Raw genomic sequence first — 72,089 nt, 5'->3', positions numbered from 1 at the left:
TTGAATGAAATACATTTTTGATTTGAGACCTATAAATTCATTTATTATTTGCCTGTTCATTTCGTCTTTAAACAATCTCAAAACTTTTTTGTTAACTAAGGGGAAATTGTATGGATATAAACTAGACGTTTATAATCCGAAGTATCGAAAATTAGTTTTTCCGGGTCGATCTGTTTTACATCGTGAAGAATGTCACTATAAAAGTCTGTATAAATAGTGTAAATAAATGAATCTGTATCAATGTAGTTAAGAAATAATTTTCCCTCGGGATATTTTTTTTTCATGCAGTTATAATGGAAATTGTACATATAAAGTTTCGATAATTCTAAAACCGTAAATCCTAAATATATGGGTTTTTCATATAATACTTTAAGACGGTTAAGCTGAATAGCGCTTAACTCATTACTAAATACAGCAATGCTGTGGAAAATGAGTTTTGAAACCAATGCTCTTACACCTAAGTGACGGTGTTTACTTTCGCACGAATCTGCGGTTTTAATATCTTTCCTCTTATCGACATTTTCCATCGTCTTACCGTATACATAAGTTTGAAAAAGTCTTTTTCAAATGTATTTTTAGCAAAAGTACGATAGTATGTGTTTAATTGAATGTATTTTTCCATCCAATCGGATCGTTTAAACTGTAACGTTCTGTGGATTTTTTTTATTTTCAAACCGTTTTGAAGACATTGTTGAAGATTTAGATAATGAATAATGTATTTTTCCTTATGATTCAAGTCTAAAATTAATTTTTCACTTTTACTGAACGGAGCCTTTTTTCTTTCACAACAAAAGGGCAAATCATTGTGTTCATCGTGAAGACTTTCAGGGTATTCTAGATCAACTTCAAAAACATATCCAATATCAGAATTATTTTTTATTGATTCGATACTTGTAGATGGGTCTACCCATTTGAATTCTCCATAAGGTAAGTATCTAGACATTGCCATCCATATAGATTGTTTGCATCTAAATAAATTATATATTTAGATTCATGATCTTGATAGTAATCAGGTAAGTATTTATTTTCAGCTTTTGTATGTCTAAGAGAACATTGACTTATACCTCCTCGAATACCATTTTGGAAAAATTTATACATTTCTATATCTATAAAAAGTTCTAGTTTAACATTGGTACATTTTAACATGACTTCCCAAGATAGTCCGGGAGCGGTGTAGAAATGTGCGGCCTGTAGATCATATATTTTTCCGCAAAATAATCTAAAATTCTCAAAAATATCGGTCAAAAGTAAGACATCAGTCTTAAGGTATAGTTTTAAATAACCCCACATGTTCTTACATTGGAATGTGTTCCAAACATTTATAGCATGTTGATAGTCTTCTTCTGAACATTCAGTGTCTGTTAAGGAATTATGAAAGTTCTGTTTGGATGGAAGAGAAGTTTCATTAAGCTTCTCTAACGAATCAATATAATCATATGGAAAAATTCCTTTTCTTTGTAAAAGTAAAAATTTAATATCATTAGGAAAAATCTTTTTGTTTCTACAAAATCGCTGTTGTTTAAGTTTTTCGTTAATGATTCTAAACTACTGGGCATGAATCTAGATGAGTCTAAAAATCTTAAATCAAATGTTATGTTAGGTCCTACTTGAATGGTTTTTGTAAGGGAAATATATATGTATTTCCTTATTAAGCGGTATAATTTTGATACTTCCTGGAACTGCATTGAGTTCTTTGAAAAGTAAATGTAAATCATAACCGGATAAATTATGAAAAAAAATTGGGAAGAAATGTTTTAACTTATAATATAAATTACATTCTTGATGAGCAGGTTCACGGTATCTTCCAGTTATATGGCAATGATCTTGCACTCTAATATCATCAGCCGAAAAAGGTCTGGCCATATCACAGTTCAGTGTGGCCATATGGCAGTTCTTCCTAGCTTCAAAATCGATTTTCTCTGCGTGTGTCATAGGATGCATCGGCTCTACAGTTGTAAAATAATCTAGAAACAGCTTCTGACAATCTTTGGTCAATGATAGAAATAATAACTTAGCGCAATGTTCTCCTAAAATAACACACAAATTTATAAATTCGCATGTAGAATGATATAAATATAAAATATAAAGAATGTAAATTCTTACCAGTAAAAAGTCTGTATTTGTTAAGCGATGAGTCGAATGAGCATTTTATATAGTAGGAAAATGCTATTGACACATGCAATCTTGTATTCAATGTTGAGGAAACCGATGGATTATTTTCACATGTTTGCATTTTCTGCAGCGTACTTTCAGAATCGGCGTAAATGACGAAAGGTACATCGATTTTTTTGTGAAAGTTTTTAAAATGTAAAATGTTGTTGCTTGAATCAGGTAACTTGGTAACAATCTCAGAACAATTAATTTTATGTTGTTTTAAAAGTTCTTGATTTTGAAAATATAGTAAACATTGGGTACATATTTTAATTGATCTTTTGTCTTTTGTGATTGACTTCTAATTAGACGAGATATGTTTTTAATCCAAACATAATGATACTTGTCGTCCTTTTGCAATAGAAGTAAATTTATATGATTTTGTTTCTCTTTTTTTGTGTGAAAATATGGTCCCACGATTTGCAATTGGTTTTTATTAAAATATTCATAACCATACACATTTATACTTATACTCGTAGAGGGATTAAGCTCTTCAACTTTCCGAATATCAGCAATTTTAACGGGAAACTCGATATCGATGAAATTCAAAAAACTTACTTTGCAGTCGATTAGTGTAATTACATCACTTTGAATATCATCTATATTATAAGATGAACAGCGTTCTGCATGACGAGGTTGATGTTTTTGCATAGCATATGTATCAAGCACCATTTTAAGCAATATGAATCCTTATTGCGTATATTAATGCATGCTTTTTTATTTTTTAGCAATTTCGGTAAATCTATGAAGTTTTCACCTTTGATTGGAATATATTTAGCTATGTTCAACTCAACAAAGCTTAATCCAACCAAATTCCATCCGCTGTCTTTCTCTTGAAACTCCTCTACCTGAGTTGAATTTGCAACTATCATCTTTGAGTTGAAGGATTTGATGCTTTCCAAGTTTTGAATGTCTTCCTCCGAACCATCAGTGTTCTCAATTTTATGTGGTTTGACGTATTTTCCGTACAGCTCCAAATTGAATTTTACTGCGTTGTGAATTTCGAGCATTTCCTTCAGTTTTGCGAATAACTCTTCTTTAATATTTTCCAAAAAGTCTTTGGGTAAGAGCCCATTTGCATTGTCATCATTTTCCCGAATATATGTTACAATTCTTCCTTGAAACGAATTTGTAATACATTTTAAATTTTTATCAACGTGAACCGCCTCTTTAATTTTATGTTTATTCGTCCGAATGTGATGATGCCAGTTTTTTGTAGAAATTTCTGACTGACAGGCTTTACATTTTCTTGATGTGGTTCAGACTCAGTGTTATTTACTTTTTTACACTAAGATGGTGGAAAATTTTCTGTTATAGTTGATTCAAACTTACGCTTTTTTCAATATTCTTTTTGTGAATCATAAGATGACTTTTTAAATTATCCCTTCACGAACATTTTTTCATGCGAATTTCACATGTAAGACAATTTTATTATGTCCGTATTATGTAAACAATAGGTAGGTTATTTTTTTTTACATATGAATATTTTAAAAATATAATTATGTATATTCCGTTTCATCATCCGAATCGTTTTCGGAATAATATTCCTCCTCGTCCTCACCTACGAGTAAAGATTTGTCACTATTCTCAATCTTGATGAACTCTAAATCCACCGTTTTTAAAATTATTTTGCTTATTTTAAAAGCATAGAGTCCTTTATTCAGCTTCGACAGAAGCTTTGCACTCATTGTGTTGAAGCGTGACGGTACAAATATGTTGAAGGTATTATCAACCATGCAAGTTATGCTTACCCCCCATTTCGTTGCTATCCTTCTTGCTGAAGTAATTTTAAAAATTTTGTTGATCTCCAATTCCACCATTTTTATACCCGTACGAACGTATGTTCGAAGGGTATACTAAATTTGCCTTACTCAAGTGTATGTTTTTGATCAGCGTCAAATTCTGATTTGATTTAGCTTTGTCTGTCCGTCCGTCCGTCCGTCCGAACGATAACGCAAAAACTAATTGAGCTAAGTTCACCAAATTTTCACAAATGATTTATTGTAGTAAGTGCCAGAACCCTATTTAAATTGGACATAATCGGGGTACCGGTTCGGGTAGCTGCCATACAACTTCAAAATTTATTTGGCTATATCTCAGAAACTATAAAAGTTATGGTATTGAAATTTCACACAAACGAATATATTAGTAGGGCCAATATGCCATATAAAAGTCGTTGAAATTACTTGGCTCCTTCTGGTACCTGCCATACAACTTCAAAAATTATTTGGCTATATTTCAGAAACTATTAAAGCTATGGTATTGAAATTTCACACAAACGAATATATTAATAGGACCAATGTGTCACATAAAAGTAGTTGAAATTACTTGGCTCCTTCTGGTACCTGCCATACAACTTCAAAAGTTATTTGACTATATTTCAGAAACTATTAAAGCTATGGTATTGAAATTTCACACAAACGAATATATTAGTAGGGCCAATGTGTCTCATAAAAGTCTTTGAAATTACTTGGCTCCTTCTGGTACCTGCCATACAACTTCAAAAGTTATTTGACTATATATCTCAAAAACTATAAAAGCTGTGATATTGAGGTTTCACACAAGTGAATATATTAGTAGGGCCGATGTGCTTGATAAAATTCGCTAAAATTTCTTGGCTCTTTCTGGTAGCTGCCATACAACATCAATAGTAGTTTGGCACAACCAATATTTTGAATAACACATAGTACTGAAATTTTGCATAAATTAATATGGTAATACAGCAACTTAAAGTCATAGTCTGCCCCATAGTTAGTTATGGCACATTAGTTATTCGCACATAGGATAACAAATTCGTACGGGTATCACAGAGTTGACAAGGTCAACTCTATTTTTTTTCTCGTTTGATATTCTGGTAATCTATTTAATTCGTTTAGTTTTCGTAAAGATGAATCTGGCATTTTTTCTTTTTATTTTTTTTATTTGTAGACTATGTAAGTATAACTAAAGAAGGTCAAGTAATATATAATAAATTATTAAAATAACCTTCCCCTTTTATAGGAGAATAATTACGTAAAAGAAGTATTCTACTTTTATAGCATCATAAAAAATATTATTATTCGCCAAATGTTTTCCAATAGATTACAGTTAAATAATTGAAATTTCATTTTAATTTTTAACATAATAAAACGCTTTTGCATTTTTTCAATTATTGTAACCACAACATAATGTTTACACTTGATTAAAACACGATTTTTTTTGTTGATCAGGCCTGAAAGCTAATAGAAACAAAGTAAAATGCTTTATTTTTTTTTTTATTCTAAATTGTTAATTGTTAATTAAAATCAAAAACCGATGTTCTTGATTTCGATCCACCTTTGTAATCTTGATACTTCTTATCCGTTGCTTTATTGTTGTTGCCCATAATTTGTTCTTTTTAAATATTTCTGGTGTTACTTATTCAATTTTTAATTTTAAAATGAAGCTAATACCAATAATCTGATTTGATTCATATGATAAAAATTCTTCTATAGGCAATGTATGTAGTTGTATGAATTAAAAGAATTCAATCAGCATTTTTGTTTGTTAATAATCGTTTTTAATAAATAAACATTTTGATGTGAGCAAAATCCATCATGTTGAAATGAGCATCGTTGAAAATTTTTGTTGTGTTGACGTCTTAATGTTTTTAGACTTGTTGAATCATGTTCATCATCTAAGTCAATTATGATATTTCGTTTAAAAAGATTAGTAATCCATTTTTTCTTTTCTCCACCTTTCACATATATACATATATCTGTACTTATATATATTTTTAGCATATTGACAACATCACAAAAATGTGTTTCACCATCATCCCATCTGAATCCATGATGATTATTAGTTAGCCATTTATTTGTATGATGTGAGAATATTGTAACTGTATGGTTGTTTTATAATAAAATGCTGTATTTCATTATTCGATGATAAAATTGCAATTTCTTTCAAAATAAAACTTTTATCAATTTCATAATATTTTTTATTATTCATTATTATAAAAATTACAATTCATTTTAATAATTAAGTTATTTTTTATTCTTTGATTATGTGCAAGAAAATCATAAAAATTATTTCAGCAATAAATTCATGGATATTATTATATATGCAACAAGATTTCAAATCAATATTGGTTGATATTAACGTAGTATTATTAGTATTCATTTAGTTTTTTTATTAATTAATTTTGTTAACTTCTCCGGTTAATGGGTAGTATTCTCCTAATCGATCGTGTAATAAAAGACAGTAGGCTGTAGTATTTGCAGGTATTTTTTCTGGAAATTTCATCTCAATTCTCACATCGACTGGCTAAAACTTTAAGCTTTCATTTTGATAACGTGTATCTGTTATCAAAATCATAGCATTTTTCTTAAACTCTTTCCAAGTTAGTAGAGGTTCCGATTCCGGCATTGAATAATTATAACAATTATTTCGAAAGCTTGAATATAATTCATAAGCAGTTCCATAGCGGTCTCTTCCAAATAGTAAATTTAAACTTTCATATGGATAACCCTCTGAATTTAGGTAAACTTTTAAATCACTCACATTGCAATGATCGAACTTAAATGCATCCTTATCAAGTTGATTTGTTCTGTAAGTTTGCAACGCAAATATGATGTAACGCGGTTTTTCAATTTGTGAAGTTGTTTTAATGTTCCAAATCTGTTGATCAGTATTTTGCGGTAAAGTTGGGTATTCATACAAATCCCAATTTCTAAAGGCTAATATCATTTTTGAATTACTATCGTTAATGTTCTGATACAATTTTAATTTAACTGCATCTGTCAAATTAATATGTTGAACTTTCCATTGCACTTTTGTTAATAAAATTTTTGGTTTTTCATTAATATCGGTACAAAGGAGAGAATTATCATCAGACCTTGAACGTACTAATATTAATTCATGTTTTGCATTCGGTATAATTTTTTTGTAATCTTCAGCAAATCCTAAAAGTTTTCTAAATGGAATGCAAAAATTGAAGAATAGTGTTGCTGATTCAACTCCTTCGTCAGGTGACCAACTTGTATTATATAGAGCTCTTTTCAAACGTGTTGTTATACCGGCATTTCTAATATGATCGATTTCCTTACCATTTAATTGGTAGTGTATTTCATCAAATAAAAATGGAATTGCATTGTTAGTTAACTTTGTGTGTGTTGTTTCAGTTCCATCGTGTTTTGAAATTGTGCCTTCAATATACAGCAAACTAGTGGATGGCATTATATTTAAATTTTGAGTTTGTATTTGTATGCGAATTATATCACTTTTGTTGAATGAATTTAAAAATGGTGAATATGTATGGAAATGTGCACTTATTATGCTATCTTCAATAACAGGATTATCAAATAATTTATCCATTTTTTTTTTTGTTAGAACTTCTTTAATTTAAGACCAATAGATTTTAAAAACTGTTGTCTCTCCAATGTTACAGTTCTTTTATAGCCACGAGCTCCTTCTTCTCTTAATGCAGGTGCTTTATTAAACTGATGAGTTGTATTTATTAAATATTTATAAGGATTCTGATAGTTACTGTCATATATTATCATTTTATTGCTGTTTAAGATGTAACCACACAGTTATGGTTTGGCCTCCAAAATTAATCAAATTACCGTTTTGATCAATTAATTTAATAACTATCGATCTGATTTCTTTGACAGATACTGGTAAATAAATGAGATTTTGCGGAACCTCTATTATTTTATAACCTGGAGGCATGCCAATGGAAAACTCATGTAAAATATGAGCATCATGATAGTTAATGTATGTTCCATTAATAATATTGCATTCAACTCTAATAATATTAATTTTGTTAATATCAACAGGTAAATCTGATGAGTGTCATTTGTTTGGTTTTAATTTTCTCCTACTTTGCTTTTAATGTTCTCCAATTGTATTATCTTGTTCAAAATCAATTTCTTTTGTAGATAATATTTCACACTGAAGCGTATTGTTATTAGGCTTAATTACTAGTTTTTCCTTCTCCGTTTTGGTGTTAGATATTTCCAATTTATGGAGAAGAAATTTTTCAATATCTTCAGTTTCATAAGAGCCTGTAGGAATAACAACAGTTATTATTAGTTATTACCAATGATAGATTTATTATTTTCTTCATCTATGTTGGGAATAGAGTTATACGTTTGAAAATCTACTAGAGCACATATATAATCTCCTTTTAAGTTTATTGAAGGGAAATATTCTGTAGTCAGAGTAGATGTGTTACCGTTCAAAGTTAATGTTATTGACATGGTTTATCTTTAATCAATAAACTAATCAATGAACATCCATTGTCTTATATAAGGTTATATCTCATAAAAAATTTTTATGCATATCTACGTTATACATTTGCATATAAATAAAAATATTAAGCATACTATATACTTCAACTCAAATTATTTCGAAATCATAAACATATGATTACAAAAACGGTATGTAAAACGAAAATAGAATATTTAAAACTTATGATAACCTTGAACTTAAAATTATTCATAAATATTTTAACCTATATAATATAAACATATGATTGCAAAAAAAAGAAGAAAACATAAATAAAGCGAATATAACTTCTCAAAATTATTCATAGCGATTTTTCACTTTTTTCTTTTCATTAAAACTAGAATGAAATAAAGACTCACATAAACATATGATTACAAAAAATGCGTAAAGCGAATAGAAAAAACAACCTTGAACTTAAAAATATTCAGTACAATTCTTTATTTCTTTTTTTTTAATTACAATTAGATAAAAAATTTAAACATAAATGACCGCAATTGTATGTATTAAATTTTTGAAACGTATTATAATTATATGAAAGGTTATCTCCCAAGTATTTTACAATTTCAATTCGTAGTTTTAAATTTCCAAAACTATCAAAATATCGTATATCTTTTAAATTCTTATAGTATGCCACCCAATGAGTCCCATCTCCAGATGAATTATCTAAATTTATGATTCCACATTCGCGTTTTTATGGTTTAGTTTTAGAAAGCTTATCTCTCATGAATACCCCACGGAAGTAATATAAATTTTTTCTTCCAAAATCTCTCAAATCATCATCAGTTAGAGCTCTTTTGGGTAGCATACTTAATGGTGTTTTGGCGGCGTTAAATATAACCCAAGCCCTTGTTTATACGGTTTCAAATGTAATCCTCTACCTTTTAACGCTATTGCTTCCATTGTCTTATTATGACGTTCACTTGCTTTTAGCTGCTCTTTAGCACTTTTAGCATCATTAACAGCCTTAGTTATTCCAGCAGCTCCACCTGCAAGAGCTTCAACTGCTGATAGACCAGCAAATATTGGAATTAATGTTAGAATACCTCTAGTTTTAGGAATAGGAATGATGCGTGGTATTTTTATTGATTTCTTATTTTTGCTTATATTTCTAGCAGCTTTTAATGCAATTTTTATGGTATCTTTTGACTTCGTAGGTTTATATCCCTTAATAGCTACTTTAGCTTCTTGTATTACTCTTTTTAATGGTTTCTTTTTATTGTTTTTCTTTTTACAACCCATACCAAGTTTAACTTTTGCTTTCATTGCGTTTGTAACGAGAAATGCGTTTGTTCTTTCACCTAAAATTGAGTTACCAGATTTAACTCTCTGCCAAGCTTTCTCTGCTAATATTTTATGGGCTATATGACGATCAGTTATAGTATTACTATTTGAATATGCAATATCATGTTCACGACAAGCTTCGTCTAATTTATTTACACCTTTATCTCCGCGTTCTAATCGTTGTTTAAGTTTTGTTCCAGGTCCACAATAATTATATCCAGGTAAATGAGCTTCAAATGGTAACTTATTAATTATGGAATTTAAAAAACCACCTCTCTTTTTCATTTTCTCTTTAGAACTAATGAAATCGATCATAATCCATTTATATATAAATAATTTTTCATTTAAAATTTAATTAGTAATTAATATGAAGTTTATCAAAAAAGGTGAGACAATATGTGTTAAGAATTTTGATCGGAAATTCAATATAAAACAATGCAATAAACATGAAGAAATACTACCAAACAGTATTCGAGGTTTAATTGTTGGCCCATCTAATTGTGGTAAAACGAACGATATGTTAAGCATGCTATTAGACCCTAATGGGCTTAAATTTCAAAATATATACATATATTCAAAATCGTTACAACAACCAAAATATCAGTATTTAAAACAAGTTATAAAACCTATTAAAGGAATGGGATACAATGAATTTTCAAATAATTTAGATGTACTTAGACCCTCAGAATCTCAACGAGATTCAATATTCATATTTGATGATGTTGCATGTGATAAACAAGATAGCGTGAGAGAATATTTTTGTATGGGTCGACATCAAGATGTGCACAGCTTCTATTTATGTCAATCATATACTAGAATTCCCAAACACCTGATAAGAGATTTATAGTAATATTTAAGCAAGATGACTTAAATTTGAAACATATTTATAACGATCATATTAATGCAGATATGTCTTTTGAAAAATTCAAAGATCTCTGTTCACATTGCTGGAATAATACTTACGGATTTTTAACTATTAATAAAGATAAACCCTTAAATAGCGGTCGTTATAGAAGAAATTTTGAAGAGTATCCTCAACTATAAATGTCAAGAACAATAACAACAACAACATATCAACAACAGCAATAGATCAACATAACAACAGCAACAGTACTGATCAGGTCAGTTGCAGTTTAATAGCAGTTCAGTTTCAGTTCAACAGCAGTTCTGTTACAGTTCAATGGCAGCGGTTAAGCCTTTTAATGAAAAAGTTTTGAAAGATTTAATTAAAACGAGAAAAGATTTACAAAGCAGGTAAAATAGCAGAGGAGGAATATTTAGAAGAAAAATTCAAACCAATTATAGAACCAATTGAAAAATTAACTAATATTGTGAAACATCAAACCGAAAGTTAAACCGGAAATCCATAATATTGTGAAATCCCAATCTCTTATCAAGCCAAAAATCAAAAAAGAAATTCAAAGTAATAATGATGACTCATATAATTTAACATACACTCAAAACAAGAACACTCATTTGAAATTCGAAAGTTTTGTGACGTCAACTCCTAATACATTTGAAGATGCGCAAAATGATAACTTGGCAACAACAAAAACAAATTCACAACCATTACCAGGTAAATCAATATTCGATATCGATGAAAATAATCATAATATAATAATTGATGACGAAGTATTTGAACAAACTCAGGGCCTACTTAGTTTTATATTCAAAAAAAAATCTCAAAATTATAATGCAAAAGATTTGAAACAATACCAAAAAATTCTAGAAAAGACAAATGCACATAGGCGAAACTATAACCCGTTGGAGCAAATCAAAGGAAAGAAAAGTTATAAATATAAAAATATTATACGTGAATTATTTGATCATGATTATAATACGATATTCAAGAAGAAAACAGGAAATTCTTACACAAATAAAAATTCATCAGTATATCCAACAACATCTTCAATGCTGTATTCAAAACAACCTGCACAATATACGTATTGGGATGATCCGAATGAATTAGTAGATAGATTAAGACTCCTAATTGCGTCACAAACAGCAGGAAATAATAATCATAATAACGAGATAAATTCAATTATTGAAGAGCTAAGAAAAACTAACATAATTGAATAATAAATTTAATCATTTATAAAATGACAGTTGACAAATTCGGTCATAGTATTCGTTATACTCCATACGAAAAGATAAAAGATAATCACTCATATGCAAACGGGTTTCTAATATCACCAGATCAACATAAACAACTTATAAATTTAAGGGATCCGATAAATGGTAAAGATACGACTACAAAAAAATATGTTGACAATTCAATCAAAACTGTGAATGAACATATAAAATCACTGATAAGAACACGTAACGAAGATATAAAATCAGAATTGCGAAATGAAATATCTCGAGTTTATGGAATTATTGATCAACTAAAAACTGTTTTGCAAACTGAAATGGTAAAAATTAAAGATGATACAAATGATTATATCGATAGTCAAGTAAAAATGCTTATCAAACATATTAATGCAATAACAGATTAATTAAATGATATGGAGAAGAATAATTATGAACGCGATATAAAACTAACATGATTGAGAAAAAAACATAATCAATTTATGGATTTACATCAAATTGGATATAAATTAAACCAATTTTTGAATAAGTACAAATATATCATTTTGGAAAAACATTAAAACGAGGTAAAGCAGCATTTTGATTTCTTGCTGTTATTTAAAAATTCAATACAGTTACAAACAGGAAACAGTGAGTTTCATTGGGATATATGTCCATATTCAAGTGAATCGTCTGATTCACTTCCTGAAACCTGCGCGTGCTCTACTGCTGAAACAAGAATGCTAAGAATTGTAAAATTAATGATGCTATATGATAGCATCATTAATTTTACAATTCTTTTCTAATTTTATTATTATAAACAAATGGCAAAACAAGAAATTGTTGAGTTATTTGAATTACTCGATAATTCCTCTACAGATCCAGAGAATGTAGATGACGAGGGTAAAAAGGAAGTAAATCTTGGTAAAAGAGTTCAGTTTGATTTAAAACCTCAAATACATATACTATACAAATGGAATACTGCGCACAAGTTAAGTCGGCAAAAATATTGGGAAATTATAGCATTAGATCTATATAGATTTACTCAAAAAATACAAACTGTTGAAAAAATTATATCTAGAATATTACACGAGAAACATCGGGAACAAATTTTTTATCAAAGGTGTAACATAAATTACAATAAATATACATAATTACTTCATTTAATATGAGCAAACGAGAGGTGGTCGAAGAGTTACATAAACCAGCGCGAATAAATTTTAAAAGACGACGAGTAATTATTAAAGGTTTTGATGATTTATGGCAAGCAGATTTAGTTGAAATGGGGGCTTATTCAAAAGAGAATAATAATATCAAATTTTTATTGACTGTTATCGATACCTTTTCAAAATATGCTTGGGGTATTCCAATTAAAAATAAAACTGCAAAAAATGTTACAGAGGCAATGAAATCTATATTTAAAAAATCTCAGAGACACCCGAAAAATATTCAAACTGATGATGGAAAAGAATTTTTTAATAGCATATTTAAAAATTTGTTGAATAATTACCAAATAAATCATTACTCAACATATAGTCCATTGAAGGCATCTATAGTGGAACGTTTTAATAGAACTTTGAAGGAAAAAATGTGGAAGGAATTCAGTTTAAATGGAAATTATAAATGGATAAATATAATCGACAAGCTTGTACACGAATACAATAATACAAAGCATCACATAATTCATGAACGTCCTACAGATGTAAACAAAAAAAAACGCTAATGAACTATCGACTGTTTATAATCATATTAAAGTTTAAGCAAATTTAAGCATGTTTTTGAGAAAGGCTATACACCTAATTGGACAACCGAAATTTTCAAGATAAGAAAAGTACAAATTACAAATCCTGTAACATATTTATTAGAAGATTATCAAGGTCAGCCAATTGAAGGATCTTTTTATAAATATGAATTACTAAAATCTAAATATACTCATAATGATGTCTATTTAGTTGAAAAAGTTCTTAAAAATAAAGATAACAAAGCTTTTGTAAAATGGTTGGGATTCCCATCAAGTAATAATTCGTGGATAAATAAAAAAGATTTAATATAATAAAAAATTTGTATTTTATTAATTTTATTTTTTATATTTATTTTAATTTAATTAATTTTATTTATGGTATTTCCATATTATAGGTTTGTTTTACTTTACGTAAATCATCTGCAGATATATATTCAGTGTCAAACGCCAAATAATTTTCCAATTCACCATCACTTGTAACTCGTTTAGCATACAAAACTTGATATTCCATGCAATTAATTTTTAAAGATTTTCTATCGAAATCTGCATCATATGAACATCGTATTTTAATGTCTTTATCATTTGCAAATTCTAATCTAAAATGTCTATAGAATGTTTGTGAACTTTGATTTATCCCACCAATTGCCATTTATTTTTGAATTAAATCCTGCCTAAAAGCTTCAATAGCTCCTTGTACTGTTACGTACTGTGAAACTGAATCAGCTTTATCAACATCATTTACTACGGTTGATGTTACTGCTGCAGTTGTTATTGTTGCTAGTGTTGTTGTTGTTAATTCAGATTCCGATTATGATAATGATGATGATGCTAATACATGTTTGAGTAATTGTACTGATAAATCACCTTAATAGTTTGATTTTCTTGGAGATGTATGTAAAAATCGGCGCTCCCATAAGATGATTCATCTAATCTTATATTAGGGTTAGGAGCACAAAATGAGTAAACAATAAAATTTAATAAAATAAACCAAAAAAATTTTATGTTGCTGATGCTAGACCCTCTTATTCAAATTTTATAAATCAATTAATTTGATTATCTTCTTCACTTTCTTTTATATGCTTTTTTCATTAATTTCATCTTCTAACCCTACCTCTATCTCATATCTTTTTCTTATCTTCTCTATTATCTTGAATATAAAAAGAATTGTGCTCACACTCTCTCTTTTTACATAACCTTCAGAATCTTCTATATAATTCAAATTTTCATCTCGCACTGCTTCTAACTGCAATCTTAAAGTTTTCATTAATCTTCCTAATTTTGCTTTCTTTATATTTTCAATATAGGTGTTTTCAACAGATAATATTAAATCTATACAATCATCAAATCGCTTTCTTAATGATAATGATCTATTTTCTTCCATATTTGTATTACGAACTATTAAATTCATTGAATCCAATGAACTTTTGTCAGATCTCCGTTCAGTATTTTTCTTATTTTCATCATCTAGTAAATCCTTGATGTTTTTCTCAATAAGCTCCCAATCATCTTCATCTGCAAACGGACAATCATTTGCAAACTTATTTATTGTTTTAGGTTTATTATCTCCCCCTACAGATCTCTATACTCCCATTATGGAAATGTCTCCTCTATAAACTTCAATTTTCATATGCTACCAATTCAAGGGAGTCAGAGTTAAATTGTTTAATATAGATGATGATGACCCATCGTTAATGTTTTTACAAATGCAAACTTTTTCTCCCCCCCCCTCCGGTGTCACGAATATTTCAAAGATGTCATGAAAAATTTTACAATAAACAAATTTAATTGTTTTCCATTTACGGACACAGATGCAATATTTATAACCATGCCGTATTGTTTCAACCCAAAACATTCTTGTGAATACTTTAAAATTTCGATTGATAATAAGAGATAGTTAAAACCAATTCATCTTTTTATAGTATCATCACACATATTTCAAGTATAATCCCCTTATATCTACACCCTCATATCCATACAAAATAAATAAATGATCTCTGACGTCATGATCATAATAACATCAGGCTTATTATTTTATTTGAATTAAATAAAAGTAAATGTTACTGCAAAATAAAAAAAAATTTTTTTTTCATTTCTCTATGTCCACTAACTCTTATCATAAAATAGAAAAAAAAAACAACGAAAACAAAAACAAAATAACAAAAACCTAGACTCTAAACTATTCGATGATAATACTTCTCTACATACATTTCACCTCTTATCACAAAATAACAAAAAGAAAAAACAACAACAAAAACACTCATACAAAATTTCTTATACCATACTTCCTACTTCACTTACCATTCTCAAACAAATTTTCATATAAAATTTAGTAAGGCGATTATACTCTACTTTACTCAACCAAATTTTCTTATAAAATTTTATGCGCCTTAAATTTTTTCTTCCTTTCTTGGTGTAGAAGCCTTAAAAATATACTACTGAACGATACAATTTTCAAGTTTCCTGAAATTTTTATCAGATTTAAGAATCGAAATAACAAATGATTTGCATGATTCATGGCGAAAAGTATTAGTTTGCTAAATATAATTGTAGAAATTCAATAAATATTCTTTATCTGTTTTGTGCAAATTTTTAATCATTTCGTATAATACATTATCTGGTTTGTGAGCTTCCTTTACAATTCGATAAAGAGAATTCAGGTTCTTCAATTGTCAAGTTGTCATTTTAGGATTTTAATAATTAGAAAATAAATATAGAGAAAATTATTGGCTCCTAGGTCGGAAGTCCAATTTGGCAATTGATAATAAGGTATTGATTTATAGCCAAATCATTAAACCAAAGAAGACTCACTTTAACAAGATTCAGACCTTTCAGAATAAAGTTCTGCGGAGCATGGTAAAAGCGTCATGGTATATACGTAACAGTAACATCCACAGGGACTTAAGGGTTTCTTTGGTTGTAGATGAAATTAGGAGTTGCGCTACAAAGCATTTAACAAAAAATACCAATTTCCTTATGGAGGGTATTTAATTCCTGTACGGAAAAACCAAGTTAGCGCAGAGTAGTGGGTCTGTAATACCAGTTTTATCTGTTCAGAGTTTAGGCGAATTTTTAAGGTAGGAATCACGCTCTTCAACTGTCTGAGGAAAAAGGCAGGTAGAGCCGTCCTTCTTCGCCTTGGAGATTTTTTCACCTAGTAGAAAAAAAAGATTTTCCCGATTCACATTTTTGACTAACCATTTTGGTCTTCTATTATTTTCAAGATAATTATTTAATACAGGTATTATGATTGGAAATTGATCGCTATTATGTAGGTCATCACTCAACAAACCATTCAAAAAAATTTCGAAATTGAGGCGAAAAAATTGTTAAATCTATTGCACTGAAAGTTTTTTCTATAATTTTAAGCATTTTTCCAAAAAAAATTTTGAAGAAAAGTGCTTATTAGTTTCACTCTGTCCGTCCGTCCGCCTGCCCGCGTGCGTGTTTACAACACTTCTACACCCTTGAAGATATAAAGCTGAAATTTGATATGTACATAAATCTTTAAACTTTAAGAAAAACAAAATTTACCGTTTGATTCATGTCGAAAAATCTGTTTTTTCCAAATTTTTGATGTCGTTTTTCTTCTAGACCCCCGATTATAGGAACTTAAAATAAGCTGTTAGACACTAATAAATACTTTATTTCGTTAGAAGAAAATTTTTTTCCATCTTCACCCCCTCTCAAGTCATCGCCTCTTGAAATTTGTAAAACTTGAATTTTTGACACATTATATTTCCGAAACAGCAAACTTTTTTAAATTTCCATAAAAGGAAGAAGCTAAAGGTAAATTCCATTACATTAAAAAGTTTAATTATTTTTCCTAACTCATGCAATTAACCCTTAGAATCGAGCATTATGCTAACCCCTCTTTATATTAATTTTTGCTTTATTTCAAAGACTGCAGAAGTCGTTCATCCTAAATATATGAAATCCTAGAAATAGTTTCCTATATAAATGAAAATAATATTTTAATAGTGTGGTAGGTTTACATAGATTGTATTTAAAAGCAGTATTTTTACTTGTTGAAGGGAAAAGTGCTACAATACAAACCATTGGTTTGACCCAACTTTATTTAATATAGTAACATACAACATAGTAAGTTTAAATTAATTTTGATGTTTTACAGCCTAATTCTTTTGGTTTCTTTATAATTTCTCCTGACGAAGTTTTGATTCTATATTGGCTTTAAATAATAAGTACTCATGTACTATAGATGCCATTATCAATAATGTTCCAAAGAAAATCGCACCCTTTATTTCCGATGTTTTATGTTATATTTTTAATCTTTCAGTTTTTAGTAGAGAGTTTCCACATAGTTTAAAAAACTTGGAAGTGTTACCACTTTATAAGAAGGGTCCAAAAAAAACATTAGTAACTACAGACCAATTTCTATTTTATCGAGTATTGGCAAACTATTCGAAAAATTAATCAAAAAAAGAATAGTTAAGTATTTGAATAATATTAATTTCTTTAGCAAAATGCAATTTGGATTTCTCGCTGGCAGAAGCGAGAAGCGACCAAATTATATTCAAGCCTAAATTTAAGTAACCACACAGCTGCTCTATTAATAGATATTACTATAAGTCATTCGACACCATCGATCATGGTATTTTAATTTCAAAATTAGAAAAAGCTGGTTCCAGAGGTTTTATACTAGATTTTATTCATTCTTATCTTCAAAATAGAATTCAAAGAGTAAAATTGAATAATGTCTTTTGTGAAAGCTATACGATAAACATAGGAGTGCCACTGGGGTCAATCTTAGGTCCGTTGTTATTTTTAATCTATATAAATTCAGTTTTCAATCAATCTTTCAGAGGCGACGTGACTGGGTTTGCTGACGATTGTGCATTTGCATATAGTGAAAAAATGTTAATGGTTTGAAAGTCAGACTGGAATTAGATATTGACTTGATTAGATCTTGGTTCATAAATCATAGACTTAAAATTAGTAATAAGGCTAAAGTAATGACCATTAAATTAAAAAACACAAATATTTCCGATTTGGATTTAATTTTTCATTCACCCGATAGCAAAAAAAATGACTTTTACAAATGTTCTTCAGGTTGTTTTAAAATCGAGTCTGTAGAAACTTTCAAATACTTAGGAGTAGTAATTGACCCCATGTGAATAATCTTCAGAAATATTTACTATTTTGTTTAAGAAATTTTTATTTTCTAAATAATTTTTGCTAGAAAGGCCTACTTTTAAAAATTTACTATGCGATAGTTCACTCTAAACTTCAATATGGTATAGTATCTTGGGGAGGGATTTATATTAATTCTATTTAACTTTTACTTTTAGTTCAAAAATATTTTCTTCGAATCATTTATAGAAAGTATAGGAGGTCCCATTGCTGGCCTAATTTTGTTGATCCTAAAGTGCTTCCACCAAGAAATCTTTATGCCCATAAATGTCTAATAGATTTTGTCAAAAAAAACTCAATGAATATTCGTAGGTCCTATTTATACAGCTTAAGAGTTAACATTTTAAATTTGGTAAATATTCCTTTAAGTCGTACAACCCACTTTTTTGGTACAATAGCTCCAGTTTACTATAATAGCCTTCCTTCTAATATTAAGGCAATTTACGAGTACGATATTCGAAAATTCTCAAAAATGGTAAAAAGCTGGTTTTTGACCATTGGTTATCATAATTTTAAAAATATTAAATAATAATTCCTGTTGTTTCAATTTTAACTATAGTTCTTTCTGTCTTCTTTTTTGAAAAGAATGATTAGAGAGTAAATAATTTAGCAGTACCTTTTGCCATTTTAACACTATGTTCTTCTTTTTCTCTTAATTTTTTCTCTCAATCGTTATAACAGTTAACGATTCTGATGAGAAAAAAATATTGCACAATTTATTAATTTTAAATAAACTACTTCTTTTAACATTTTGTTCTGTTTTAGCAAATCTGTATCTGCTGAGCAATTCAGCAGGTCATATGATTCTAAAGAATGTTCAAATGAAATTATATCCTCAAAAAACTTGCTGTAGATATAATTTGAAGTACCTCACTATATCCTCAAAAAACTTGCTGTGAGGTACTTCAAATTATATCTAACGCGGACACTTTGTCTTTATCTCTATTAAATCCAGTAAAAGTTCCAGCACAATGTCAAGTTGATAAAAATTTTAAAGCAGTTCCTTTTGATTATTTAAACCAGTTAAATATCGCTGATATAAATGATTTTAAATGGATTGTTTTTGATAAAATTTACAATAAAATGAATCCAGCTATGCTAAAGTATCTAAAATATATAATAGAAATGCACATAAAAAGAATTAACGAATTTGAAAATATATCAGTTTTCAAAGAGCGCATTGTACGATTATTTTTTAACTGTGACTATAAATCTATTTATAAAAATATTATTTCAAAAGAAATTTTAAAATTACTTGTAATTTTAAAAACTAAGAAATAAAGATATAAATTAAAAAATACGTGAATAATTTGTGATGTATGTAATGTAGTATCTTATGTAGGTTTGATTATAATATTTAGTTATAATAATAAAAAGGCATAAATTGTATAACAAAAAAAAATAAAAATAAATAAGTAACAGTACTAACTAGTAAATAAGTTAATATTTTATGATTATTTTTGTACAATAATTATTTTCTAAAATTATTTATTGTTTAAAGCATATTAAGTATAATAATTAATATTATTAACACCCCAATTTATCTGATAAGAAGCCTATACACCACTAGTGGCCTCCACTACTGTATAGTTAAATTTCACTTTACTGTAAGTTAATGTGTAAGTTAGATATATTAATTGAAAATTGTTAAACTTGTAATTGTAAATTGAATAAAATAAATAAAATAAAAAAAAATTTTTTTCAGCAATTTTTCCTTTTTGATCACATGTGAATAACTATGCGCATTTAAATCTCCTACTCGTACTAACATAAGGGCAATTAAATTGATCACATTGACTGGTAAGCTTTTTTTGCATTTCGATAAAGAGAATTCGAAATGGTGTAGTGGGTGTAGCACCAGTTCTTTAACCTAAAGGTCTCGAGTTCAAACCCCGGTCAGGCCACTATAAAAATTATATTCAATATTATAACTTAATATTTTATTTTTTTATTTATTTATTTTTATTAATTCAATATTTATTTAAAAGAAATTTAAAGTTCGTATAAAGTTCTAACAATTCAACAAATTATACATATTTCTACATAATATTATTTAAAAATTTAAAGAAAAAATGAAAGATATCAAAATAACAATGCAAATCAATAAAATGCAAATCAAAAATAGTGATAAGAAGTGAATATTACAGGTAGTCGAACTATACACATAAAGAAAAAAGAAAAAGCAAAACTAAAAATTACAGAACTTAAAAAAGCAAGATCCTCCAAGTTTTATACATATTTGGTGAAATTTAAAAATCTAGCATCTTATATTTAAATTAAGTTTAAAAAGTATTCATTGATTTTACTCTTAAATTTTTTAATATCACCTTACTGTTTAATATTTGCTGGTATATCATTGTAGATGGTAAAAGCCTTCTTATATATAGCATCTTGAAAGTTAAATCTAACCTTCGACGACTTCACATGTATTTTACCAGCATTCATCGTTTTATATGAATGGATTTGACTGTTTAGATAAAACTTTACATTTGTATTTACATAGGTTGTTAATACACATTAAATGGACTTGAGTTGCTAGACTGCAATTAATTATAAAATTAATCGGTAGCAACTTGTTGCTCAAATGAATTTCCCGTGTGGCCATTCTGGCTTTATATCCAAATAAGTTCTTAATCGCTTTATTTTGCGCTGTTTGAATTAATTTAATATTTTTATTGCATACGTTTCCCCAAATATGTGTAGCGTACGTTATAAATGAGTGAAACATGCTGAAGTATAGAGATCTTTTTAATCTGTGAGGAACTCTGTCTCTTATCAGCCTAAAAACTCCAGCAACCCCTCTAGATTTAGCTAATTGTGCATTGATTTGTTGCTGCCAGCTGAGATTTTCGTCAATTATAACGCCCAGATATTTATATATGGTTACCATTTCTAAGTCACACCCATTAAAATTTAATCTTAAAATATCATTCGCTCTACACCTGAACAAAATATATTTTGTTTTAGTTGCATTAATAGTGAATTTATTAAATCGCAATTAATAGCGATTTAATAAAGAATTTATTAATCGACATGTTTTAGCAGTGTAGACAATAGCTAAATCGTCTGCGTATAAATATGGTTTGCCATTTAGATTTAAATCCAACAAAAAATCGACCCAAACGAACTTCCTTGTATAACACCAAAATCGTTTTTCTGACAACAACTCATTACACCATCACATTCTGCGAACTGTTTTCTGTCACTGAAATAGTTGCGGAACCATTCGTATTCTTCCTCCTTTATGCCATGCTCAAATAGTACTCGGAGCAAAATTCTCCTATCGATCGCAGATTGTACATTACTCACAACATCAAAAAGAGCTGCTTGCGTGTTGGACTTTCTTGCAAACCCGTATTGTTGCCGCTTAACTAAGTCTTTGCTGAATTTTTAAAGACAGGTATTACTTTACTGCATTTCTTGGACTCAGGCATTGCTGCCTGCATTAAGGAGTTATTGACCAAATCTGTTATACAGCCAGCTAGCTCTTCTTTACATGTTTTGATCAAGTGTTGCTGAATATTATCTGGCCCTGCTGCACGTGTATTAGATAAGCCATTTATTACTTGTATACACTCTTTTAAATCAATTGTTCTAAATTTAAACTCAAAAGCTACACTACATTTTGGTAAGTATATGGATTTTTCGAATTTCTCAGCCATTTTTTCTCCTACCATTGCGTATAATTCATTAAAGCTATTAAGTTTGGCACATTTTTCATCAGCATTTATTTCTTTCGAAAAGGATCATTTTTAGATTTTGAAAATTGAATTTCGTCATATTTCTTACGTTTCAATCTTTTTATACTAGCCTTATTCAGCCAGTACTTATACTTGTTTCTAATTATCGTAGAATTTTTATTTCCGACATATTTTTGTACCAAAAGTTCTTTATCTTAATTGCACTGGCACATTCATCATCAATCCAGGGAGAAAAAAATTTAACTCTACTACTTTTACTTTTTTTTAAAACGCTATTAATGGCATTTTGACAAACGGATATAATTACATTTGCCAGTTGATTGATGTCCATTGCATCAAAGACATGTTTACTTATTTCATTCTTAAATTTTTTATAATTAATTCTTTTGTACATAACCACACATTCAGAATTTTCTATCATTCCTAGATGATCTGACAAGTAATGGTGAAAAAAGAAATCGAGATTTCGGAATTTGGATTTCCTATAAGTACATCGTCTAGGCACGCATCAGAATCCGGCCTCATAACTTCATTGCTGCAAATACTAAAACCATTCGACTCTACTATAGTAATATAATTTTGTACATTAACATTATTTATACTTCTAATGTTGAAATTGAAATCACCAATGACAACAGCGTTCTTGGTTTTAAGGCTCTCAAAATGCGAGTCAAGCTTTTCGAAGAATTTGCTTATATGGAGATGAGAAGTTTCAGGTGGTCTATAGACGGTAGGTAATACCCATAATATACAATACCTATAAATATTATACAAGTAATTTTCAGATATTCATAATATTCGATATTAAAATCTAAGAAAAATATACAATAAATATTAATAAACTTAAATATTTAAAATAAAAACACTACGGCAGACTAGTCACGTAGTTAAAATATCTATGAAGCAATGAAAGTAGGGCATGATATCATTGAAGCATAGAACTAGTGCTCTTCCTAGGAGTAAACAAAAAAAAAAAATTACAATTTCAGTTTGTTCTGCAATCTGTTTTATTCGTAAAAAATTTTCAAAAATAATATCAGAAAAATTTTTATCGAAAAAAGTATTTAGTTTTTGACAAATGACTATGTTGCAGGTGATTATTTCATTATTTTCTTCATATGATGGGATTATAAAACTTTTGAATTTTCAATGAATTTTTCTAATTTGTTACAATAATATTTTTGATGGTGTTCTGGAATCTATTGTTCCAACAAAGTTTTCAAAACTTATTTTCCCCGGCGGTTTTCCCGGTAAGAGCCCACTAAAATCCAGAAGCGTCTAATCCAGAATGGACGGCTGCATGGTCTGCGACTGATCTCAGAGGGGCGGCAGAAATTTGGCGTGCTGTCTTGCACGGGATATTTATTGCCAGAGGCTAGGAAAAATAAACTCCGACATAAAACAAAATGCAATGCACAAAACAAAAGGATTTTATACCCCAGGTGATAATCCAGTAAATCTGGAAAATCCACAAAATAAAATCCAGTATCTCAGAGAGGAAAATAATAAGCTGAATTTGGAATCAAGCAATGCAAATGCAATAAAAGAAATTTAATACGGAAAAAGTTGCGACAAACAAAGTGGAGTACTGCACAAACAAGGAGGACCTGGCTCGGGAAACCAATTGGATTCTCAAGAGAAAAAGCAAAACGCGAAAAGCAGCTATGTCACATGAAATAATATATAAATGCACTACAAGAAAGATCAAACACTACAAGAAAGATCAAACCCCCTCCAGTTATATTAAGCAATGTGAAGGAATATTCAAAAATAAAGAAGATGCTAAAAGAAGCCAAAATAAACTTTAGGCTCAACGTGATGAATAATAATCTACTAAAAATCAATGTTGAACAAGAACAAGATTACAGAGAATTAAGAAAAAAATAAATGAATCTAAAGTAGAGTGGCATACCTACGAAAATAAAATGACAAGACAAATCAAGATGATGGCTAGAGGCTTGCATCCTTTGTGCCAATGTGAAGATACTAAAAATGAGCTGAAAGAGAGGGGCTTTAAAGTTATTGGAGTCGTTAATAAAATAAGAAAGCAGAATAAAGAAAACAAGATCACTATGATCCCCGACTTCCCCTATTCATGTTAATCTTTGAAAATTCGGAGGACATAAATAAAATTTACAAAATTGATGTACTTCAGCACATGAAGATTAAAATTGAGTATAGAAGGTGTCAGAAATATGGCAACACACAGAGGTTTTGCCAGCGTCTAGCTCAATGTGTCAAGCGTGCTGGTTCTCATTTAACGATAAATTGTAGTAAGCAAAACATCGATGCTCCAAAGAGTACAAATTGCTCTGAGGCACATACTGGAGTTGCATAGTTGCAATTAACAAAATTTCGATGTTGGTATACTTTACAGGTCTCCCGGACGTGTTATAAAGATATAAAGAGTGGTTCATTCAAAGATCCCCTGAATCTCCTTAAAGAAAGGTTTATTCTGAGAGGTGACTATAATGAAAAACATATTGATTGGGGTTCTAGATTGACCTCAACAAGAGGTAGAGAGCCAAGAAAAGCTATTAAAGAGATTGGTTGTCACTACCTATCCGCTGGTAAACCAACATATTCGCCAAGTGATAGAAATAAAATATCAGATCTGCTAGTCTTCTTTATTGTCAAGAAAATCTCGCCAAATTTCATTAGTTTAGAAGATAACTATGATTTGGATTCGGATCATTCTGTAGTTATATTAAACTTAACTTACGAAGAAACGAAATAAGCCCATGTTGATTAATAAATCCACTGACTGTACTAGTTTCAAAGAAGAAATAGGGAATAAAATAAATTTAAGAATTAAAGTACAAACCTAAGATGATTTGAATTCTGAGGTAGAGAATTTTAATAAAATCATACAAAGCACTGCCTGGAATAATACAAAACAGTTTGATTATACATCCGTGAGTATGACTTACCCAAGAGAAATACTGAATATGATAAGCCAAAAGAGAAGAGATAAACGCAGATGGCAAAACTCACGAGATCCGGCAGATAAAACTGCACTCAATCGACTCACTCAGAATCTAAAAAGACAAATAAGAAAAATCAAAGAAGATTCATTTTACAATTACATGCAAAAAATATTAAAAGCCCAATTTTACATGACCCCCCCATTAGGGGAACGGATGGCAAATGGGCAATAGAAAATAAGGATAAGGTTAAAGTATTTGTAGATCATCTTGAACAATTTTTTAGGAAAAATGACATACACTCAAACACAAATATTTCAATGGGAAATGTGAGAGCAGAAAACCTTATCGCTCCAAAGAGAAATAGTGGCAGAAATAAAAAGTTTAAAGTCAAGGAAAGCACCAGGTTATGATTTAATTACCTCTATGATACTGAAGCAATTACAAAAAAAGGGTATAACAATGTTGACGTTTTTAATGAATTCTGAATTAAGGTTGAAATATGTGCCTAACGCTTGGAAGGTGGCAGAAGTTATAATGATACCAAAACCTGGTAAACCTTTAAATGAGACCAAGTCTTATAGACCAATTTCTCTGCTACCAATTTTGCCGAAATTTTTGAAAAGTTATTACTTAAAAGAATGGGTCCGATTCCGAGCCACCAATTTGGGTTTAGAGCAGGACATTCAACTACTAATCAAATTCATAGAAAAGAGGAAAAGCAAAATTGTGCAACATTTTTTGTAGACGTGGCACAGGCTTTTGACAAGGTTTGGCACGAAGGATTAATATAAAAGTTAGAAAAAATATTACCAAAGCAATATATAGATATTCTCTCTTCTTATTTAACCGACAGATTCTTTAGAGTGAAACAGGAGGGGGACTATTCCACACTTAGAGAAATGAGAGCAGCTGTGCTTCAGGGCAGTATTTTGGTTCTAATACCAAATCTACTCTTTACAAGAAATGTAAAGAGTAGAAATAAATAATAATAATAAATAGAAAACACATTATGGCAGTAGCATCAAATATTGACGACGCCACAAGAAAATCGCAACAGGCAAGCAATATTTTTGATGCTAAGACTAAGAAATGGAAAATAAAAGTAAATGAAATTAAATAAAAAATGAAACTAAAATAAAAGTAAATGAAAAGTCTGCACAAGTAAACTTTACAAATAAAGTTCTTGTAAGCCCCCATGAGTTAATTTAAATGGGGTAAATGTTGCGTTAGAAAATACGACAAAATATCTAGGAATAACACTGGATGTCAAGCTAAAATGGAAAGAGTATGTTCAGAAGAAAAAGGCAGAATTAGAATTAAAATATAAAGAAATGTATTGGCTCATAGGTCGCAAGTCAAGGTTGCCGATATAGAATAAGATCCTGCTCTATAGCCAAATTATTAAACCTGTTTGGTTGTATGGTATCCAGTTGTGGGGATGTGCCAAACGAATACACGTCTAGCAAATATAAACGTTCCAGAATAGGGTTTTGCGGAATATGGCGGATGCTACTTGATAAGTTCGAAATGGAGATTTGCACAGAAATCTAAAGATTCTATGCGTAGTTGACGAAATTAACGAAAGGGCGGCGAGACAGAGACCTCGTCTGAAGCAACATGTCAACGTAGTGGTCTCTCGGCTCCTTGTTATCCGGGATTCTCCTAGAAGACTTAAGAGGACTTTGTCTTCTGATTTAGCGCAAAATGCGCTTCACCAAATCGGAGAGCATTGAATCTTTTTCAATCTGTATTAAAGAAAATTTGATGGTTGGTCTCAATTAAGGGGACTAGTATCAGAATATAAGGAATATAAGGAGAAGGTTTTTGTAGTAAAACGCATAACTAACTCTGGGTTGCCAGGGAATGGTATGTCAGTAGCATTTATGCTTTCCTCTTTCCTTCGATGAAAAAATAAAAAAACTTTTTATTTTCTCATAAATTTCCTAAATGCAGATTGTTTTGTTTTTAAAGCATTTTTGATTTCTTTGTTCCACCATGGAACATTCATTTTTCTTTCACATTTTTAAATTTTTTTGGATTTACTTCAAAATTAGCATTTTTGGAATATTCTTCCCGATTTTCCGGGCGGATTGGGCCACGATTATGCTTGTGGTAAGAGTCCGCTAAAATCTAATAGAAATCCAGAGGCGGCGTACTCACAATTATCGGATCTCTGGTCTGCGACTGATCCCTGAGGAACGTCAGAAATTATATGTGCTGCCTTACACGAGGGAATTATTTTCAAAGGCTAGGAGAAGAGAACTGCGAAATAAAACAAAACAGATGCAATGAACTAAACACAGGGATTGTATACCCCAGGTGGTTATCCAGTAATCCTGGAAAATCCACACTCTTCGGAGGCTGGTCTCATGGATTCTGGGGAAGAGGGTAATATGAGAAAGCTTCTTATACAGGACAGTAAATTGGATGCTCAGGATTCGAGAATAACCGAGTTAGAGAGTCTTTGTAAAGTGCTACAAAACGATATCTGCAAATAAAAATTAGAGAATGTAAATTTAAGAAATCAAATAAAATCTGCATCCACAGAAAAAAAGAACAAAGCTGCGGAAGTTATTGTATATGAAACCGACGAGGAAGAACTGAACAGAATAATGCAAAGAAGCGAATAGTGGAAAAATCTGCTGAAGTAAATTCAGAGAAGACAGTTAACAAAAATAATGAAACCAGAACTAAAATAAAGGTTGAAAATCCAAAGAATGACAAGCCTTCTCTGGTTATATTGAACAACATTAAAAACTTCTCCCACAAAAGTTGACATATTAAAAAAAAAAAAGCGTTAGGGTCAACATGGTGAACAATGACCAATTAAAACTAAATGTGGGGAATGAAAATGAATACAGATTGCTTACAAAAGCTATAAGTAAGTCTAGACTGGAGTGGCACACGTATGAGAATAAACTGACAAGGCCAGTTGAAGTTATGGCTAGAAATCTCCATCCATTGTATTAGCCCGAGGATATAAAAAATGAGCTCATTAGCAAAGGCTTTAAATGTCTAGGTGTTGTAAATAAAATCAAAAGGAAAAAAGAAAATGGAAAACATATTTCAGTTAAACCGCTCCTTATGTTATCTTTTACCCATTCGGAAGAGATAACCGAAATCTATAAAATAGAATACTTACAACACATGAGAGTAAAAATTGAAACTCCTAGAAGCACAAAGTCAATTTCGCGATGCAAAAGATGCCAGTGATTTGGACACACACAAAAATTTTGCCAAAGAGAAGCTATATGACAGCAGAGTGCCACAATAAAAATAATTGTCAGACCAAATGTGTGCACTGCAATGGGCCACACCCTGCTAGCTATCGAGGTTGTTTGGTTGCAAAAGAATTGCAAAAAAGAAGATTAAAAAAGAATAAAACCAAACAAAATCAAGTTAAACTTAATGAGCAAAAAGCTCCGAATATAGCCAGAATAACAACACCTAGCCAAGTGTTAAACGAAGTGTCATATTCACAGGCACTTAAAAGCAAAACAGGATATAAGAATAGTAATAAGGAACCTGTGAACAAAATCCCACGAATGAAAAGAACTAACGTAGACATTATGCAAATGACGCTCGATTTAAAAGATTATTAAAAATGAAGTGTAAACGGGGACACCAAAGAAATTAAGAAAAGATATACGTAAATGAAATACGTAAATGAACTTGGAATGCTAATGGTGTTCTTAATAAGAAACAAGAATTAGAGATTTTTCTCAAAACGAAAAATATAGATATTTGTTTGGTGTCGGTGGCTCATTTGACGTATAATGCGGGTCTTAAAATAAAAGGTTATGATTGCTTAAAGCGGTACATAATGAAGAATAGAAACAAGATAGAAACAGCTGAAATTCAGCTTATTTCGATAAAAATTAAATCTACTAAAGAAGACTTTAGTGCAGGTGCTGTATACTGTAGACCAAATTGCAGCATTGCGAAAAATAATTTTAAAGATCTCCTGTACAAACATACATATATATATATCTAATGGAAGGTAACTATAAAGCCAAACTAAAGCTCTACATGAATATATTCAAATTCAAATCAAGCCATTCACAAACTTAAAAGGTACAGAATACGATGTACACTTTATTAATTTATAGTGTATTTGTTTTAATAATTGTTATACCACTTGCAAAAATTCATATTGAAATAAGAAACATCAATATGAAATATTATAACAAGAACAGTATTCTTATTTCGTATTGGAATATGACACACGTTTTACGGTGTAAAAAACTTTTGCATGAAGTACTTGTTATTATTGTTATTTTCGAATAGTGTATATGAAAATCTCGTAAAACAGACATGTAATTATCGTGTGCAATGATGTTTTTAGTGTGCGTTATTAAATTAATGAATATTAAATGTGCAACAAGTTTCCAATTTTTCCGTTTAAATTCAAGTTTTTTTTGTTTAACATAAATTTTAAGAAAGTTAAATAAAATGGATGTAAGTAAAAAATTATATTTATTACACATAAGTAAGTTTCTTAGTTTTCATTATTATTATTTCTAAATCCTTTCAGTTCTAGTCGCGGAATTAAAAGTTTTTGCGAAGGCGATGCTAATTTTGTTTTGGCGGTGATTAATGTTGATACATGACCGTTTTGGTGTAGTAGTGAGTATACTACTTCGGCATATGCTCTACCTGAAGCGTTACAGAACCCATGATCTATAAATTGCAATTGGTTTCCAAAAATTGATGTATTTATCATGTAGACGTGATGGTAATAGCTCATTCCAATCAACATTTTTGTTCCATATGTCTTGTAGAAACTTTTTTGCGGTTAATACAACTGGTGCCAAACACCCAAGTGGGACGAAATTCCTGGAAATTTCAGAGAGTGTAACTCTTTTTGTGATATATTTTGGTGTGTTCGAAAGGTCGATTATTCTAAATTCGTCTTCTTTTGGGTGCCATCGTATTCCTACTGTTTTACGTGACTCAATTTGTGTATTTTCCATTTCAACGCATTTTGTCGGCATTGTATTGTTTACGAGTTGTGAGTTATTACCTGCCCATTCGTGAAGTCTAAAGCCAGCCCTTTTTTGGATGTTTACAAGTTATAATATGCCTTGTACGGTTTGTTCAACTGTATCGCTACCTGACATTCCATCATCTACATACTTATCGGTTATTTTTGCTCCCACAGGAAGCGTGTTTTGATCATCTGTTCTTAGTTTTAGCAGAGTTTTTAGTACCATTTTTAATAGCACAGGCTATTAGTTTTCGTAATTTAATAAAATATGTTTTATCTGTTGGAGCAAATTTAGGACAAAATATCGATGTCACTAAATTGATTCCGCACCCAACAACAATTATTAAATATTTAGAAATATTTTAAAATTAAATGAAATATATAGAGCAAAAATAAAAGAGGAAATAAATAATGTAAAGGAAATTGGACTTCCTTTAACAACAGATTTATGGACGGAAAATCATTTAAAATTAACTTACACTTGCGTAACTGTCCATTACATATCAAACGGGAATTTAATAAATCGTGTTCTAGGAATGCAAACAATGGATAACGATAGATGTACAGGTTAGTTAGAAACAATAATACGTAACAATTTTACATATTGTGTAAAAAATGTAAACTTTATGTCTAGGTGAAAAAATTTCAAGCATCTTAATGGTTTCAATGTTCAATTTGATAGCAATATAATAATTGTCACAGATCGAAAGAGAAATATGATTAGTGCCTTTCCTCATAGTCAAAGACTAAATTGTTGAAATAATTTATTAAACAATGTGATAGAAAAGTCTTGTAGTCAAGTTTTAGAAATAGATAACATGATAAAAACATGCACAACAATTGCTCGATATTTTAAAAAAGCTTATCTAAATAGTTTGTGAGACACTGGCATAAAAAGTTATGTTCCAACCAGATGGAGTACAGTTTTTTACTTACAAGTTTCTATAGAAAAAAAGTTGGGTCTCAGTTAATGATATTTTGGTGCAAAGAGACGAAGCCAGCATTAGTACGCTACCTTTAAGTAGTCTAACTTAGATAAGATATTTCCTAAAATATTTTGCAGATATGTCGAAAAATAGAAGGAACTAATTACATAACTCTTCATTAACATATATGTACATACATACATATTTACATTTTTTGAAAAAAGTATTGCTAGTAATTCTGATGTAGAATCTTTAAAAAGATTAAAAGGAACTTTTTTGGAAAATATAGAATCGGTGATATATCCTAATCTTTCAATCTGCAATAAAATGCACCATTTTAACTAAGAAGAGGTAAATATGGTCTTGGAAAAATGTTAAGTATTGATTGTTAATTATTGACAAGATACTAATGAACCAAATAATGAAAATACGTCTGATTTATCAACTAAATCCATAAATGTATTTGGTGATTTTATTTGCAACAGAAATATAAATTCCTCAGAACAGCGCATTGAACATGAACTTAAGTCATATTCAAATATGTTTATTTTTATGCATGATGGTTTTGACGCTCTTCAATGGTGGATTTGAAATTAAAGCTCAATTTCCACTTTTATATAAACTAAGTACCAAAATTTTTTCAATTCCTATTAGCAATGCCGAATCAGAAAGAACATTTTCATTTTAATTCAATTTCAGAAAAAAGATCAAGGTTATGTTCCTTTTCGTATAGATCCTATAATGTTTTTAAATTCTATTTTAAACAAAGAACACTTCGAATATGAAGTAAAACTTTTTATTAACATCGAATAATTTTGACAAATTAAATAATGATTTAAATTTTTTCTATATGAATTTTGATAATTTATTATTTAATTTGTTACAATAATTTTATTTGTTTATAAATTTGAATTAAAAAATAATTATCGTAATCATGAAAATTGTATATTATTTTATTGATAATTTTTTAGCACATTTCCCAAAAATTTTGAAAAAAATGTGCCTTTTTTACTCTATTTTACATTGTTTTGATCTACTAACCGCTACTATGTACGGTAAAATAAAGTGAAGACATAATAAAGCTATCCACTGAATATATAACACTCTATACAATATAAAACATTAAACTCAGCATACAACAGTGTATAGTTTCATTGTACACAATCAGTGACTTCAATAATGCCTTATAAAAAGTTTAAGTACGGTATTAATAAGGTTGTAGTACCGTCTCAGAGCTTTCAATATCTTTACATTGTAAAAAAAACTGCTAAAGCTTTTGACATATTTTGGAATACAATTTTTACAATATCAATTAATGTCTTTATATCTAACAAGTCCCAATGCTCAGAGAGAAACTTGAAAGCACGACCTTATTTTATATGGGTTTTTTTAAATCGAAGTGGCTATTTTTGAGAAGAAATATTAAAATAAATTCACACTTATTATAAAGCAGGTAAAATTTAGAAAATATATTTGAAAAATCAAAAAAATATATTAATATTTTCATTGATAATTATTTTAAAATTTAAAAAAAAAAGCGGAAAAACAACAAGCACATCCTTCGCCTTCAACGTTTTATATGTTACTGAAAGCATTTCATTATTTTTAAGTGCACAGCTTTTTTTTTCATAGGGTAAGTTAACTCAAGATATGGGGAGTAACTTTGGTGTCAAGTTGAAAATATAATTAATGAAAGATAATTATTGAATATTGATATAAATACATAGTAAAGAAAAAATTTGAAGAGGGAATTAGAAAATAATATCTAAAATACAATCAAATACTATTTGTTAAATACAAATTTTATATAAACTTCAAAATTTTACCTCTATTTTTATTTGAAAAAATATTAAAAACTTACTATCATTTATATCAATTACCTAAGAAAAAAAAATATTTAAAATGTTTCAAAAAAACAATCATATATTTTTATGACCGGATTTGAATATTTTTTTTATTTTTGAAATAAATGGTATTTTACCAAATGACTCAAAAATTCCGACTGTAAAATAACAGGTATTTTAAAATTTTTGTTCTTTATGTAATATTCTTTCCGTTAAGAATTAAGATAGGTCATACATACACATGCAGGGACATTTTATAAATAGATTGCTCTTGTTTACCTGCTAATAAAATATGAAAAAAGAGTACAGCAAAATTTTTGAAGCATTCAACATGTTTGAAATAGTTTTAAAAAAATTATTTAAAAAAAAAATTATTGGAAGTAGGTACATACATATTTATTATTAATAACTTAAAAACTAACTGAAATTATTTGAAACAATTTTATAAGTAACGTATAAATAACCGAAATGAGATAAAATTGTTGAAATGTGTCAACCTATATTACTTTTAATAACATTTTTGTTAGCCGACACTACTCAACTTATTTTATTGGGAAATACAAAATGTGCATGAAAAAACATACATCCTTCCTCATTAACATTTGAAACCATACTGAAATATGAATTTCAAATTTTTTTTCATTTTATCTTCCCTCCTACCTTTCTTTCTTTTTCGTGCAACAGAATTTTAATGGGAAGCTTTTTAAAAAATGTGTATAATATCCTGAGATTTTTTAAAATATTAAACTCTTTTCTACTTAAAAAAAAGAAAAAAATAATAAAAAATATGACACGATCAGTGGCATTTAAAGAAAAAACCGGCAACGAAGCCAAAAATTCGTAATATTTCGTAAAAAAAATTGAGTATTGGGACTTGTTATATATAAAGACATTAATTTCAATACATACTTTGACGTTTATTTGAAAATTTGAATTTACAGCTCTGCGCAAACGTTAATTTTTAACAAACGCTACCACTTCATTAAAAACATAGCATTTTTATGCTGCATTTTGGGAAAAAACTTAATAACTAGCACCTTATTGCTAAAAATATGTACTGGTTTATTTAATTGATTATTTTTGGCAACATTTATATGACTTGTACAAAAACAGGCGTGCTCGATTTTTTCGATACCCAATTTACTTTTATTTTACGTATCCACTACGTATAGAACGCATTTTGGAAAAGTGTACAATGTCAAGAGCTTTTACTAAACTTTTTGGAATGTGATACTTTGTAAAGTTTACGTCGTAAGCGCATTATTGAAGTCACGGAATATTTAACTGTACAACGATGTTCAAGTAAGTGTACACTACATACATATGTACGTTAAAAAGTAGAAAGCTTTATTCTATTTTATGAAACTTGATCTGCGTTAACGAAAATGATTATCGAAAGAGAAGGAAAAAAACATGAACTATAACATAAAGCTTTTTATATCGTAAAACGTGTGCAATAATCTAGATTCTAGAACAATATCAAAATAGTGTTCTTGTTAACATAAAATATATTGCACACTTTTTTAGTTTATATTCATGCAGGGCTCTATGCCAAACATACACATTGGGGTTCTAGAATCACCCCAAATAGAGGAAGAGAGCTAAGAAAAGCTATTATAGAACTAGGTTGTTGCTATCACTCCACTGACACTCCTACTTATTAACCTACTAACACTAACAAAATTCCTGATGTTACTGACTTTTTTATAACCAAAAAAATATCAGAAAACTTTCTAAACCTTGAAGATAATTATGATTTTAATTCAGATCACTCTGCTGTCATATTAAAACTAAATAAATAACTAGAACATTATTTAAACCACACTTAATAAACAATATTGATGTAAATATTAATACACAATCAAGAGAATAATTAGATCTTGAGTTGGAAGGATTTATTAAAATGATACAAAAAGCTGCATGGAACAGTGATATCTAAGTCTTTTGAAAGCTGCTATTAAGGAGATTGAAGCCAATAATAGAAAATAGAGGCCCCATACCAAACCATAAATTTGGTTTTAGAAGAAACCAATCTACAATAGACCAGGTCTATAGAATAACGAATATTATAGAAAAAGCTAAAAAATAAAGAAATCTGCTCTTCTATATTTTTAGAATACAAATAATGGCACAAAGGTCTCATATTTAAGTTAGGAAAAAATTATACCATCGCCACTTGTGGCAATTTTGGAATCTTACTTAGCTGATAGATTATTTAGAATTAAACAAGACGCTGAATACTCCACGCTAAGAGAAATAAGAGCAGGTGTGCCACAAGGCAGTATATTATGTCCAACGTTGTACTTGCTTTACACGAGTGATCTACCACAAATAAACTTCACCAATCGGAAAATAGTGAATCCACCACAAATTAACTTAAATGGAACGAACGTAGCCAACCATAACTCAACAAAATACCTAGGAATGACTTTAGATGTCAAGTTAAGGTGGAAAGCGCATAATTATAAAAAAGAAACACATAGAATTAGAAAATAAATGTAGAGAAAATTATTGGCTCCTAGGTCGTAAGTCCAATTTGGCAATTGATAATAAAATATTGATTTATAACCTAATCATTAAATCAATATGGCTTTATGGCATTAAACTGTGGGGTTGTGCCAAGAAGACTCACATTCACAGAATTCCAACCTTCCAGAATAAAGTTGTACGGGGCGTGATAAATGCGCCATGGTATGTACGTAATAGTGATATCCACAAGAACTTAGGAATTCCTTTGGTTGCGGATGAAATTAGGAGCTGTGGTACAAAGCATAGGACTCGTCTAGAACAGCATGTAAATATGGAAGCAACTCGGCTGCTAGACAATGGCGTTATGACAGAAAAACTTAAACGAACAGGACCTTTTGATTTAACACAAAATACCAATTTCCTTATGGAAATTATTTAATTCCTATGTGGAAAAACCAAGTTAGCGCAGAGGTAATAGTGGGTCTGTAGGACCAGTTTTATCCGTTCGGAGTTTAGGTGATTTTTATACATATACATATACAATGTTTATACATAAAAAGAATACATATACAATTTTTAAAAATTGTATATGTATTCTTTTTATATTAAAAGTCCATTTAATTCTCTTTAGGTATGTAATTTTACTCATATAAAGAAATGTTTTAACATTGTTAGTAAATCTAATTTCCTGACTAAAGCTACCACATCAGGAACTTTAAAACTTCTATAAGTAAATAAATGAGTTAGACTTATTAACAATGTGAAAATATTTCCTAGTATAACTAAAATTACATAAAAACCTAAAAAGAATTGTATGGACATATTGCTAATTAACTGATACAACGTGTAGTTTTATAAAAATACATTTTTTACCTTTTGTACGCCTTTGAAATGCTTAATATTTTTCCCTATACTTCATATACGAACCAAGAAACCAACTAAAATTGTTTTTCTAAACTTTTGATTTGAAACTTGGGTCTTGCTTTTTATTTGTATTCGATTGTAAATTTTAAAGAATGGTTAAAATTTACTATCGTTGAACTGCAGCCAACAGCAGAAAGTGTTTGAACTTCTAGGTATTATAAGAATCGTTTATTATATTTCACTCTAAATATAATTTTAATTTAATATTTATTAATAATTCGTTAATTATTTTCTTGGATAAAAAAAATAATAAAATGAATTATTTTTGTTACGCTAATTTTGTATTTTTGAACTGAGTAGAATTTTGCATTATCTACAAACGTTATGAAGAATTACTTTTTTTAATAATTTAATTTTCTAAAGTTTATCACAATATGTGTGCCTGCAGAAAGCAGTGATAATAATATACATACATACATATTTATGAAAAAATTTTTAATAATTAAATTTTCGATATATGTATGTACATATGTATGTATGGATGAAATTTATTCACGTAATCTTTAAACTCATTACAACTTAGGAACTGAAGGAAATTAAAAAAATTAAAAGCGAAAAACTTGTTGTTTTCCAAAGTTCGAATGCTTGGTATTCCGAAAGCACATAAAATGCAAAACTGTATACATAATATGTTGCTTTCAAATCCTTTATCAATCAGCTTCTATCTTTTTGGAAGGGTTTACATGCAAAAAAAAACCTTTGAAATTTGAAAACTAGTTTAGAATAAAAATTTTACCCATTTTACCCTAAACAATGGTATATAATACTGTATTCTTTACTGAATCAACCTGTATATATATGGAAATAATCAGCAACAATAATTTATTTTTACAAATTTTATTCAACTGCCAAAATGAAATATGCACTTGGGGAAAACGTTAGTAGATATTACAGCTTATTCCAATACTATTTTTGCTTCTTTTCCACCAGCAAAGATTTTTTCGCCATGCTTTAAGCAAAACTCCAATTTCGCATATGCAAAAAGAAGATCCGTGACTAAGAAAATCTACAAATATTATGTTTATATTAATTTCAAATACAAACAATAGATTTCAATGATTTACCTGTCCAGTTGAAAATGCCAAAGTTGCACCAAAATAGAAATTAGCATTTGCTGACCCGCAGTATATCCACAAGTGCCACAAAGCAGGCATTATTAAAATATTTATTAAGAAGAAGCAAAAAACAACGAAATTATGTGCCATAACTATTTCAAAATTCACGACAATCAAAATAAATTTAATATTAAATATTAATTCAAAATTTACATTTCCAACATTGCTTCCAGATTGGAAGCAAAGACAAATATAGTGAAACATCTCCCAGGCATGGATACGATTTAAATATTGCCATTAGAGCTATCAAAACTGTAGCAAGTTTAACAGAATCTTCCCTCAAACGAAATGATAACGGTATTAAATACAACACTGTTGCGTTCATTTGGAATGTAATCAGAAACATTGTCCTAAAATGTTCAAACATTTCCGTAAAGAAATACCAGAACAATCCAATGTTGGGCTGTAAATCTTGATAAAAAAATCTAAAAACGATACCTAATAAATATCCAAGACTATTATTTTTTTAATATACTTACGTGAAAGCAATTGTAGAATTTATAAACGACCAGTTGCTTTTATTTAAAAAAAAATTTATAAAAATAAATGAAGTAAGTATAGTAACAAAACTAAAAAACACTGCAATATATTTGAAAAGTGTTGGTTTTTGCAGAGTAGCAAAAACCGTTGTTATCAAAGCAAAAGCATAAAAGTTTCTTGTAGTTTCAAATGCAAGAAATATGAGGCAAAAAGAATTTTTTTTTGATAAAAAGTACATGAATAACGCTAGAAATAAATTACTAAACACCGTAGATGTTAGGGCCGCGCAATTTATTATTGCAAACGGGTTAAAAAAATATGAAATAAGTATGTAATGTGGAATTATATCTTTATCTTTTTCATCAAATTGAATGGTTTTTTCTGTGCCTGGAGCATATTTGTGCTTTTCTTGTACTTGTTTTTCAATCTAGAAAGGGGAGACAAAAAAGCAATTATAATACATATAAAATACCTATCAAATTAACTTACTTTTGCATCACAGAAGAATTTTGACGTCATACTCAATATCAAGCCGGTTACTAAATCTGCAATTATGTATGCAAGTGGCAATATTTTAGGAAAATTGTTGATAATCCATGCTAAAATAATCAATACAAACGGTGGTTCGTGGACTATATCGCCATAATAAGGGTCGTAGCCGCGATTATACAAAAATACTCCTTCCAACACTAAAATTTTAAAATTTAATGAGCGAACATTTTCAGTTCCGAAAAAAACTTACATCTTTTGTGGGCATTCACTGGCGTTGAAATTTCTACTCGGTTTTTTAATAAATCAAACGAATGTTTATATAAAGCATATCTAATTCCTGCCGCAATAGCGAAATATGAAAATATCTTCATTTCATTAAATATCGTTTAATTGAACAAATTCTTACACCTAAAATTTGGTTATAAAATTAAAACTATAAAATTTTTAAGTCGACTAATCAAGTATAAACATTAAACAACAGAAGTCAAAACAGAAGATTGACACAATAATAATTTCCGGCCTAATTAGAAAACAGCTCCTTTCCTAGAAGAATTTTTAGATTCTCCAAGAGTACTTCAACCAAAAGAAGGGAGAAGATTCCCAATAAAAATTTGCATATTTTGTGATGAACAAGAAAAGTAAGCAATATTTTATATTTTTGTGATAAAAGTTTTGTGAGGACAAAAATTACTGTTAGAAAAAATTATTATATCAGAATAATACGGATGAACATCATTTTCATGAATGAACATTATAAGCGTTCTTCTGAAAATCATAGATACTTTATATTAAAGTTAATTATTGATTGACTCAAAAACTTACCAAAAAATAAAACAGATTTGCTAAATGATTTAAAATGTAGTAGATTTAATTAAGTTTAACAAACTGGTTTTATTTTCTTAATTTCGGTTTGTTTTTATTTCAGGTTTGTACAAATTCTTTGTGTTGTTGCAGTTTCAAATTTTGCTCACATGCATATTAGGTCAGTCTTGTACAAAACTTAAAAAACTTTTAAAAACAGAAAATAGTAACTTCTCGCAAAAAACAATCTGATTTCAAAAAAAAAAAAGACGGGAGAAAACGTTTTTTCAATTTTTGATTTTAAATTTTTTTAAAATACATAATTTGATTTTAAAATTTTTTGCTTTACAAAACTTGCAAAAAGCTTTAAACATTGAAAAAATACTGAAGTCTTAATATTTTCTAATTTTTGAACAAAAAGTATTATATCAAAATAAAACTTTGTAAAATTTCAATTTGATACTATACTTTTAGTTTTTTACCAAACAATTTTCTTTGCATGAATCTGCTCTAGTAGTCCCACTTTGAAGTTTCATTTGTTTTTCTAAAATAAATACTTATAAAAGCATATTAGAGAGAAAAGAAAAGATGTATTCTACTGCCATTCTATTAATCTAGTATGTCTACAACATAGATGTATTATACTACATGTATTATACTACAGTAATTAGACGTACTACAGTAAAGTGAGAGTCTATCCCTTAATGAGATGGCAACGACATCGACATATAATGACAACTACAAAAACAAATTTTCGGTGTTTTCGGCTTGGAAAACATTTAGTTGTACAACAGTCTGTCAAAACAAAAATAGGGATGATCTTTTGTATAAACATACGTATGTGCCCAATTAATGTGTTTATATAAAATTAATACATTAATTAGTTCTTAATACGTACACATATTTGCAAATTAATTAAAACAAGTTGCTAAGATGGCTTCCATGTTTTCTGAAAAAAATAAGTTTTATTAAAACAAAAATTGGTTTCTATTTAATTTATTTGCCGAAAGTAACAGTGTGAAAAATAGGGGTACTAAAGTAATCAATAATATTGTGAAATCACTATCCGCCAATAAATTATTTCTTTTTACATAATAGGTGTCCGACATAAGAAAGTTTTTTAAAGCTTTAAAAATGCGAAAGTCGCATTTTTACAGCGATTTGCGATTCGGAAGTGGTTTTTCAAAGTAAGCATTCGAATTATTTTAAAATATTCGTACATTTAAATGTATGTATAATATTAAGAAGGCGATTATTGTTAATTTTTTAAACAAATATGGATAACAACAGACTTTTATGCAGGTTAAGATTCAAATATTGTTCTTGCTCAATTCATAATACTTATTATAACCGAAGTTTGTAAGCCTATAGATGAAAAGTTCAGACCCAAAAAATAAAACTGGAAAGGAGCAAAGTCGAGAAAAGAGAAGCGAAACAAATTTGGCATAGTGGTATTTTGATATTTTATTTGGAGCTATAATTAAAATTATTAATTACAAAAATTTATATAATTCCAGTAAATTTTAAATGCAAGATTTTTTCAATTTAATGAAGCAAAATAAATGCAACACTTACATTGTTTAGTTTTATTTTTTCAAAAACTTTCACAATAATCTTCGCAAACAAAATGGAAAGTGAATGCAAAGAAGTATGCGAAGATTCTGTAGTATAATTTTTGCTACTTTCGCATACGCAAATTTCAATACCTTTACATTGTAAAACTGCTAAAGCTTTTGGTACATTTTGGGATACGTTACAATTTTTACAATATTAATACATATTTTGACGTTTGTTTGAAATTTTCAATTTGAAGTTCTGTGAAAATGTTTATTTTCAACAAACGTTACCATATCATTGAAAATATAGCATTCAGGGAAAAAACTTAATACATAACACTTTATTGCTGCAAATATATGCTAGTTTATTGAATTGGTTATTTCTGGCAGCATTTATATGACATGTATGAGAAAAACGTTCTCGATTTTTTCGATACCCAATTTACTTTTATTTTACGTATACGTATAGAACGCATTTAGGAAAAGTGTACAATGGCAAGAGATTTTATTAATCTTTTTGGAATGTGATACTGTGTAATGTTTACGTCGTAAGCGCATTATTAAACCGACGGTAGTTAAGCGAAACTAGCCTACATAGTAGGCCACCAGCACTTTCTCAATGTTTAAAGTTTTTTAAAATTTTGTAAAGAAATTTCTTAACATTCAGTGTTTTATAAAATTTTAAAATCATAAAGTGGTCACATAAATGTATGTATGTTTTTTATGGTTATGTCAGAAAATTTTATTTTTCAAGTTATTGTTTTTTTAATACGAGAAATTTTTTTCATGATGTCACATTTTTTTCTTTTAAAAGTTTATTTCAAAATTAGACCTATATTTTTTTTTTTTGTTTTACCGAGAGGAGGGGTGAAAAATCTCGAAAAACACTGCCAGACGAAAAGCAGTAATGTGGAACTTTAATCCACTAAAAAACACCCTCCTAACTTTTTTGATTATTTACAACCTTTTGATTTGGCACAATAGCGTACTAAGTACTCATTGTTCCAGATAAAAAGCTTTAAACTAACTCGAGAGGTCTCGTACGTTTAAGTCTCCTAACAAAGTTTTGATTGTCAACCAATCGAGCTGCCTCGATGTTTTGAAATCATCGGCAACAATGAGATTGGTCTATAAAAAGTCGCCCTGTCTATAGGTTTGACAGGTTTGTGTAATTTTTTAAAAATATCGGGCAGTATTAGGTCAAATCCCGGGGCCTTTTTAGGTTTAGGAGTCCTGATTTTTTCTATAACATCTCTTTCCCTTACAACTAGAATAGTCACGCTACCCTCAACAAAAGCAGATTCCTCATTTTCATACACGCTCTGACTGTCATGCGGACAGAATATATCGACCAAATGATCCGCAAACGCATTTGTCTTGTCCTTCTCTGTTTTTGCCCACGTTCCATCTTTGTTTTTAATAGGAGCGAGATGTTTAATAGGTTGCTTCATTTTCTTTGTTGCCCTCCACAGTGAGTAATTGGTTTTCTCACACGCCGTCAAATTTTGACGTAATTGGCAACCGAATCCTCCTTGTATTTTCTAATACAGCGTCTTAGTTGCTGCGATTCACGATTATATCTGGTTTTATCAGTAGGATCACGCGTTGTTGCCACTTCTTTCTCGCCCGCCTGCTTTGTCCTACTTTTGCTAGTATATGTGGGGGGGGGGGGGGATAGTTAATGCCTCCCCTTTTAATAACATTATTTTGGAACTACTCCAAGCCGCATTTTGAATAATTTTAGTAAAGTTTTCGGCCTCCTCATCTATGTGTTTCTTATTCTTTTCTTTAGATTTAGAGCCAATTGCTGTCCTAAGTTCTCTTCCTCTAGTTGAAGTATGCCTTGAACCCCAATCAATGTGCTTGGCGTTAAAGTCACCCCCCCCCCCCCTCCCCAATATAAATCTATCGCCTAGGTCTGTCAGAACGTTTTGAAACATTTTTGCCGTAATTTTAAATTTGGGGTGACAATATAATGCAGCCACTCTAAATTTTTGCTTAGTCGAAGTGATCTGAACCGCTGTCACTTGAATTCCCTCGGTTTTCATCTGGTGCAGATCGCAATGCACCACATTTTCTTTTATTATTATCGCCGTTCCGCCCTTCGATATATTTCCGGGGTGATTTGAGTTGTAAATTCTATAACCTGGAACCCGAATCCTGCTTCTTAAGGTCAGATGTGTTTCAGTTACGAGGCACACGCCTATATTCTGTGTATGTAAAAAAACTTCAAGCATGTCCTTTTTATTTGCAATACCATTGCAATTCCATGTTGCTATTTTAAAATTACCTCGAGCAATCATTTACCAGGTCTTTTGGTATTCGATTTTTTCCCTTCACTCTCTAAAATGCTCAATCTCTGAGAGACTTTGTTCATCATATCTAGCATGTTCTGCATCATATTTTGCATTTTATACAAAACATTCACGTCACTGGGCCATGCTTTATTGCTCGTGCCACCGTCATCAGTTTTCGTTTGGAGAACGTCCTTGTATGTTACATCTTTCAAGACTATTCTCGAGGTGAATTGCCTCGGTGGCCGTTCAGAATTCTTCAAGTTGTTGTTGCTGTTCTTATTTCTACGTTTTTGGAGTTCCTTTGCTACAAGGCATCCCCTATAGTTTGCTGGGTGAGCCTCCAAGCAATTGGAACACTTTGCTGCAGTACTCTTCGGCTTACTACAATCTGATGTTAAGTGCCTGCCTGCACATTCAACACAATTCGGTTCTCTCTGGCAAAATTTTTGTGTATGCCCGTACCTTTGACACCTTTTACACTGCGGAATGGTTCTATCCTTTCGATGTGCCTCTATCCTAACTTTCATCCTGTTTATATGGTCGATTTCATAAATGTTTTTCATCTCTTCATTTGAGAATGTTAACATTAACAGCGGTAGAGGTACCATAATGTTTTTCCCATTTTCTTTTATTTTTTTAATTTTTAATTGTAACCCCTAGAGCTTAGATCTTCCTTTATATCTTCCGGTTTACAACTGGGTTGAAGATTTCATATCATGACTTTTATTGGTCTGGCCTGCTTGTTTTCATAGGTATGCCATTCTAGTCCAGATCCATTCATGGCTCTGGTAAGATTCCTGTAGTCCATTTCGGAATTTACAATAAGCTTAAATTGATTGTTATTCATTATTTTAACCTTATAATTGATGTCCTTATTTTTCAATGTTGACTCTATTTGATTATAGTCAACCACATTACTTATGACTACTGGAGACGGCCTAGAGTTTTTCGTGACATCGCCTCGACTTTTAGAATCAGGAACATCCGCTTTCTCAGCGTTGATCGTCGCTTGAACCACTTCCGGAGATGATTCCGCTTTTAGTTTTTTACTGAACCTCTTTTGCTTTAGGATCCAATCTGTTTCTCTGGCGAGTTCTTCCTCATCTGTTGAGTAGGCGTCCAAGATTGACCTCACCTGATTTGCTTCTGTCGCGGCGTCTTTTTCTTTATGACTACTCTCATTAGACTTATTGTTTTTAATTTGCCCATGTTTCTCTTTCTTTAGCTTCTCATTCTCAGCCCTCAGTTGAAGAACCTCGTTTTTCAAAGCCACACAGAGCTGTTCTAGTTGGCTAATCCTTTTATGTATGTCAGCATGATCATCACTTTTTTTGGCTTGAGCTTTACTCATGCTTATATTTCTATTGGTCTGTGAAGCTTGAGTGTTCGGTAGTCACCTTCTATATTTTTATTCTTTTCTAAAATCCGCACATCAGATGTAGGTGGTGAACGCCGGGTTTTCGCGTTCCTCCTGAATGGATCAATCAAATGCAATAAATGTCTCTCCTCAGAATCCGTAGAGCCGACCTCCGAAGAGGGTGGATTCTCCAATGTAGTTGAATTACTGTACCTGGGGTACTAAATCCTTTTTTATTTATATTAAATACAGTTCACAAATTTTTACAATTTCATATTTTCTATTAATGAAATTAATGGTTTAATAAACGCCATATACATATATCTAAAGGCCATCAAGCTCAGAGAGCAAATCAAAAATAAATTCCAAATTGATATGGAGTTTAAATGGAAGGTGTGTCAGAATTTACTTGTGTGAAGGAAATTGATCAATATTTTTGGCTCTTCCATTCCATTTACGTATTTGCACATCACGGCTGACAAAAATACTGGCCTAGACCCTAAGATGTTATGTTGTTATATTATATATGGGGCGAATTTAATCAGCACCTCAACCATACAGGTCCTTTGTGCATCCTAGCGCCAGATTATTAGAACTCAAGACTAAGACTTCCCATAAATTTTAGTACGTCCGCAATGCACAACAATTCATGAGAATCCATATCCAAAGCCCCGAGAAAGTTGTATCTAAAGCGGGCCAAGCCATCACAATCAAATGGGAGCTCTCCGTGTGCCGGTCGCAGAATTTACATCGCTGCAAGTACGCGATCTGCCAATTTTTTGTAAAAATGATTTAAAGGGCCCACGCCGAAAGACAAACCACGATAAAACCCTCAGTGAAGAGAGGCTGCGCCTTACAGTGTCAGGTAAGCCGCGATCCGTCGACATCAAACAAATCCTGGGATCGCAACAGCACCGCACTAGAGCGCTACAGCTCCGAAGCTCGCCCTTCAATCCAGGCAGCCACGACCTGGTCAAAATACCTCATATAATGGCCACGCTCGAACCAGGCCCGATGAAGGAGGCATTTGCCCCAACCTCGTCAAATAATCGGCCTCCTCTTTTCCAGGTATTCATGTTTGGCCAGGAGCCCACACAAGCGTGACTTTGTCATTCACACTCAGCTTTTCAGATTGTTGAAGCAACTCCAGACTAGCTTCGGGTTAAAAGTTGATGATTTCAGTAATTTCCTCGAGGAGGCTGTAATTACCTCGACGAATTCCCTTTTAGGTATTATTACCTGAAAGTTCCTCTCGCATTTAATCGTCTTGATTAAGTAGTCCGACGCCTTCAGGAGTCCTCCATCGAATCCAACTTCCTCTAGGATGAAGTTATTGCCCGCCGAGCCACGTCCTATATATTTTGGGAGCATGCAAATGCAAAGGAACAAGTCCCAGTATCCACTTAAGCGCTGCCGTCGTCAAAGTCCTCAGGGAAACAGTGGTGCCCAGACAGGCCAACCTTTGTATCCTGTTAAGGACAGTTTGAGAAAGCAGTACGTTACCATTGGTCGTACCACAGTCTTGTACAGCCACCAATTGGGGACTCAGGCTCCAGGTCCACCCGAATAAGGGCTTGCAAGCGAAGAAGGAATTGATACGTTAGACGACTGTCCAACATCACCCCCTAAAATTAGACGTACCCAAACATTAGAACAGGAACGCCGTCCAATTTCTCTAACTTGCGCACGGCCATCACAACCAGGTAGTCAGTATAGTTAATGCATCCGAAAACTGATCGTTCCAATCTCAGAAGTAGTTGGTCCGTAACCTGAAGCCACAAAAGTGGGAACAGAACCCTGCATCAAGGAGTCAGTACCAATTACCGTCTCAATTTTTCTACCCCTGAAAATGCCAGTGCCATACTTTCAGTCTTATTGACAAGCTCATGAAGAGCGGTGTCCGTCGATTTGCCGGCCTGATAAGCATGTTGGCCGAAATGTATTAGATGTGTGACGAGATATTTTTCCCTGATTTCTAAAGATAACACCTGTAGACCTGTATGATCCGGCTTTGGCTGCGTCCCTTTTTCCGCTTTCGGGATGAAAACAACTTTTACGGGCCTCCAAATAGTAGGTACGTACTCTAGGTCCAGGCTTGCCCTGAATTTTTGTAATATGTGGTAGAAGAATACCCCGCGCACTTTGGAGGAATGCCGGGTATACCCCATCACCACCGGGACTCTTGTGAGGGCCAAATGAATTAATTGCCCAGTCTGCCCTCCCTTTGGTGAAAATAGTCTTTGCGACCTAGTAACTGCGCCTGGAGCCAGGAAAATGTGATTTCATCATGAGCTCCAGGATCTCAGCACAGGTAGCCGTGAAGCCACCACCCGGCCTCCTAAGGGAACCCAATGGCTTTCTGTGGTTCATTGACATAACCTTCTGCAGCCTACACGCTGCCGGAAACTTCTCGATGCCCCCACAGAGATTCTGCCAGCTCAATCCATTGTTTCTCCGTAATGTTTTGTTCAAGTTTGTTGAGGCCACCCTATAGGGCTCCCAGTCCCCTGTGTATTTAGCCTTCTTAAACAGCCTCCTGGATGTCCTTCTTAGTCTCTCGAGCTTAGAATTCCACCAAGGCATATCTCTTTTGTTGTTGACTCTTATCAACGGTAAGCTGTAGGCATAGGCATTTTGTATAGCCTCATTGATTTCTGTTGCCGGCGCTTCAAGATCCCCCACCGTCAGAGGTTGGTTCCGACACTACCAAGTCTCTCGTTAAAGAGAGACCAGTTCGTGTTTTTAGGTATCCTGTTATAGGATTCCGTGCTACGCTGAGCCGCAATGTCAAACCTAATATACATATGCTCCGAGAGGGAAGCTTCCTTGAAACATGCCAACTGGCGACAATCTTACTTATCCCCGCACTTAACAAACTCACATTCGCCACATCCATGCCGTATTGCTGAATGAATTCGAAAACTTGTTTACCTCTGGCGTTTGTGCTGGAAATTCCCCAACCCGTGCGATGGGCGTCGTCGTCGCATCCGATTATGAACTTCGTTCGATCCACCCTACAGTGATTAATGAATGCATCAACCCAAGAGGGAACAGTCAATGTCTCCGGCAAAATAGGCCGAAGCCAAGTTTATGTTTATCTTTCCACCACCGGGAAGACCCACTTTTAGTGACCCCGCCGTGAGGTTTCGTGAAATATGCTCATTTATGCAAACATATTCAAACCATTTCGGATTATAATTACGGCTCCAGGTCTCTCTGCATTCAGATCATAAATGCAGCTATAATGTTTGTTATTTGGAAGGCCTTTAACTTTACCGTTATGAGTCCATGGTTCTTGGATGAAAGCAATGTCCCACCAACTACTGAGCGAGAGCTTTTCGAGATTAGCAGAATCTGTTTTAGATCTATGGAGATTAATCTGAACACATCGAGTAGTCGATTTACTCATACGTTTGCTCGCCATTTGTCTTTTATTTATTTTCCCTGATCGTCACCCAGGCCATGCTTTTTGGACGGCTTTTTGGTTTTGGGCCACAAAGAACCCAACATTGCTCACAGACAAGGCCTTAGCTGCCAAAGTAGCAGAGACGCCATAGACATATATTTGAGCCATAATTGGACACATGACTGCCAAGTTTCATGAATCTGACTTTATTACTTTTCCAAATATTTAAACTTAGCTTCTGGAGTTGTATGGCAGGTACCCGAACCTGTCAAGCGATTCCTCTAAAACTTCAGAAATATATTTGACCTATTATTGGACACATGACAGCCAAGTTTCATGAATCTGACTTTATTATTTTGCCGAATATAAAAAATTTGCTGTTGGAGTTGTCACCCGAACCGGTGCAGCTATCCCATTATAATTTTTCAAAATTTTAAATTTATAGCTTTATTAGTTTTTGAAATATTTAAAATAAACTCTTGGAGTTGTATGACAGCTGTCCGACTTAGTCCAATAACAATAGGGTTTGTCCTTGGCACAAAAGAAAAAACTTGTGAAAGTTTGGTGTCGATTGCATTATTCGTTTTTGAGTTATCGTGCGATCGGACGGACGGACGGACGGACGGACATGTCTAAGTCGACGCAGAATTTTACGCTGAGCAAGAATATATATATATATGTCCATATTGCAGATGACTCCTTCAAGTAGTTACAAACTCCATACCAAAGTTAATATACCCTTCACGAAGTGCAGGGTATAAAAAGGAAGTCTTACGCCGAGCTACAATATTAAGAATATTTTGGCTTATTTACACAAAGAAAAATTTTGTTTTTTTTTGTCATTTATTAATTGGATTCTGAACGATTCACATCAAATTCAGATTGTCCGCTTTTATTATATATTTTTCTATCTTTGAAATTTTCTTTCAAATGCAGCAGGTCCTCAAAAAAATTTTATAGCGGTCATAATTTGTAGTTGCGTCGTTTTTGAAAATGTATTTTCTTATTTGTTGTTTTTTAAATACAACAAAACAACCACGAACTTTGTTTATGTATGCATTTGTGGATTTATTCCTTTTTCTTTTTTTTTTTAAACATACGTATACAACTGTTTGTCAAAATATTGTGAATTATTTCACATGGCATATTATTTTGTCAATTTCATTCTTACCTTTTTCTTGTAATCTAATTGTGCGCTACATTCTATCTACATCCATCACATTCATTCCATCATAATCCACTTCATTCCATCTACATACATACTTTGAAAAAGCTACTTTGAATAAGTTTCATTTGATTTGGAAAAGGTTTCGTACATTTTGGAAAAGGCTTCGTTTATCTGTAAAACGTTGACCTTAATCTGAAAATTCTATATATGATCTTAGAAGAATTCTATATATGATCTTACATATGAGTTTTGTTTTTGATTTTTTTGTGGTAAAAATGAATAGAAATGGAAATTTTTCTATATCATTCTACACTTTTATTGAAAAAAATTATTTTCAATAAAAGTATAGAATGCAAAATAAAATTTGAATGTGTTATTGTTTTCTGACCAGAAAATAAACGCGCCTTCGTAAATTCAAAATTTTACAATGAGTTTGCTAGAAATATGCATTTACAGATTAAGAGTTTTTTACGAACAATATACGTATGCGCTTATAATATGCACTTTTTTTTATATTTTCAAAATTTAAAAATCTATAATTTACCAAATATGTAAAAATTTTTTTAATGACTATGAAATATTAAATGAAAGCTTACATTATTTCGTTATTACTGCCGTTCAAACTAAACATGCAAACTCAAATTTTCAATAAGTTTACGCGCGTTTATTTTTACAAAATTTTGCAAATACCTCACTAAATATAGTCTTAATTGAATTATATTTATTAAACAATGAATTTAAAGCTTTTTTTTGTTATTCATGTTTAATTATTTAATTTTCATTCAATTGATTTTTTGTTTTATTAATTTCGATTTACATGGTGTCAAAATATTTATGTGCAACATATTTATGTATGCATAAAAAAATATTAACTTCAAAATAAATAAAATTTAATTCAAAATAGAAAAAATGGAATTCGTACAGCAATAACTGTACAAAAGCTATATTTATGGGTTTCGAAACTTATGCGGCCTCCTTAGTTATTGATATTTAGATGCTTTATTTTACTTAGTATAAAATAAAATTGAACATCCATGGCTAAAAAGGTTCACCACCTCTGCTCTATAGAGTCACATCAATCAAATCTGAGAAAACGTATTTCGCATATTAAGGACGAGGAACAAAAATCTTGCCGACTTATATCGAAAGACGTATATCGAGGGATGACTGTATTTTGTGGAACGAGAATATTTGTAGCGTTTTCTATCAGAACATTATATACATTTTTGGTATTTTGAGTAAAACACGATTGGAAGTTTTTTTACATTTCCACTTTTTTTACATTTGAAATCTAAAACGCATTACGTTTCTAAAGATTTTTTAAACTAGTGAAATATTTTTTATTTTTTTTTTGTTTTAAAGTGCGTACAATTTTAAATACTATACTGCATTTATAACTTTTATTAAAAATAGAACTTTTATTAAAATTGAACCTCCACGGTTAAAAAGGTTCACCACCTCTGCTCTATGGAGTGCTTGTAATACATACATATATTATGCTAAAGATTTTATCAAAGCAAACCTTTATTACATTTTTTTATTAATTTTCTATAGGATTGTAATATATGTTGCTGTGCAACAAATATACGTAATATCAAGCGAATAACAAATAATAAAAATAAAAAGAAAAACGAATATAAATTTGAACAAATACTAAAGGAAGGATCCCTTTTTTTATTTGAATTATTTACAAAGTACATATGTGCGTTTTATTATAACAAAAAAAAACATTTTCAGTTCCCCCACATCCGTTGGCATTATGGAAACATAGTTTCTATCTCGCTTGTAAACCCTAAAAAAAAATATCTTGAAAAAAAAACACGGTGAAGTCAAAAACTTCAAGAAAGTCTCTTTCTTAGTTCCAACGATTTTCAAATTGATGTTGAATGCCAAATGTTGTTTTTTTTTGGAAAAGTAAGCGATTTTATTTAAAATTAGTGTAGTTTGAATTTCAAAATATTTACAAAAAAGTTGTTTTTCCAAGATGCTCCTTCCTTTAGTATTTCTAATTCGTTGGTATATATTATATCGTACTCGTGTCGTATGAAATGTATACCGATTTGCTGCACAACTTATTAATGTTCGTGTTATTTTTATACTATAAAAAGTTAAATAGTAAGACAGCATGAGCGATTAATTATGCAGCCCTATCATGAATTTCGCTTGTAGAATTGTACGAATTACGAACGTAGACTTTTAAATGATCACAAATTCCTTTCGTAGAGATTATGAATCAGCAATTGCAACACATTCATATTGATTTGTCAAAATCAATATTTTTTATTTCAACTGCCAAATGTTTATTTCTGTCTTTTGTTGCTATTTTAGTACAAAACTTTCATAAAAAAGGATATTTTTTGAGTTTATTGAAAAGTGGAAAAATTTTTTTTTAGCAAATATGATTTTATTTCATTTCATGGTAGTTGTTTTGGAAGAACACAAATTCAAACGAAAAAATTGAAAACTTGAAAATTTAAAACCATTGTCTTTAAAAAGCTTGTTACGTGTGATTACTTCTTTTGTAAGGTATTGGTGATTATTTTTACTACGAACGTAATTTATGATTACTCTATTACGAATATTAGTAGTAGGATTTTAGTAATTCGAAATTATATATCAAATTTTTTTTCCTAAAATGCAGCATAAAAATGCTATATTTTTAAAATATAAAATTCGTTCTATTCATATTCAAAAATATGAAATTCTTTATTTTTCGAGTTTCTGAGCTACAAACGAAATTCATGATAGCGCTGATGAGTTTAGTATAATTCATTCTTAACATTGTTAAAATCTAATTATACATTTTTTATGTTTTTATTATATTTTTCTTATACATTATCATATAATTAAGTTACGTACGTAATAGACTTTTAAGTAATTATAAATCTCACTCGTAGAGATTTATGTTGTGGCTAAAGTTTTGTAACTCTGTTGAGCTTCAAGTAATCAGAGGATTCTTTTTTTTTTTAACATTTACTTATTGGAAGAGTTAAAATTTAATTTGTTAATAGCCCTTTCTTTATTCTTTTTTAAGTTGGGGGAAAATCTTCTGGTTTTATTAAACCATTAACAAAATCTATGGGCCTGTTCTATGTCGTAGATGAATAAGTTGTCTCATTGTAAGTTTTGAATATTTGAAATATTGGGTCGACATCGTGGGGAACACCCTGTTCTTTTTCTACTACTTTAAGAATTCTTAGATGCTCATTCAAGGTATTATGAAAACGTTCGTTGCCAACGTTATTACTTTTATTGTATGGAGAAGTAAAGTTAATTTGTATAATCAAATTTCTCACGAAAATTTATTTCCGGGAAATTAAGTTTACTGTCAGAATCAAATTCAAGGAAAGAAACTATTGAAATTTTTATGTAAAAGTATTACATAAAATTTTTAAATTATGCTTAAAGATAAGGTTGCCGATCCCAGAGTTAATGATGCTCATTCTAGAACCAGAATCCGCTATAAATTTTAGTGACCTTTCCCTAGTTTGCAATTTTATATAAGGAAATCCCCCCTCGAGGCAGTCAACTGAAAATTTTCTACTTCAGGTCCAGTGTTTGTACCAAAAATATTTATTCTTAAATTTCTGGAAGATGGATCGACATTCATCAGTACGCTACCATTATTATTATTACTATTATTAATAGTCATAATAATAATTGGGAGTACGCTACCATTCATCAGTACGCTACCATTATTATTATTACTATTATTAATAGTAATAATAATAATTGGTTTAAATTGGGAGACAAAGGTTGGCATCAGCTCTGCCAACAAATCCGACTCTCACCTAAGTCGACTACTAACGAGAGCGGTTGAAAGCGAGTACCGTTGGTTAGGAAGCGCGAGTGTGGTAAATTCAGATGCTATTCAGAGAATAGGCGGCTTCCTCGTCTGCGTCTGACCCCTGAGGTACAGCAGTTTTTGCATCCTGGCAGGATGTATAAGATACAAACATGAATCATTTGTGCAATGGAGAAAACAAAAGGATTTAGTATCCCAGGTGGTTATCTAACTACGTTGGAGAATCCACCCTCTCCGGAGGTCAACTCTACGGATTCTGTGGAGAGCCATTTATTGCATTTGATTGAAACCGTTCAGGAGGAACGTGAAAACCCGGCGTTCGCCACCTACACCTGATGTATGGATTTTAGAAAACAATAAAGCTACGGATGGTGGACTACCGAAAACTCAAGCTCCACAAACCAAGAAAAAAATAAACATGAGTAAAGCTCAAACGCTACACCAAAAGCAAAGCAGATGAGGTTTACCTTAGACGCCTACTCAACAGATAAGGAAGAACTCGCCAGAGAAGCAGATTGAATGCTAAAGCAAAAGAGGTCTACTAAAAAAAGAAAAGCGGAACCACATGCGGAAGTGGTCTAGGTGACGATCAACGCTGAGAAAGGCCACATCCAGTAGTCATAAGTAATGCGGTTGACTATAATCAAATAGAGTCAACATTAAAAAATTAGGACATCAATTATAATGTTAAATTGATGAATAACAATCCACTAAAACTCATTGTGAATTCCTAAATGGATTACAGAAATCTTACCAGAGCCATAAATGAATCTGGACTAGAATGGCATACCTATGAAAACAAACAGGCTACACCAATAAAAGTCATGGCAATAAATCTTCACCCCAGTTGTAAGCCGGAAGATATGTAAGAAGACTTAAGCTCTAGGCGTTACAAGGTCTTAGATGTTACAAATAAAATTAAAAAAATAAAAGAAAATGGAAAAAACATTATGGTACCTCTACCACTGTTTATGTTCTCTGTTTATGTAACGTTCTCAAATAACGAGGAGATGAAAAAAAATTATAAAATCGATCACATAAACAAAATGAAAGTTAGGATGGAGGTACTTCGAAAGGATAGCACCATTCCACAGTGTAAAAGGTGTCGAAGGTTTGGGAACACACAAGAAATTTGCCAGAGAGAACCAAATTGTGTTAAATATGCAGGCAGATTGCAGTAAGCCAAGCTATATTGCAGCTAAGTGCTCATTGTTTGGAGGACATTGTTTGGCCACCAAGCAGACTATAGGTGATGCCTTGTAGTGACCTTTCCCTAGTTTGCAATTTTATATAAGGAAATCCCCCCTCGAGGCAGTCAACTGAAAATTTTCTACTTCAGGTCCAGTGTTTGTACCAAAAATATTTATTCTTAAATTTCTGGAAGATGGATCGACATTCATCAGTACGCTACCATTATTATTATTACTATTATTAATAGTCATAATAATAATTGGGAGTACGCTACCATTCATCAGTACGCTACCATTATTATTATTACTATTATTAATAGTAATAATAATAATTGGTTTAAATTGGGAGACAAAGGTTGGCATCAGCTCTGCCAACAAATCCGACTCTCACCTAAGTCGACTACTAACGAGAGCGGTTGAAAGCGAGTACCGTTGGTTAGGAAGCGCGAGTGTGGTAAATTCAGATGCTATTCAGAGAATAGGCGGCTTCCTCGTCTGCGTCTGACCCCTGAGGTACAGCAGTTTTTGCATCCTGGCAGGATGTATAAGATACAAACATGAATCATTTGTGCAATGGAGAAAACAAAAGGATTTAGTATCCCAGGTGGTTATCTAACTACGTTGGAGAATCCACCCTCTCCGGAGGTCAACTCTACGGATTCTGTGGAGAGCCATTTATTGCATTTGATTGAAACCGTTCAGGAGGAACGTGAAAACCCGGCGTTCGCCACCTACACCTGATGTATGGATTTTAGAAAACAATAAAGCTACGGATGGTGGACTACCGAAAACTCAAGCTCCACAAACCAAGAAAAAAATAAACATGAGTAAAGCTCAAACGCTACACCAAAAGCAAAGCAGTTGAGGTTTACCTTAGACGCCTACTCAACAGATAAGGAAGAACTCGCCAGAGAAGCAGATTGAATGCTAAAGCAAAAGAGGTCTACTAAAAAAAGAAAAGCGGAACCACATGCGGAAGTGGTCTAGGTGACGATCAACGCTGAGAAAGGCCACATCCAGTAGTCATAAGTAATGCGGTTGACTATAATCAAATAGAGTCAACATTAAAAAATTAGGACATCAATTATAATGTTAAATTGATGAATAACAATCCACTAAAACTCATTGTGAATTCCTAAATGGATTACAGAAATCTTACCAGAGCCATAAATGAATCTGGACTAGAATGGCATACCTATGAAAACAAACAGGCTACACCAATAAAAGTCATGGCAATAAATCTTCACCCCAGTTGTAAGCCGGAAGATATGTAAGAAGACTTAAGCTCTAGGCGTTACAAGGTCTTAGATGTTACAAATAAAATTAAAAAAATAAAAGAAAATGGAAAAAACATTATGGTACCTCTACCACTGTTTATGTTCTCTGTTTATGTAACGTTCTCAAATAACGAGGAGATGAAAAAAAATTATAAAATCGATCACATAAACAAAATGAAAGTTAGGATGGAGGTACTTCGAAAGGATAGCACCATTCCACAGTGTAAAAGGTGTCGAAGGTTTGGGAACACACAAGAAATTTGCCAGAGAGAACCAAATTGTGTTAAATATGCAGGCAGATTGCAGTAAGCCAAGCTATATTGCAGCTAAGTGCTCATTGTTTGGAGGACATTGTTTGGCCACCAAGCAGACTATAGGTGATGCCTTGTAGTTGAGCGACTGAAAAATCGTAGGAATAACAACAACAAAAATTTGAAGAAAAATTCTGACCGGCTACCGAGGTAATTCACTTCGAGAATAGTATCAAAAGATATAACATACAAGGACGTTCTCCAAACGAAAATCGTAGCAGTAACACAAGCAATAAAGCAAGGCCTAGCGACGTGAATATTTTTTATAAAACGAGGGAAAAAAATTGAATACCAAAAAGCCTGGTAAATGATGGCACGCGGTAATTTTAAAATAGCAACATGGAATTGCAATGGTATTGAAAGTAAAACGGACATGCTTGAAGTTTCTCTACATACTCAGAATATAGATGTATGCCTCGTAAGTGTAACACATATGACGTTAAGATGTAGGATTTAGTTTCGAGGTTATAGAATTTACAATTCGAACCACCCTGGAAATATAGCAAAGGGCGGAACGGCGATAATAAGAAAAGAAAATATAGTGCATTGCGATCTGAACCAGATGCAAACCGAGGGAATGCAAATGACGGCGGTTCAGATCACTTCAACTAAGCAAAAATTTGAGTGGCTGCATTATATGGTCACCCCAGATTTAAAATTACGGCAGAAATGTTTCAAAACGTTCTGACAGACCTGGGCGATAGATTTATATTAGGGAGTGACTTCAACGCCAAGCAAACTGAATGGGGTTCAAGACATACTTCAACCAGAGGAAGAGCAATTGGCGGCGCGGGTCGACTTTTTCACTTCACTGCCAAGCCAACGTGTTGACAAGCCGATTTCAATAAGTCCCCAGATTTAATAGATTTCTTCATAACAAAACGGGTTGCGAAAAATTTCATTGTGGTACATGATAACTATGATCTTAACTTCGATCATTCGGTGGTTATTCTTAAACTTGAGGAAAATATTGTAATGAAAAGATCACCTACTCTGACAAATGGAACTACAGATTGGTCAAGATTTCGTTTAGAGATTGAACGGGAAATAGATCTAAGGAAAGGAATAAGAACGACCCGGCAGATAGATGAAGAGTCCGAAAATTTTACTAAAATTATTCAAAATAGTTCGAAAATTAATGCTATTAAAAGGGGAGGCATTAACTATCCCCCCCCCCCCCCCACATATACTAGCAAAAGTAGGACAAAGCAGGCGGGCGAGAAAGAAGTGGCAACAACGCGTGATCCTACTGATAAAACCAGATATAATCGTGAATCGCAGCAACTAAGACGCTGTATTAGAAAATACAAGGAGGATTCGGTTGCCAATTACGTCAAAATTTGACGGCGTGTGAGAAAACCAATTACTCACTGTAGAGGGCAACAAAGAAAATGAAGCAACCTATTAAACATCTCGCTCCTATTAAAAACAAAGATGGAATGTGGGCAAAAACAGAGAAGGACAAGACAAATGCGTTTGCGGATCATTTGGCCGATATATTCTGTCCGCATGACAGTCAGAGCGTGTATGAAAATGAGGAATCTGCTTTTGTTGAGGGTAGCGTGACTATTCCAATTGTCAATGAAAGAGATGTTGTAGAGAAAATCAGGACTCCTAAACCTAAAAAGGCCCCGGGATTTGACCTAATACTGCCCGATATTTTAAAAAAATTACCCAAAAGAGGTATAGCGATGTTTACGCGCCTAGTAAATGCGTGTATAAAGTTTAATTACGTGATATTTGGGAAGCTGCAGAGTTAATTAAGCTGCACAAACCTGGTCATCCTATAGACAAGGCGACTTCTCATAGACCAATCTCATTTATTGCCGATGATTTCAAAACTGCAAGAGCAAGTTTTATTGAGAAGGCTTCAGCCAATAGTTAATCCCGAATCATCAATTTAGTTTTCGTCAAAACCATTCAACCATAAATCAGATTCACCGAATAACTGACCTAATAGAAAATTCACTGGAAGAAAAATCAATATGTTCTATCATATATTTGGACGCAGCCGTAGCCTTCGATAAAGTTTGGCATTGCGCATTGATAAAAAAACTTAGGCAATTACTACTAAGGCAGTATGTTAACCTTCGCTTAAGGATATCAGAACGGGCGGTACCACAAAGAGGTACCTTGGGCCCGATATTATACTTGTTAGACACGGCCGATATTCCTGAATCAGAAGGAGTGAGAACAGCTACATTTGCTGATGGTGCAGCAGTTATCGGAATAGGACGAAATGAAAATGAATCTACACAAAAATTGCAAAAGGCCAGAGATGAGATCTCATAATGGACTAGAAAGTGAAATATAAAACTTAACGAAGTGAAATGAATACACATGAATGTGTACAGGACATTGTAAACGCCCCCTTGTATGTCTGTAATGCCAATATACACAAGAATCTCGCGATCCAAAGTGTCACAGATGAAATTAAAAAGCAAACGGCCAATCATAAAATGCGTTTATCCAATCATGCCAACGTTGAGGCAACTTATTAATTCCGCAACTATGATGTTGTGTTAGTAAAATTCATAATTTAATTAGTGCAATAGGCACAATCCTATAAATATATATGTTCTTGTTATTGTGTGTTTCAATAGTAGATTGTATGTAGCAATCAATGTAAACAAAACAAATACTTAGTAATCATGTGAATTACAGTATAAAGCAATGTAGAGAACATTTCGTCGGCAATTTCTTCATGCCTCTGTAGCTCAGTTGGTAGAGCGTTCGCCTAGAAAGCGGTAGGTCACTGGTTCGAGTCCAGTTCGAGGAGAAAAATTTTTTTAATGAATTTTTCTGCCTTTAACTCGTTCCTTTGATTACGTCATCCATCTGTTCTGCAGTTGCATGAAGAAATTTCCATTAAGATAAATTAGTAGTGTAATAAGCACATTCTTATTAATTCCGCAACTATGATGTTGTGTTAGTAAAATTCATAATGCAACTCGATTGGTTAACAATCAAGACTTTGTTAGTTTAATGTTTATTATCTGGAACACTGAGTACTTAGTATGCTGTTGTGCTAGATCAAAAACTGATAAATAATCAAAAAAGTTAGACCCAAATTAATGGTTAATCGTTTCCGACTAGCTTTATAATTTATTCCATACTACTGCTTTTCGTCTGGAGTGTCTTTCGAGATTTTTCACTCTTCCTCCCGGTAAAAAAAAAAAATATTTTTAAACTTGTTGCTTAATCTATTATTATTTATGTTAGTATTAAAATTGCTATTTAATCTATTGCAAGTAATAAATCTATTTACAATAATACTTGTGTAAGTATTAGTATTATAATAGAATTATTAAAATTCTTTTTATTAAAATTATTAGAATTTCTGAAGGCGTTAAATTTAGCATATTTCCCTTCATATAAAATATCTACTGCCTCCTCCAAAGAACTAGCATTGCGTTCAAATATTGCAGAACACATTGGTTCTAAAAGTTTTCCTTTAAAAATTCGTAAGCCCGATTAAATATTGCCGCATTATTATAGCAGAGTCTATTCCTGGTTTAGGGAAAACGACAGTGCTGGAGGTTGTGCGGTCGGTTGAGCAGCTGATGGAGGTTGACCGACTGAGGTATTGATTAGGCTATTATTTTTCCTTTTTATTTTTTTTTCCTGCATATTACTTATTTTTGTTTATCACAACTGGTACTCAATTTTTTAAACGTGTAAAAATTAATAGGGATTTTCTCATATTATTATCTTTGTAATAATTTAATTATTTGGTGTCTCTTAAAATTTTGTTGTATTCATTTAAGTTATATAGTGTTCACAGAAAAGTTTTTTGTTTTATAACCTGATTTTTTTTTGTTAATATTAAGGTAACATTAAATTACTCAGATCTATTTTTTAATTTCAATTTTAATTCAAATTTTATAGGAATGTTATTATTTTCAAATTAATTTTAAAGTAACACATAAAATTAATTTTTACTTGATTTCCCTTTTTTGTTATCTATTTATCTTTTCATAATAGCTAGTAGTTCAATTTTAATTTTACAATTCACCCCTTTCATTTTATTTATCCTACCGGAAGTGCGCCACATAACGTAAAAGGGCGTTCTTATAAAAATTTAATAAAATACTTAATTTAAATTTTTAATCAGTCAACTGATCGCTTTATTGTTTCATAATTAACTAACTTTATTTTATATTACAAAATACAAAAATTTTCTTAAAATTACAAAAAATGGTTTACAAAATTTCTTTTTCTTAATTTAGGACATATTCCATGAAATTTGCGTATCTTTAAAAAATTTATAAAAATTTCAAGAAAACGATTTGCAATTGTTATTAACGTTTACGTTTTGAAATTGTTGAACTGTTTTAACGTTAGTATATTAAAAGAAAATAAAAATGAAAAAAAGTGCAATATAAACAATTTCAAGTGAGTCGTTTGTTCACTTTATATTTTAACAGAAACAAATATAGGTCAGTTTAGTTAGTTTTAAATTATAATTATGGAATTAAATATTGTTTTATTATATTGCAAGTATAAAAAGAAATTTATGAAAATGAAAGCGTCGTTTAGTTTTATTAATTTACTCTATTGAGAAATTGTGAAAAAAGAAAGAACGATTATTATTAGATTTTTAAATATTTCAAGAGTATATTTTAGAGTATTATCATCATTTGATATAAATATATGTTTTAATTTTTTTTGTCTGTAGTGCGAAATTTTAGCGAAAAGGTTTTTGTTCTGACGGTTTTGTTAAATCAATTTTTATTATGTGTTTACAACACAAAACTATAAGAATGTTACCACCCCGAACAGATTCCCCTTTGATGCGGTGAGATGGTTTACTTGTTACCAGACTCAAGAGCGATGTCGGCGGACACTGCAATGTTGTAGTGTCTGGCAGGTTCGACCATGCCAATAAGGTCGGGAAGAAGGCTGCAAACTAAGACAATCTCGCTGGGCATGAAACAGAAGTTAAATCCTATCTTCAATAAGACCCAACCCCTCAATCCAACTGTGTTACGTGACTCGTGCCTAGTGAACTAGTTGATAGCAGGGATTAATACTATGCTATCGCAAACGGAACCTCACTGATACCTATTCACCTGAGAGAGTAATTTGACCTTGCCACAGTATTGAGCCTCTACTGCGGTCGACTTTCCTTTGCCGCAATACTAGTGGGAACAGAATGAAGAATGAAACAACAACAAAAGCAAATATGAAAACAACCACGACACATCAACAACAACAACTACGACAGCAAGGACATTGGTATCAGGTGAAGGATCAGATCTTCCCGAGATACCAGCTGCTGGAGTCGTCTCAAGCGCTGATTTCAACAATCGTTGAGGTTGACCACTTTGATTGCGTAGGCAATTGCGGCGATGAAGTTAAAGAGAAAGTAAATTTGTGGGTTGGCACGAAAAGAACTGAAAAAGTTGAAGGCGGCCAGCGTATACCACAAGGACGCTCTGAAGATGTTGCACGGTAAGACGGCCAATAACTTTTTAGCGAAGAGGGTTGGTGATGCGTTTCTCTTAGCAAAACAGGATGATCAAGCACCCGTTAAAAATAAGAGGCCAAAACTGGCACATGTGTCATATGCCGAGGTGTGTGAGAGTTATAAGGTTGGTAAAGTCACAAGCTGCCATCTTGAGGGGCAACCCTCTTGCAGGGGCAACCCGAAAGCCAGGCTGGTTTTTGACTACCTTCGTCAATAGAAGGAGTAGGGACTGGCTACAGGAAGTCGTCCCAAAAGAAACGGTCTCCATCCGTTTGAGGGAGCACAACGAAAACAGCACTCTGTACAGGCTGACGAAGCAGAACAACAGCTTGCTCCCAAGAACTGCTGTCTACTTGGCAAGGAGGTGGGGTCAAGAAGCCAATTCTTAATGGTGGACGTAGATGAGACGGCTGCTGGAATTCGCTTTGCAGATGGTGATTGGCTATGATGCAAACGCCCATCATACTGTCTGGGAAAGCACGGCTACAAACGCTAAAGGTGAATCTTTATTTGTTTTCCTTATTAGTAGTAATCTTAGAGTGACTAACGTAGGTAATAGGCCCACATTTGTAAATAGAATTACGGAAAAACTATTAGACCTCACATTGGTCCCGCCCTTTTTAGGTGATAAGATAATAGATTGGCGTGTCTCTAGATAGCCATCCTTATCGGATCACAGGCACATTGAGATACTCGCTGAGAGGACCTGAAGGAACGTCTAAGCTCGAAGGTGACGGAGGTCAAGACTGTTGATGATCTGTAAGTCGTTACACAGCAGTTGTGTGGGGCGGTGATGGGCTTCTTTAAGTGTAGTTGTCCTCTTCGGACAAGGCGTAACAAATACAAATAGAAAAGTTCCATGGCCTGCTGATCTAACAAGAAGGGTCAGACGACTATTTAATAGGGCGAAAAACAGTTCGCCTAAAGATTGACAACATTATACGGAGGTGCGCACGGAGTATAATCGAGAGATAAGACGCTTCAGGAGGGTCTCCTACAAGTCCTCTTGTGAGGGCATTGAAAAATTGCCTACGATGTCGAAAGATTTTAACAGTGAAGTGAGCCTTCTTATAAGGCGGGATGGAGGAACATTGAGACCAGGGGAGAAATGCTTTAGTTCTTGCTTGAGGTACACTTCTCTAATTCCTGGATGGTGGGGACTAATTTGGGGTTCAAGTGGCTTGACATGGCCACAGGAGGCCAGTGAAGCAAGATTGGACACTAATCAATAAAATTGTCAGCTATGAGAAGGTTAGATGGGCCATATGGTCGTTCAACCCTTTCAAGGCACCTGGTGGGGATGGGATCTTTCCCGCCTTGCTATATATACTGGTGCCATCTTCGGACGCTTGGACGAAACTTTTGTGTTCATGAACAAAAAAAGCCCTTAACAAAAAAAAATTTATTTATTTTGGGCCAAATAGTGGAAAATTCTATTTAACTGCGCTAGCCTTGGTAATTAAAATATTTTTGTGATAGGTTAGCAATGTTTATGATCAAACTTGATTAGCAACACTTGCTTATGAACACAGATATATGTTTATGTTTATGAAAAGGCTTTTTACGTTGGCTTAATTCAAAGTATATCTATTAATAAGTAGTTCGACTCTCCGTTTACATCACACTAATGCAATCACTCACCAATATTTGTATTTAAAAAACTCCCTTAGCTAAAAAAGTTAAGCAGTATACCTTCTTATTTTCATTTTTATACACATAAGACTTTTTGAGAGAGGAAAAGAGTACGCAATAGATGTCTGCCTGTTATAAAGTATAGAAAAAAATATTTAGAAATTTAAAAGCGGGAGTTTTATTTCTGTAACATATTATAATTCTATATCCATATTATAAAAGCGAAGCGATTTAAAAACAAAATTTGACTATTAAAATTAAAAAAAATTATAATTTACATGTTATATGTATTTAATTTGAAAAAGACAAATAATATTAACAAAAAACTTAAATTTTCCTAATTACAAATTTTAAATTTAAAAATTTGAAATTTCTAATTAGCAATTGTCATTACATTTATTGTAATATAAGCTATGAATTTTTTATTTTTATTTCAATTTTGTTTTAAAAATTTAAAACAAATATTTCTTATTAATGACGTGAAATCAGCTCGAAATTCAAGCTGCGTTTTTACTATGTTAGTTAAAAGCTCAAAAACGAAATTTAGCTATTAAATTTCAAATCATTATTAACATTTCAAGTTAAATAAGCGCCTTAAGTGAAGCCGGCTTCAGGTCAAGTAACGTTTATATAGACAATAATAAGCTTAAAGCAGCCATATAAGCAGGGTACATACATGTTACTACATCATATTGTGTACCTAACTTGAATAGGTAAGTACTGCACAATAAAGTATGAATTTTTAAATTTTTAACTATTGCTTTCAATTTCATACATTCGAATGTTTTTACCTAACTTTTATAAAATGAAAAATAAAATATGAAAAAAAAAATGTTGTTATCAAAAAAAAAAAAATTGTTACCTAACTTAATTTAATTTTATTTCAGTTCAATGTTTTTGATACATTCGTTTGTTTACAATATTTTGTTTCTTTCTTGCCTACACAACTCTTATTACCATCTATTTATAAAGAAAAATGGAATATTTTAAAAATTTGAAAGCAAAATGCAAACGAAAACTAAAGGATTGGAACGAGTCGAACAGCGTTCCCACTTGAATACAATTGTATCCATTTGGATACATTTTTGCTTTAAAATTTAGCTTGGATACAAAGATACTCAAATCTGCTAAAATGTCGAAATTGGCTACATTTTAAAATTTTGCTGAAATATGGATACATTTCTTTCTCGAACACTAAATAAATGTTAGAAAACTTTTAAAGTGCTGTAACTTTTAAGTGCATTATCTTCCAAAAAATGTTATTTGCTGACTAAATAAAATTTGCCCGTTTTCGTGCTGAATAGTTTTTACCGCATAGTTCAACAGCTACAGAACATATATTTTCTGACCTTAAATTTTAAAATGTAATAGAAATTGCGTGTGATTTCTAAAAGAATTTACTATAAATAACGAAACTTACATTGTTGAATAAAGCAAATTAATATTATTTAAGAGTTTATTGGTATAAAATAAGGCGATTTAGTATAATAATTCTACTTTAGGAGGCTGGATACATTTTGGATACATTTTGTTCTTGAAATTGGATACATTTTGTTTTTATTGAGTGGGAACACTGAGTCGAAACTTTTTGAAAACTTTTGCTTTTTTGAATTTGCAGTATTGTGTTCATGAAAATTATTAGGTACCCAATAGGGGAAAAAAAATAAAAATTAAAAACAAAAAATATGTGAAATACGTGAAAATTCGTAGGTACAAAATATGTATAATTTGCAAGAAGTTTAAGTTAAAAATTTTTTTTAAAGTAAAACCTAAAAAATATTTCAAAATATTTTTTTCCTTTTAGATATCTGTAAAAGAAAAAAAATTTAAACAAAACTCATTATTTTTTTGTTTCTCTTTAAATAAAATTATTTTATAAATTGCAAATATTTATAAGCATTTTAATATCACAATATTATATGACCCTCGAAAATAAACATATTTTGTTAATATTTCTTATATTATCAGTTTTGTTTGATAATTTTACTTAACAACTCTAAACAATATTAATAACAATAATAACCATTATATTACTGACTGAAGTAGTTGTTATGTTGTCCTATTCTTCCTTATTCATTAATTAAGCTTCACAAACTAGTTTATTCTAAAACAAAAAATCTCAAAATATAAATAATTCACGCTTATATTTTATTTTACGTACTGAATTCAACGTCATCGGAACGTCTTCATTTATTTTTTTGGTGACCAAATCTTCTCTCTATAAAGGGAAACATATCTTATTTCATCATTTCATTTTAATTTTTCTAGGAAAACTGTAATTATACAAAAAAAAAATCATTTAAAATATTTGTTTATATGCTACATTTTATCAAACACAAACTCATTTTGATTAAAAAACACGGTCTTGGTAAAATTATGTCATCCGAAGTAATTTTAATTTAATCAAAGCGTTATTGAATAAATATTTCATTTATTTATTGAAATTAATAATATTCACATGTATATGGTGTAAAAAAACTATTTGTTTTTGCAAATGGGAATAACAATTTAAAACAATACACCTTTTTCTTTTTCTACAATTTTTTTTCTTTTTTTCAATTTTTTTATAAGTTTTTATAAAATAGTATTCTTTTTTAGCACATATTGATAAATATTAAGATTTTTAATTTACAAACTGCACTCATTTTATAAATAAAATAATAAAACATTCTTTGTTTACTTTTTATATGGTGCGTCTCTAAGAAAAAAAAACATTGTTTCAGTTTGACAATACTCGGAGCAAAGAAAGAAACTTACCTGTAGTTTTTGGCTTCACTATGTTTTTTATGAAGCATATAAATTTAATTAATATAGTATATACATGAAAAAAGAAAAATATAATATATAAATGTGATTATATGAGAAGTATGCATTTTTGGAGACATATCAGAGCAAACTCGTTAATATCAAATGTACATTTTTTCAAATTTGAAAAAATTTAATACAAAAAATTGAACTATTTTTTTACTTTTATTAAAGTACCGTTTACTGAAATCTTAAAAAAGTTAACTGAACCTGGAAAGTTTTTTAAATCAATTTTTTAATGTTTAAATCTTAAAGAATGTAAGCACTAGTAAAGTAGAAGAAGATTGAATTTTAACTTTTTCTAATTACAACTTTGAAAAAAGTTGGTCTTATGGAGGATTTATAATTTTAAAAACGGCCCTCTAAAGATCCAGTAAGAATTCGTGTAAATTCGTTAGCTGTGAACTGTCACTCTCTCTTAGATCCCAGGCCTGTATTTCTGTCAGCCCTGGTTTGAATCAACTAAATTACTAAACTACTGTTAGCAAAAGTTGTGGAAACTCTTTTTTCAAAACTAATTTGAATTAATTTAGATGGTGTGAAAACACTGGTTTGGGTGTGTATCTTCTGACAGCTTTCTTCAAACTAGTGTTGGAGATTTATATTGCGCCATCGATATTTTCGATATATCGTCGCAAAACTTTGGCGATATATCGATATTTTGGTAATACTTGCTGTATAGTATAATGTACCGGTGGTTCACATTTAATTTGTAAAAAAACGGTAGTGTTATTATAATCAAAAATAGAATTTATAATATGAAGAAAAACAGTATATGAATAATATTATTTGAACAATATCAACTGTAATTAGACTAATCACCGCTTCACACAGGCTTTGTAATGTGTATAATATTAGCTTTAAAAATTTTTAGCATTAATAAATATTTTCATTTTGTTAGCTTTTCATTCTTTATTTTATCGAAGAAAAATGGTTTGCTGTTTTGAACTTTTTGTATTTTTGTCATACGCTTAAGCGAAAAAAAAACTTTTTCGGCTGCCAATAAACTGGCAAGTTAAAATATTTTAGAATATTAGTAAAATTATTGTATACATTGAAACAGTTATGCCAATAATTCACATAAGCGAGTTCGGTTAAATTCGGCATTTAAATGAAATATTGTGTGCTAAACTTGAACTTTGAGATAACTAGTAACAAGGTTTTTCGCTTGTTCATCCCAAAGAGAGAATATTAAGAATATTTGGGATAAAGAGAAACAGAAATAAAAAGAAAAAATTTTTATATTCCATTGTTTTTCAAATTAATGTATGTACATACGAAAAAAATGTTAAGGAATTCAAAAATTCAAAACAATATTTCCCCGTTCTTGCTCATTTTTCAAATTTATCAATACTTGACAAGAATTGATGTTTATTAGACGTTAGCACATTATGAGCGGGTCGGGTACTAGTACCCGCTTGTGTTTATTGTCACTTATACGCGGGCCGGGTGCAAGTACCCGCTGCGCGCATTGTCGCTTAAAAGCGATGCAGGTATTAGTACCCGTTTAAAATCAGCGCTTTTAAATAGCACAAGCTAAAAAATATGTTTAATATAATGTTCAAATTGATGTATTATTATTGGGAACGCGTTAGGTATAACATCCGGAGCAATCATAACGAAACTTGTTTATCTTACAAATTTCGTTCATATTATGTTTGTGTTTCAGAATTTCGTTTATTATGATACTTTACTGCTCCTATGACAGTGCAACGCGTTCCTAGACCAATTTGTTTGATGGGACTAATTGATAAAATATTTGGTCGTCCCCTTTAGTTTATTTTTTATAGACAAAGGTCTAATAATAATTTCTTTCAGTCCTTTATTTCGTTTTTACCCATAACGACACAAGCGTTTAAAATGAACAATTCATTATGTGTTTTTTTATTCTTATATTTTTAATTATTGTACTGTGTATATAACATTATCTAAATATTTTTGAAATGTACGTTTCATTATGTGTTTTTCTTATTTCGTTAGCTTTCTTTATTCTTATAATTTTACAAAAACAAGTCATAAAATCCCCCAGAACTTTATAAAATTACGCGGATTTTAGCAATCCACCTAAAACTAACCTACAAAATTGGGAACTAATCCTATTATAGGCAATATGGATGTAGAAACTTATTCCAGACATTTTTTTAATCTTGTATTAATTTCAAAAACTTCTTAGTTTTTGAGTAATAGGCCCTCAAATTTTTTATGTATCCTGATGTATACATTGTATATTCGCCCGATACGCAACATTGTGGCCCATGCTAGGCCACCAGGCTCATGATGTGTTAGGATTATTTCGACTTTAAAATAATTGGTAGTTTCAAAAGTTGAAAACTATCGATAGTGCTTTCGATAGTTCTCCATCTCTACTTCAAACTACTTTGTCATTGTTTTGCCAATCTTCTTTTATTTGCAAAAAAATCTAAGATTGATTTGCTTTTTATAATAAATTTGTACAAAAATGTAATTTAGAAAGTGTAAAATATACACAAACCATTGAAGAATAAAAATAACACCGAATATCGCAAATTGTGAGTACATATTTGAAGAATAGCTTAATAAGAAAATCGCCAAGTTGTCAGTTTTGAAAAGGGAATGAAAATATTAATGAATTTTTCATCTAACAAAAAACGTTTGACTACACATAAGGAATGAGGAGCTGCATTCGTAATTAATAAAGAATCTTATAGTCACACCATAGAACAAAGATGTATCTTTTCCAGAATTATCAACTTTTATGGTAAAAGGACAAAATGCCATTTAATTTTCTAAAAAAATCACGGCATTATAATGTCACTTCGAAAAGTTTATTTGTAATTTCAGTCCATCATCTTTTAGGTAAGTTTTATCTGTAAATTGGAAATTATTAAACAATTTGCTTACAAAATTGGTTAGGTGCATATTAGTCAATTTTGTTGAAATTGCTTATATATGATATAAGTGATATGTATATGTGCAATGCTAATCAACATGGACATTTGCAATATGCACTAAACAACTCATAAATTTCCTTTATTTTTTAAAATTTAATACCACTAGAACATTATCTTTAAACCTAGACGTAAAAGAATTTTCCTTTATAAGATGAGGTCAATTTAATTTTTTTTAATTGCACTTTTTATTATTTTTTGTTTTTCTCATTAAAAACTCTAATTTTTAATTCTTGGAAGATTAATTTTCCATTTCGTTGTTAACAGTTTAATGTTTATTTGATAGTACCTCAATATTACAGGAGATTATATTATCCCTGTATTCTTACTTTAATGGTCTAAAAGTCTGAGGTGATCAAAACAGAATTAATTAACTTACATATGTATTTTCTGATTAGTGTATTCCAATAAATCAATTGCCATTTGCTTAGTAAAAGAAGAATGAACGATTGTGCAATTGCATTTTTTACTTTTATTTCACGTTTAAAAAGTTAAATTTGGTTTTTAAAAAAGTTAACTGTAAGATTCGATTTTCATACAGCTTGAATTCAAATTAATTGAAAAATTAATTTCAATTAATTTCAATTCAATTAAATTGAAAAACAGAACTCTGTTTTTGAATTTCGAATTCCGCAAACTACTTTAGATAATATTGTTAGTTATTTGTAAGAGAGGTACGTACTATGCACGGGGCCTGATTCGAAAAATTAACTTGCTCGTCATTAATATTGGTGGTATTCTCAAATTGAATTTGTGAAAAATGAAATTTCAAGAAAGTGATATTTACTACAATCAAAAAATTTAAACGTAAAATTAGATCGTTATAAAGTCGAAATAATCCGGCTAATCAGACTAGAATAATCACATTAAATTATTTCAAGATTTTCATATGAAAAATTTTTGGTTACCATAGATAACATGATTTTTCTAAAATTTTCATGTGAAAGCTATTTTGTTATATTAAATTTTCGTTATAAATAATAATTGTAAAATATTAGGACCGAAAATTATCTAACCTGTTTATTGAATTAAATACTTATTTCATTTATGAATCTATTTTATAATAAAAAAAAATAAAATAAATTATTTATTTTTACTATAAATTTTTAGAGTAACAATAAAAATTTATGAAATAAATAAAATCGGAAATATTTACTGTTTTTATTTAGACTAGTTTAAATAAATTATATTAATTTGATATCATTGAAAATTTAGATACTTCAACTACAGTTGATTGTACTTTAAGTTCTGAAAGTACTGGACAAGAATGTCTCGACAATGTTTGCCAGCGCTTATCGATTAATCAGCCTGAATTTTTTGGTTTGCGTTATCTAGTTAAAGGAACGAGAGAAGATCTGCGATGGGTTGATTTAGAACGTCCACTGAGTAGGCAATTAGAGAAATATGCCTCAGGTAGCAAGCTATATTTAAGAGTTCAGTTTTATATTATATCCGGAATAAGTTTATTAGAAGATGAACAGTCTAGATATTATTATTTTCTGCAATTGAAAAGTGATGTGGTTGAAGGGCGACTATCTTGTGATGTTAAGCAAGCAGTTTTGCTAGCATTGTATTGCCGGCAAGCTGAATATGATAGTTATCAAAAAGATAAAAACACTTTAGAATACTTAAAGACACTCTTACCGTTTCCTGAACGTGTAATTGATGAAGGTTTGCAAGAAAATTTGATTGAAGAAATCTTACAACATCATCCCGGTTTACAAAATTTAACACAAAGTGCAGCTGAAGAATGTTTCATAACTGTTTGCCAACAAGTTGATGGTTATGGGCAAGAGAAATTTTGGGTCAAAGACAATCACGGAAATGAAGTACAACTTGGACTTAGTATAAATGGAATAGCTGTAATAAATCAAAATAACTTAAAATTTTATCCATGGCACGAAGTCAAAAATGTCATAAATTTAAAGAGAACTTTCAATATTGAACAAGAAGGGAAAACAGTTGTATCATTCACATTTCCAGAAGGCGAAACTGGAAGGTATTTTTGGAGGTTATGTGTTTTACAACATTTGTTTTATTCAAAGTATGAAGTTAATAGAACTTCATCACCATCGATCCAACAACCACAACAACATTTAACTCCACATTCAGGCATAATAGGTGCAAATGGCAATTTTGCACAGCACCAACAATTTATTGCAACACATTCAGCGAATAATTTGTTTCATAATTACTCAGAAGAATGTAACGACAGTCAAGAAGATTTATTGAACGAACGTTTATACTATACAGGAAATGTGGGAGAATCACACCAAATAGTAGAGAAAAAAAATTCCCTAATTTCTTCAAATTTATCTTTATCTAACAGCCAATATTTACAACAACAGCAATCACAGCATCAGGTTGTACAGGTTTGTATGCTAAAACTTTTAAAATTATAAGTGGAAAATTTGAGTAAGCGTATTATATATCCATATCCATAACATTTTTTTTATTTAGCTTATTCTGTACATAACAACATGTCCATATCCTCAAAAACAACTATTAAATATGTTTTAGATATATTTGCATCATGGTTTCATCATGGTGCATGTTTAATATTCACAATGCCAATGATTACACAAATTTTTTGCGGAATTGCTACATATATAATTTTTTGCTCAAAATTTGTACAGTCAAATGTGAACATAATACACACACACATACATAAAATATTATAGGTAGTATATTGCATATGATGTGTACGCACGTGCATACAATATAACATAAATTCGGTCGTTTGATTTGAAAATGAGTAAATAATCTTGCTCACTCTACACATACGAAGAATTATCTAAAGAACTAATCGGTATTGATAACGAATACTAATTTTAAAATTTTCGCTATTATGTATATCTAATTTTAAGTTATATCAGAATTTTTTTTTTTTTTTTTTTTTTAATTTTTGATATATTACAACTAAGTCAATAGACCTATCTAGTAATCTTGTTTTCTAAATATGCAAGGACACGGTGAGCCGAACCCATCGGTAGCAGGCTCTAACGTTTCTAACAATGCCATACTGCAACTAAAAATAATTTATACTATTTAGCGAGCCAAATCAAAGGGCGTTGATCTCTTAAGTCTCCTATTTGGATTTGCTGGGACGAGCAGCTTTTGAATCTCGTCATTTGGATGTTGTGTAGCCCTGGCCTTATGGTTTGAAGCTTGAAGTGTAATCTCTTCACGTACAGTGTTAATTTTTAAATCTCGATGTATGACGTCGTTCTTTACATACCATGGTGCCTTTACGATGTTTCTTAATACCCTATTTTGTAGTATTTGTATTGCAGAATAGTTGGTTTTTTTAGTACAACCCCACAGTTGCAATCCATATGTCCATATTGGCTTGATAATTTGATTGTAAATCAGTAATTTATTGTTGATGTTAAGTTTGGAATGCCAACCAATTAACCATTGAAGTTTTTGTATTTTTAATTTCATCTCTACTTTTTTCTTTTTGATATGCTATTTCCATTTTAATTTAGCATCCAATGTCATGCCTAGATATTTTGCTGTATTTGCATAAGGTACCTGGGTAGAGTTAATTTTGATTGTAATTGGATCAACTTTCTTGTTGGTGAA

The 72,089-nt window shown here is 31.0% G+C and overlaps 3 protein-coding genes and 1 long non-coding RNA gene across 7 annotated transcripts in view; 2 read left to right on the top strand and 2 right to left on the bottom strand.

The window, feature by feature from the left end:
• Positions 1 to 6,435: 6,435 nt before the first annotated feature.
• Positions 6,436 to 7,485, bottom strand: LOC129612356 (uncharacterized). The gene has a single exon (XM_055525913.1). The coding sequence runs from the start codon at positions 7,483 to 7,485 to the stop codon at positions 6,436 to 6,438; it is 1,050 nt and encodes a 349-aa protein (XP_055381888.1).
• Positions 7,486 to 34,434: 26,949 nt separating this feature from the next.
• Positions 34,435 to 36,692, top strand: LOC129612460 (uncharacterized). The gene is made up of 2 exons (XR_008697229.1): positions 34,435 to 35,069; positions 35,138 to 36,692. It is a non-coding gene; the product is annotated as an uncharacterized LOC129612460 (long non-coding RNA).
• Positions 36,693 to 37,236: 544 nt separating this feature from the next.
• On the bottom strand, positions 37,237 to 39,929 carry LOC129612445 (phosphatidylinositol glycan anchor biosynthesis class U protein). Of its 4 annotated transcripts, XM_055526037.1 has the most exons (9): positions 39,786 to 39,928; positions 39,325 to 39,551; positions 38,972 to 39,267; positions 38,753 to 38,910; positions 38,500 to 38,699; positions 38,010 to 38,437; positions 37,684 to 37,955; positions 37,480 to 37,622; positions 37,237 to 37,421 (listed from the first exon to the last, which is right to left on the bottom strand). In XM_055526037.1, the coding sequence occupies exons 4-9, from the start codon at positions 38,871 to 38,873 to the stop codon at positions 37,311 to 37,313; spliced, it is 1,275 nt and encodes a 424-aa protein (XP_055382012.1). In that variant the 5' UTR covers positions 38,874 to 38,910; positions 38,972 to 39,267; positions 39,325 to 39,551; positions 39,786 to 39,928; the 3' UTR covers positions 37,237 to 37,310. The 4 variants fall into 4 exon arrangements, with proteins under 4 accessions (XP_055382012.1, XP_055382011.1, XP_055382013.1 ...); XM_055526036.1 differs by having other exon boundaries at positions 38,753 to 39,267; XM_055526038.1 differs by lacking the exons at positions 38,972 to 39,267; positions 39,325 to 39,551 and having other exon boundaries at positions 39,786 to 39,929.
• Positions 39,930 to 67,949: 28,020 nt separating this feature from the next.
• LOC129612345 (tyrosine-protein phosphatase non-receptor type 14) overlaps positions 67,950 to 72,089 on the top strand; it is an 11,881-nt gene continuing 7,741 nt past the window's right edge. Inside the window, exons 1-2 of the mRNA XM_055525896.1 lie at positions 67,950 to 68,412; positions 69,720 to 70,876. Coding sequence (XP_055381871.1) covers positions 68,328 to 68,412; positions 69,720 to 70,876 — 1,242 coding nt within the window. The 5' untranslated portion in view covers positions 67,950 to 68,327. The remainder of the gene's footprint in view (positions 68,413 to 69,719; positions 70,877 to 72,089) is intronic.

Source organism: Condylostylus longicornis, unplaced genomic scaffold (genome assembly GCF_029603195.1).
Source record: "Condylostylus longicornis isolate FDR11 unplaced genomic scaffold, ASM2960319v2 ptg000072l, whole genome shotgun sequence".
Lineage (NCBI taxonomy): Eukaryota > Metazoa > Arthropoda > Insecta > Diptera > Dolichopodidae > Condylostylus > Condylostylus longicornis.
This window is presented reverse-complemented; position numbering and strand designations above follow the sequence as displayed.

Coding starts and splice junctions, on each gene's coding strand:
- LOC129612356 (XM_055525913.1), bottom strand. CDS start 7,485: ATGGATAAATTATTTGATAATCCTGTTATTGAAGATAGCATAATAAGT.
- LOC129612445 (XM_055526038.1), bottom strand. CDS start 38,873: ATGAAGATATTTTCATATTTCGCTATTGCGGCAGGAATTAGATATGCT. Junction 38,700..38,752: donor AGTGAATGCCCACAAAAGAT/GTAAGTTTTTTT, acceptor TTAAAATTTTAG/TGTTGGAAGGAGTATTTTTG. Junction 37,422..37,479: donor TGGCATTTTCAACTGGACAG/GTAAATCATTGA, acceptor TAATATTTGTAG/ATTTTCTTAGTCACGGATCT.